The sequence below is a fragment of the Telmatherina bonti genome (assembly GCF_933228915.1).
Source record: "Telmatherina bonti genome assembly, chromosome: 4".
Classification (NCBI taxonomy): domain Eukaryota; kingdom Metazoa; phylum Chordata; class Actinopteri; order Atheriniformes; family Telmatherinidae; genus Telmatherina; species Telmatherina bonti.
This window is the reverse complement of record NC_136622.1, coordinates 23,565,644-23,637,732: the sequence shown is the minus strand read 5'-3', so window position 1 is coordinate 23,637,732 and position 72,089 is coordinate 23,565,644. Positions and strand designations below refer to the sequence as shown.

Below are 72,089 nucleotides of genomic sequence, written 5' to 3'. Positions count from 1 at the left end.
ATAAGTGTCCAGGGATCTGAGAGAGGCAAAGCTACCCACACTTGTTGCTCGCCTCATCAGGTAAGCCTTCCGTTGGAGGCAGAAGTTCTCAGTGGACAGTCTGGTGCGCACATGGCACCGAAAGCGCGCTGCTCGCTCCGCTGACAGCCTTTCAACATGGAATCACACACTGGATAATGAAGCCCACCAACTTTATTGGTGCATAACTTCTAAATTCTCTGTATTGAAGCTAGGATTTTTCTTTGTGACCTTATCCTATTGGTGGGGTGGAAGTGAAGAGCCATGCTGGGTTTAAACAGGATTCTCAGCCACCGGTCACCTCGGATTCAGAGCTGTGGTTCGCCGGGATCAAGACTGTCATCTCGGTCTCCTTCAAGTCAGAACCCTGGTGCCAGTTCGAGGATTTATTGTGCGTGTCTGTTGCTGCTACTGCTCGTGACACCTCGGGTGGACTCTTCATGGTGGTGAGTGGGCATCTATCACACATGCAGGCCCATGCCAGACTGCAACCACCATTTACTGGTGCTTTACATTTTAATCAGCGCAGTACTGAGACGTTCCATAAGGATGAAATGTATCGTTATTATTGTGATTATTAGCATAATAATTTTGATTAAAAGTAATAGTTTAAATATTACTACAAAGGAGAAGCTAGAAAGAGCAAAGAATAATATTAATATTATTATTATATTATAATATAATAATATAATATAAGAATAATATATTATATTAATATATTAATATTATATTATGGATTTTTCCATAGATAATATCTATCTATCTATCTATCTATCTATCTATCTATCTATGAAAAATCACCGATCTATTATATATTAATTGCATTCCAATTCAGATCAGTGATTTTCCAGCAGCAGTCAGACAAGGCCAGTATGAGGGTTAAAGCTGATTTATAGTTGGCATCGCTTTTCTCAACAGTGCTGTTCCTCCAAAGTTATTGGCAACATTTTTGACGTTATCATTCTTTTTCTTATTTGCACATTTTCCCTGCAAATAATCCAGATGCACAGCGGTTTGGTAAGGAGAAGAAAATAGAAAGAAAATCGATATAATTGCCACTAAAGCGTAATTTCCATGGAAAGTGACAGGAAATATCCTCTTGAAGTGTTTTTCTGTCATAATTTAGTTTAATTTAAAATGCCCCTCATTTTTGAAAGAGAGAGCCAAGAAGTACGACGGTGCGCAGAGAATTGCCTAAATTATGAGTTTGTGAATGAGATTCGAGCTCCTTTTACGATTTTTTGCGTCAAAAATGCATTTTCCTTGCGTCAGTTTGTTGGCCTGCCATGTTGAGCAATAACAACAGAGCGATAAATTTAATTTATGTCGGCGCTGTTGGCTGAGCGCGCGTGTATGGCTCAGCTGGAGCTTGCATTGGACAAGGCAGAGCAGTCATTAATTCACCAGGTACCATCAGACCTCTCTCTCCCCCACGTCTCCCTTCTCTGTGCACACGCACACGCACACACACACACACACACACACACACACACAGGCACAAGCAGAGGTGAGTTCACATTAACACCAAAAGCAGCAAACTCGGGTATAGGTAAGGGGTTAAATAAGAGATGTCATCTGCGCAGTAACGAGTGAAAACGTTGGTGTGTGTGAGTGTGTTTATAAGAGAAGTATCAGTGAGTGGGCGGGTTTGGAGGGTGATGGAAATGCATGATAGCTCGTGAAGATTAAAAGCAGTTATAGGAGCAACAAAGACAGTTTGAGCTGTCATTGGTGAGGATTTAGAGATCAATGTTAAATATGAAATGTAGTATTTTTGTGGGCAGATAATGAGGATGATCCTGTGTAGTAATAACGCTGACACTGCTGGGGATATTCAAAACTAGATATTTCTGAATAATCACAATATATATTATCAACAACAGAAAAACAGTCTGATTTCTCATTTAAGGTTATTTTCCAAAATAGAAGTTTGCCTGTCTGACTTATGTTTAATGCTTGTCAAACATTATTTGTTTGAGTCAGTTGACTTGTAAGGAGTTTTATTTTACATATAAGATGATTATTAAAATTTATAATGCAGCGATATTAAGACTGATATAAGTATTACTCAATTTACCTTGAAAATATTTAAACAGTGCCCCATAACCTTTTAAAGCCCTACCTCAGAAAAACAGGGAAGAAAAGTCTGATTTTTTACAAATCTGAAGTCATTATTTGACCCTTTAGATTTGAAAAGGGATTATCAATGATTTTTTGAACTTTTACTATTTATTAACATGTAATAGGTCAAAATTATTATAAGCTGGTCTTTTGCTTCCTTATACACGGGAGAGAAGTGTTGTGTAAAATAAGATTTTTAGTGTCGCAAAATATCTCAGAAACTATATGTAACAATCATCATATGTTTAGCTTTACATGGATAAAGCAGTTGTGGATGCATAATCTCGTGTCAGTATAAGGTTACATTATTCCTATTTGGCTTTGATTTGTCTTCCTCTTGTGATCCACTGCTCCCTGGACTTTACAGCATGTTGTTTTAGACCTGTGGATCATGATTTACTGTCCTATAAAGTCCACAAGTCCTCCTTATTCTCAGAGAGTCAGAGAGAGAAAATTAAGTGTGAATTGTGGCTCTGGCACTTTCCTTTGATGAGCACTCCGCTCTTTTTCCTTCTCTCTAATCCCACTCTGGGGAGTATTGAGGCTCCGGTCTCCATCCTTTAGTCCGGTCTCATAAAACACGACCACACAGATTCATGCTCCCTGGCCTCCCTTCGCTGACCCGCCAAGATACCCGCCAGCACCAGGCTGCGAAGGAGCCTCATGCACAGGCACACAGAGGCATGTTGCAATTAAAAAAAAAAAAAAAAAAAAGTTCATTTCGGGCAAAGTCAGTGATGATATTATGACTTGGAGAAAGATTTGAATGAAGCGTTGAGTAAGATGAGAGCAATCAGACAAAGGAAAGGGAAGAGTAAAGCGGGTAAATGGGGTTTGAGTTTGACACGGTTATTTGAGGCCTCCAGACTTTGTGCTCTGATTTGTGACGACATGTCAACTATCCCACTGGGAAACATTTAAACACACATACACACACAGGTCTTGTGGGGAGAGGTTAAGTGCTTATTTATTTGGAGAGCAGTGTAAATGGTTTCCACTCCCCTCCTACTCGCAAACCTTAAACTGTTAAGTGTAGTGAACTCTGACTCACAGAGGACTTTTACTATAGCTCTACTTCATGCCACTCACAACCATTTGAATACACACATTTAAGAGCACTGGAGTGTTGGAGTTCATTTCCAACTTGTCTAAATTGGAGCAAAAAAATTGTTAATTGACTTCAACCAGCTCTCCTTGTATCTGGCCTTCTCAGGTATATTGGTGCACTAGGGGCCCGTGTAATCTGCGATAACATCCCTGGCCTGGTGAACAAACAGCGGCAACTCTGCCAGCGTCATCCTGACATCATGCAGGCCATCGGTGAGGGCACCAAGGAATGGATCAGAGAGTGCCAGCACCAGTTTAGACACCATCGATGGAACTGCAGCACACTGGACCGTGACCACACCGTTTTTGGACGTGTCTTGCTCCGGAGTAAGTCTGTGTGTGGGCACATGTACGTCTGACTGATAACTGACTGTGAGGCCAAATGGCAAAGATAGCAAGTCTGAACCATGCAAAGCACCCCTGTTCACTTTTACTGGCTTATCTTTCTCTCCTTTTCATGTTTTTCTCATCTTACTCAGCCCCTTCTTTCATCTCTCCTCCTCAAGCCTTGCGTACGCTGGTGCTCCATGTTTATAGTCACTAATGGACTGTTGTAATGCCTTACGCCTGGTCAATAAACAGACAGGCTACAAGACGTGGGTTTGTCGTCATTTTTTTTTTCCACTCCTGTCAAACTACTCTGCTTTGTAACACAGTTGAGCATAAACACACATACATAAAAACAGGCATGCATGCACATTCACATATTCTTTGAGAAACTGTACTTGTATTATTTCCTGCAGACAAAAGCTCCAACATACCTGCAGGCTCAGTGGTTTTAAAATAGTGAAACTTTACTGCAATTTTACAGTGAATCGTAACCTTAGTTTTATTTTGATAATGATGCAATGGTGGCTAGATATGCTCCGCACTGACACAGCACTGCATCTGCAAGCTGCTGAGGAGTCACTGTGATGGAAAATCTTCAGCAGTGACACAGATCAAGCCTTTTTTCTTCTGCTGTATGTGTGCATGGCAGGTTCCACGGCTTGTTATTGTGCCTCATTGAGCCATCCCAAGCATGTGTGGGGGCCGGCGATGCATGGAGAAAAGTAGCAGATATGGTGATACTGGCTCTGTGTGTGTGTGTGTGTGTGTGTGTGTGTGTGTGTGTGTGTGTGTGTGTGTATGTGTGTGTGGGGTAGAGGGGCGTTTTCCGGGGGGGGGGGGGGGAATAAACAGTAATGTAGATGTAAATATTTAGAGAAATATTCTCACTGTCAGACAAACAGCGCAGGTTTGAAAGATGACCAGCGACTACCCTCCTCTGTGCTCCCCCCCCCACACACACCCATACACCCCCTCTGCACCCACTTCCCCCATCTCTATACCTCAGAGATTAAACGGGACGACTGCAGTGAATAGAGAAGAAGCAGGTTAGATAACACTAACTGCTTTGACCCGAGCTGGTTCAGGTTCGCAGAGGAACGCCTGTTCTGATATAAAAATGTCCTGAACTTGGTTTATTAGTGATGCATCAGTAAACTCTGTTATTTAAAGAGCTGTAACTCAGAGTTATTATTTAATTAAACTAAAACCTTCTTCTCATTAATCATAAGAAGTCATTGCATCACTTGTGTGCAGGATACAAACCAAACTTAAGGATGAAGATAGGCGAGAAAAAATAGTCAGTAGTCAGAAGAAAGTTTATCCTCTTGGGCTCTAAACATGCTGAAAAGGTTTCCCAATTCCACTACTGCATGGGAGGAAGTGACTTGTAGACTTCTTCATGAGAGCATGGATATGCTGTGCAGATCTCATATCAGCGTACAATTCTTGCATCTATTCATTTAATTATAACCTAATGTTAAGTGTTGATGCTTCTCATATACATGTGAATTATGTGGCTTATTGGTGGCACTCGACAATAGATGCATGCTTTGGCCACTAATATGATCAGGGTTATTGCATATTTGGGAAAACTCAAAGTAAATTCAGCACAAACAGAACCAGCAGGTTTTTTCTGATGATTGTCATGTTTTGAAGGATTGGCTCAAGGCAGCTGCTCCAGGGCTCAGCTGTTACTAAGATCACAATGACCCTGAGTATCTTTATCAAATCTCTTGCCTTATAGCTGTTCAAGTATCTTGCTCTTGGAAGACAGACACATCGAATGATCAAGTGAGTGGACCCAGGGAAACGGGGCAAGTTAGTGGGTACTTTCACAAGCAGCTGATCATTTCAGATTGAGCATTTTCTTCAGGTATAATATGTTTACGTTTCAGAAACTACGGTTGGGGAAGTTCTTCCTCTCTTGTTGTGTTTTGCATCATTTGCTTTCAGAGCCACTGTACAAACTAACCGGTGTACTTCATCTAATTATCCCAAAGTCTTTGGCCCCTCAATACTAAAGAGACCAGGAAAAGAAAGATGAGCACAATGATGGATAATGTTCTTATGACATCACCCTGCTGCTGATAAATGGGGTATCACTGCGTCTGAATTTAAACAATTTACGTGAGTAGAGGAGAGGCCCACAGCCAGGATTATTTCCATCATAATATTTAAACAGGGCTGCTCCATTCTCTGCATCAGACCTGAAATGCTCCGTCAGCTGCACCTTCGTGTCCTTACGACTCCCATCTAGGCCTTGTTATGGCACTATGTATGTATATTTGCATAACATTTGGGCTGCAGCGCACTACGTCTTTGGCTCTCAGAGAATCTACTCTGTTGCATGATGTGAGTAACTGCAACTTCTGTATTCAGAAACAGATGTTTGTTGCTCTAACCTCTGTCACAGCCTAACCTCTGTTTGTATTTTTTGTTTCCGTGTTCACTGTGTCTCGCTCTCAGGTAGTCGGGAAGCAGCTTTTGTCTACGCCATCTCCTCAGCAGGAGTTGTGTACGCACTAACTCGCGCCTGCAGTCAGGGGGAGCTGAAGACGTGCAACTGTGATCCTCACAAACGTGGACGAGCCAGAGATGAAAGAGGAGAGTTTGACTGGGGCGGCTGCAGTGATAACATCAACTACGGGATCAAGTTTGCCAAAGCCTTCATAGATGCCAAAGAGAGAACGGTCCGAGATGCTCGAGCACTCATGAACCTACACAACAACCGATGTGGGAGAACAGTAAGTGTGTGATTTCTGAGCAGTAATGTGTGGAAATTTAAAGCAGAAAGCAATGATGTTAAAATGATGCTATTGTGTAAAGAAATGCCTGAGCTTAGGAACATTATTAGTGAATATGGTTAATTGCAGCATCCATGGTGGAAACTAAAGTCCAAAAATGTAAATAAGACATAAAAAAGGTCCGAACACGGGCGATCTTCTATGAACCCAAACTCACTGAACATTTTTACAGATAGAAATCTGAATAATCTGAATAAGACAGATTTTGAAATGATTTGAGGCGCTAATAAAAATCATGTGTTTTGTAGAGAAGGCTTTTCTAACACATTATTCGTCACTACACATCTCTGCATTTGTAGAACATGTAACACAAAATTGAATTATTATTGAAGTAATGTCAATAATTCACTCTTTGACATTCAGGCAGTGAAACGCTTCATGAAGCTGGAATGTAAATGTCACGGTGTGAGTGGATCTTGCACGCTGCGGACATGCTGGATGGCCATGTCAGACTTCAGGAAGACGGGCGACTACCTGAGGAAGAAATACAACGGGGCCGTTGAAGTGACAATGAATCAGGATGGGACAGGTTTCACTGTGGCCAACAAAGCTTTCAGGAAGGCCACCAAGAACGACCTGGTCTACTTTGAGAACTCTCCGGATTACTGCCTGCAAGACAAAACAGCTGGTAAGACAGCAGAGGGAGAGCAGAAGAGCAGTTTCACGTTGATGGATTGCCCCAACTGTGTTATGTTTTAGGGGTGCATGTTGCGTGTATGCTCATGCATGACTGGTGTGTTTTGTGTGTGTGTGTATAATGGTAGTCAGATAACATAGCAGGCCTCCCCTGTGATGTCGGTGGAAGCTAATATCCTTGTACCCCGAGGACATAGTCGTTCTGTGACCACCTGACCTCTGTCAGTGTCTGTCAACACACACATACACGCACAACCCTGTGGTCAAGAGATGTCTCGATCAACCTTTACACAATGTACCTGATCGTATATGACTGTTTCCAGTTGACTGTTTGATGGATGAAACACTGCGATCAACGTTGTGGGATGTCTGACATGAGCACCTCCATCATTCAGAAGTTCTTCCCAATTTGTCTTTGTGCTCACACACTTTATCCGCCTCTTTCTTCATGCCATCATCCCACACACACCCCCCAACAGCCACCCCCTTTCTCACCTTCTCAGTGGAATCCAGAGCCTAGGGATACAAGCAGCTCATTTAAAAAAAAGTCACTTCTCTCTGTCTGTCACAGTCTTTTTCCCTCTCTGTCTGTCTGAACTAAGCGTAGCTGGAGGGCAGAGTGGGCCTCAGAGTGTGAGAGCCTGTCTGTCTGTCACGCTCCACTGTCCATTTAACCCTCACACACATAAACACACACACAGAGGTGCTTCAAAGGGAGCAGTGGCTTGGGAAAGGCAGTGTAACTATAGGACACTCTACCAACACTGCATAGTTGTGTGTGTGGGTCTGTTGTTCTACGGGCAGCTTGTTGTGATAGGTAGCAGTTCAAACATGGAGCTTCTCACACCAAACATGAGCTCTAATCTCTGTGGGGATGACATTCACATAAGATACACACACAATATGCAACTGCATTAGGTAATAACCAAAACACGGCGAGGCATTCAACACTTGCGATTAGCATGTTCCACCGAGCCAACAACCAAGTGCATATACAGGAACTAAATCAAAGAAAAAGATCTATGATCAGCCTGAAACATAAGGGATGATATATCGCAGGCATACATATTTTTATAGAGCATCTTCATGTTCATGCAATTTGTTAGTTATGGTTAAAAAACAGAAAAAAAGTGCAAAATTGTTTTTCAGTGATGCTGTTTTTAATCAGCACTTCTTCCCACTGAAGTCTTGATTTGTTGCCACATTCACATCTTGTCTGAATTCCCGAGCCATAAAAAACATGTAAATCTGCTTGTGTTGTTCTTCTGAGACCATCATTTTTATTTTATTTTAATTGAAATCAAACCCGTTGCCTGGAGAGAGGAATGACAGGAGTGTCAACTTGGCTACAATTATTTCAGCTGATCAGGAAAATGTTTTGAAGCAGATAGTTTGTGTTGGTTTCCATCTGGTTTCTAAGTACTCAAAAATGTATTTCTTTTAAATGGTGCGAAACTGGGTTGACGTCTAACCTTTCCCAACTCAGTGATGGATACTGGTAAAACTGTTGGAGCATAAATGCCACTGTCTTCACTGAGGCTGGAGTAATGACGTAAACATGTTTTGTTACAATGGATTAAATAAATGTAGAGGATCTGTGTATGAAAAAATATAAATTTTGCATTTCAGAAAGAGAGATCAAACTGAGGAGCAAATTCTGGTGGAACTTTAATAACCCTTGATTTTAGCTGCATAGAAAGAAAATCTTTAGCATGGATTTGTCATTTATTATTTCCTCAAATGCTTGGGTGAAAGACTGTAAACTTACAATTATTTCACTTTTGGTTTAAAGGTGGAGTATGTAAGATTTTCAATATTTAAAAAAAAAAAAAACTAATAAAATAACTACAGTCATAATTAGTTAATTAGTTATTATCATAATTAGATAGTTTTTTGAACATGTAGGTTCCAGTCTGTCCATGTTTGATGCGTTATTAAATTACAAGTTTAATTAATGACAAATGACAAAAAACACTTTTTTTTTTACTGGTAGGCAAACATTTAAGAAGGGTCTTTGTCATTAATTAAACTTGTAATTTAATAACACGTCAAATATGGACAGACTGGAACCTACATGTTTTAAAAAAAACTATCTAATTATGATTGTAGTTATTTTTTTAGTTAATTTTTTTTTTTTTTTTTTTAATATTGAAAATCTTACATACTCCACCTTTAAGATAAATCAAATAAACTAATCTATTAAACATCTTTTTATTCAAAACTCTTTGAAATTCATCCTGCAGGTTCCCTGGGTACAGCTGGAAGGGTCTGCAACAAGACATCGCGTGGCACAGACGGCTGTGAGGTCATGTGCTGTGGGCGGGGCTACGACACCACCAGAGTCAAGCAAATCACCAAGTGCGAGTGCAAGTTCAAATGGTGCTGTGCAGTGGAGTGTAAGGACTGTGAGGAAGCTGTGGACATACACACATGCAAAGCCCCCAAACGAGCAGAGTGGTTGGACCAGACCTGAGAGTACACCCCCCATCTACCCCTTATTAATGCAGCCCCACCCCTTTCCCCTTTGCAGGACAACCTGTGGAACAAGGCATTTTGGGAAACCCTGTCCAAAAGTCCTCTGCATCTCTGCCCTCCCCTTCCCCAACCTCAACATTGCATGGCTTTTCTACATGTTTCAAAGCACTAGAATCCAGTACCCATCAATACGACTTCATACCCGTTAGCCGCTGTTTTTGAACGGTGTGACTGAACTCCTGGGATCAGATGAACAACGACACCAGTGGTACCATTTTGGCTTTTATCACAGGTTCAGTCCAGATGGCCAGTTTCCTCGTGCGTGGGTTTTAAGTGGTTTGCTGCTTTCATGATGCTTTAAAGACAAAGTTTTACATTAACTGAGCCTTCAAACATATCCAGTATTATTACAACAACATCATATACTCACATAAGTTTGCTTCAATTTTGAGGGGACAAACACTTTTATATACTAAAAATAAAAATAAAAAACACCTAAACAAAATATATAAAATAAAAAAATTACTCATCTGGACTTGGAAAATTAGCTTGATAAGTGCAATTTGAGAAGTGGGCATCTTAACATAAATTTGGCTATGTGTGGCCAAACAGTGGGACTACCAGAGAGCAAGGACATGGACCAGATGAACAAATGGACAGAAGCGTCATAGGAACTTTGAATGGAAGTGCACAAAACAATGGAAAGGAAAGAAAAAGAAAGCTGTTTAAGGTGATATAAAGTGATTTATTTAATTTGTAAAGTGTTGTTTCATTTCTCATCTGTGGATGAGACTGCACTACATTGGCTAACACTGGGAGAGAGAAGAGCACTCCCATTACTGTGATTTTATGATTTAGTCTAGTTTCCAGCGTGTACGACAACAACCTGCTGCTGAGAAGAAGACAAAGAAAACTAAGGCCTTCGGGGTCACACATTTACAGATTTTACTTCTCTGCTCTCCAGCTTGCTTGTATAACATTGTGTATATTGCTTTATCTAAACAGATGTTCTTATGAAATATATGGTGTATTGGTAAGATATTGTAATCTTTGTGTTTTGTTTAGACATGCAAATATGTTGAGGTAAATCATGCAGAGTGAATGAGTAACAGAGCAATATATAGTTCAGAAGTCTTCTTCTATAGCATGAGGTGTTACTATTGTTACACACACCATGTCTGTTCCTCACAGACAGGAGCACTAATAATACAATATATGTCAGTAACAAAGGCTGATTCTGTGTGGATTGGGGTGGAGCGTGCTATATCAGTCAAGGGGAGGGAAGTGTTTGATTAAAGGCCCAGCCTAAAACCCCAACCCCTCCTGGTCCTAACCCACCCCTCACTATGAGGAATTCCAGGTGGGTCCCAGCCTAATGACTAGATGACTGTAATTACCCTGGGCTGTTGATAGCTGGTGATTGGACATGGTTGTGCCACAGAGGACCTAGTGTGGGCTCCTGCTGGGACCACATTTAATCAAAGGCTTCTTGGCCAGCTTATCAAAGGGAATACTTTCCAGCAATCTTCTCAGCCCCCTCTGCTCTCCCCACACCCCAGTTCAGTCTCAACCACATTAGAGCCTATATGAATTCTACGAAATATCCCCCTCAAGTACATAATTTAGTCCAAATAATAGCCTATGTAGATACATTTGGAAAAACATGTTTTTTTAGAAGGCCAGAGCATCTTGTAACTCAGCACACTGATGATCGCAAGATTCTCACACTTTATAATGCCTTCTGTGTTGGTCAGTATGTCCTGATGATTACTTATCCTTTTGCAGACCAATGACAGGAGCCATGAAGCAATCACTCAGATATAGCAGCTGAGGTGAAAGTGTAAAATTGCACCTGTAAGTTTCTGAAACCACTGCAAGATATTTCTTGCAATCCTGCTCCATCAGTGAGTAAGTTTTTAATGGGTATAAGATTCACATTTCATACTGCTAACCTCATCTGCACCCAAAAGGCCCTTAACAACCTAAAAGGCGTCTTTTAATAGCCATGAAAAGCCAATATAGTTAGATAAGATAAGCTTTATTGCCCCTTGGGGTAAAATTATCGGGCCTTTCCAGTCACTGAGTCTATTCTAGTGCCAATGTCCTGTGGCATTCTATCTGTGTCCTGGATGCCAGGCTGAGAGCATTCCTGTTGAAGAGTCTTGCAGACAAAACCATTAGTCTTTGCTACTGACAGGCAGTGTAAAGACAAGAAGGAGCAGCAGACGGTCTTACTGACAGAGGTCACAGAAATGACATCCAGAAGATCAAAAGATAATTTTGATTTTTTGTTTGTTTTTTGTTTTTTTAAAAATAATTTTTCACAATGATTTTAGCATTTCTGTTTAAACATGTCAGCTTATTTACTGAAATGTTTTTCATATTTTTTATAAGAATTTCAGACAGGAGAAGAAATTCATAAATATGTCAAACAAAAACAATTTTATTTTTCTCAGACTGTTTGAAACAATCATATTTAGAAATCATGTTTTATTATTACATGATTATACATATCACAGATGTGTATAATCTGTTGTGATTTAAAAAGAAAGTGGGTTATAACCTCTCGTTTTTTAACTTATTAGGTTAACAAAGAGAAAAAAATGGCAATTGCTAAAAAAGATTACTTAAATAGTTATTAAACACTATTAGGCTCTGTCATTAACCAACAAATCCAAGCAGTCCAACTTGTACATTCGTTCGTCTGAGGGCACCTTTGTGATAATAACACAAAGCGAAAGTACCTCAGATCTAAACTGGATTTGGTTTTTAGCCACTAAAAGTTGTCAAATTGATACAGAGACATGTAATAGCTAAAGAAATACTTGTTCTACACTCTCTCGATTACTGTAAATGCTCCTCATGTCTCAGAACTGACACTCCAAAGATTTATTAACCTTATGTAAGGGCTGCAATGCATGTCAGTCAGAGCTCTGGTTGTCAAATGACAGCAACTCTGAGAATAGAGAATGATCTTTACTCCAATTACGTACACATCCATGCATGTGAACACACAAATACTGGAAGTGCAAGACAGAACTAGCCCCACTAAATAAACTGAGAGAGAGAGCTAAATGTAGCATTTAGCCATGAAGTCCGGCCTTGACTGATGTACGAAAAACAAGGGGACAGTGAGAAGGAACACAATAGTTAAACTGGTGGATGTAGGGGAGAAAAAAATGTATAGGGTTACTCAGAGAGCCAGCGGGCATGTTTATCAGCAGATCTTAATCTTAGCTGAACTGCGTTCCCCATAATTCATCATCATTACCAGCCCCTTCTGGCACATCCATCTGACCGCCTCCCTCCATCTCTCTCCTCCTTCCTGCGTCTGTCGGTGGGAATGTAGCAACCACCTTGGGGTGGTCCGGGTGTCAGCCATGCGATCTGTTTTGCACACACAGTCACATGTACACACCTGCAGGCTAGGACAGCACCCACTCAATATCCCAAAAGTCACCTATCAACTGTCTGGTAAAACACTCAGTTTGTTAGCAGTCATTTTTGTTCTGTCACTCACTGTCCAAGACCAGAAGGTGCATGCACACAAGTCTGTGTATATGTGTGCACTGGGATGAGTTTAGCCCTCAGGCCAGCACAACTTTGGTCTTTCTTTTTTTTTCGGGGGGGGTTATGGTTGGAAGGGGAAGTCTGGTGAGGTCAGAGGTTATAAAGTTTAGCTGTAAAAACAGAGAGGCTTCAGCGCTATGAACGGTCATCACTGATCTGGTGCCTGTTGACACCTCCTAAACACTGACAGCCTGTTTTCTGGCTTGCTGGCAACGAGGTAAACCTATTCAGAAGGGCACCTGCTTTGTTGGATTCAAATCTGGCCTGCGACGTCAACTCCTCCATCCACCCTTTATCCTGAAGCTCTACTTCTATTTGTTGCAGCATGTGTCAGACATTAGGCATTGGGTGGTGCAACTTTGCTGGAAACAGGTTTGAGCTTGGAGGTTGTGGGAGCAGCAGGAGGTGCAGATTTGTTAGGGAGCTCAAACTAATATTTACGTGACCTGCCAAGACCTGTGGGGTGTAGAGAACGAAAGAGAAGGAAAGTATGAATTGCAATGCCTGCTTTGAGGGAAAAAAGGGGGATTATGACATACAACATTTATCTGGTGAGATCTACATGAAGAAATGTTCACCCCCTCAACACACTACCTTCAATTTCTCTCCCCTAGTCCCTCCACCCTTAATAGCTGGCCCCTTTGCTCTGTCATCTCCTAAAATTCTTTACAACAGTGGATTTTAGTCACCGCTACAGTGCAGCGGTATCCCTTCACCACAACAGCAGCAACCGCGGCTCTTTTTTTCTTCTTTTGCAAAATATTATTCCAGTTGGCAACAGAAAACAGAAAAGATAATGTAGTGATGTAGCGTATTTAGTCATCTTCTGTGTTATAACTCATCTGATAAAAGTCAGTCAGCATTCACTCAGAAATCTAGCATTGACAAAAGAGGTAAAGAACACAGAGTTAGAGCTTAGTTTGACAAACATAGTCTGATAAGCAGGTAGTCTTTTATAAAGAATACCTGCTGGTTTTCTGTGGTCTCTGACACCTGATTGATCAAACTTTTCAAAGTTGTTACTTTGAAAGGACATGAAAACAGTATATTTTTCAGGGATAGATCTGTGATCTCTAAAATGATCCTAAACAACAGAAAAGCTCATTTTTAGTGTGGATACTTGATACTGGCTGTGTTATTTCATACAGTGAGCTGCAAGCTTGGTTTTGGCTGTCAGTACTCATGTGCATGGGATTGCTTTTTTTATGAGGTGCTGGGACATTTTAATGGGATTTTTTTTGTGTGTGTCACAGAAAAAAAAAAAGGAAAATCATGAAATAGACTCGTGCACTTAGATGCTTAGTTGCCAGAGATTCTTCACTCCACAAAGTGATGAGGTTTGTATATGCATGTGACAGTGCAAGTGTGTTTATCTCTTTCTCAGTGTGGAAATTTACAGATACACCTCACAAGGCACAAACAACGGTGACCTGGAAAAATAGTCGAAATTCCACCAACATACCAGGGAATCTGGGAGTTTGGGCTAACAATACACACGCTAGGCAGAGGTGTGGGAAACAGGAGTGATACAGGGTCAGGGTCAAATTGTGTAGGCCTCACAGACATAGATACCAGTGAGTGATACCAGCTGACCCGCACCGATGCTGACACTAACAGTGATACCGCGACTACCTGAGTGACATTGATAGATAGTGCTGAGCTATCCCAGAGTGCAAACAATCAAACTAGCACTAAGTTCAGTCCAAAGACTTTTAATCCACTTTGCTACATCATGTGAGTGTCCTGTCTCGTTCTGCAAACATGCAGCAGTCAGAAATAACATCTCGTGTAATTTTACTGGAATATCTACCTATGGTCACCATGTTCACAACTGTGTGTTTGTTGTTGTCTCAAGTGGAGTTGGTGTGTTTATCAGATCACTGGAGCCAGTAAACCATTCCCAGTCTCCTTAGCTCTAAAAGCCCCAAACTTCTGAAGATACACACCGGTTCACTCATAATATGAATCTCAAACTGACCACAAAAACAAACATAGTCCATGTGAAATGTGGGAGGCTGTTTTGTTTGTGTTTTGAGGTGCAGCTTTCAACATGGCACATTTCTTCCTGGAAAATGTTATATATCTTCCTTTGGTGGCATTCAAATTGGCCCAGACATAGAATTATAGAACTGTGGCGTGCTCTTTATTCTGTGTGTCTAGTTCCTTGGTGTCCAAAGCCAAGTGCAGCTGGGCTTCCAGACTCCTGACCAGGCGTCACCCTCCATCAGCACTGAGGCAGCAGATTGGAGAGTAAGGACAGAGTACAGTAGCCTCTGTCGCTCAGTAAACAATGGTAAACAGAGCGATCTGCGTGCAAAACATTTATACAGAGCTGCCACAGGAACAATATCGTTTCAGTTTTACAATAAAGCACTGGGGTAACAAAAACAACAGTGGGAACTCATATGTCCCTCTCCTTGTTCAGAGTGAGTTGTTTATGCTCCGACCTCCCACGCTTGAAGGAGACAACTCAATCAAGCATAATAGTACTTTACACAAGTTCTAATTTTAATACTGCCAGGCTGTGATCTGGAACATGATTTTATATATCTGAAATTTTACACAGTGTCAACAAGAGGAGATTTTTATTTGAAATCAAATTGAGTGTGACGTCAAGAAGCCGCACAATTTCCTATGGATATCTAAATAACTCAGTTTTGAAGTATTGAAGTATTAAACAGAAAGTGTGTACTGCACAGTCTCACAAAACTGCTGGTGCAGCAAGAACTGCATCAACTTCCCCACCAGCATCCCTTTAACGCAGCACAGGTTGACATTTTTAAAGCTCCGCAGCAAACAAGAGAGCTTGACAAGCCTATTAAAAGCACCCCAAAGGTTTTAGTTTTCCCTCATTGTTGGGCCAGTTAATGTGTCCATGTGATGATTTCATGAAGGTTTTAAATAGACATGGCTAATGCGATATCGATGTTCACTCGCAGTTCTAAAATGATTCTCACAACTTAATAATTGGCTTGAAGCTCCATATCTATCAAATATTTGAACTGGGATAGTTTAGACCAGAATAAACAACAGTCTAATGTGTTTATCAGGCACTAAAGCGCACACCAACAGCTGTTTACCACAGAGAGAGCCAGACTGCATACAACAACAACAGTGAGAGGAACATGTAAGCTGTTGGAGCCACACACTCTAAAAGAAGGTGATTTTGAAGGGGGTTTGTGTTTTGGATTGGTCGGGGGAATCTGACAGTATTACCACCCTGCATGTTAATATCCAGCTGTTGCAGCATTCTTTCCAGTCCCATATAGTTTAGACTGAGAAAAGGGAGAGTGACAGAATAAATGATAGCTTAATGTACTTAGAAAGCCTCCTCTTCTTCGTATAAATCAGTCAGCAAATTGGTAAACACAGTTTGGTAATAAAACACGATGTTTGACAAACTATCCATAATTACCAATGAGGAAAAATATATGCGGGATAACTGAGATAAATGAAAGGATAAAAAGGATTTCAAAAGAATGCAAGGGTATAAATTGAAAAACATTCAACAGATCTCTTGGACTACCCACCATATTACAGCTGCACGCTGATTTATTCAGACCTATTATGTGCTGTAGTCTCATACCAGTTTGGGGAGGAATTCATGTGAAAAAACAAACAAACAAAAAAAAAAAAAGAAAGAAAAATAAATTAAAGAAAAGTTACATTGAAGAGTAAGCAGCTGTAATTAAGGTCTTTTCAGGTGGAACAAAGTTAAGCAGAAAATAAGAATAAGTTAAACTATTAAAACTTTGACATTTCAGCAGAAATGTATGATTGAAATCTCTAGGGATCAAAATGTCTGCATTGGAGTGTTTTGTTTGTAGCCTGGCAAAGCAGTCAGCACCGGCAAAATAAACTGTCTTGGAAGAAAAATGAAATTTCATTGAAAGCTATGTGCAGTTGGAACATCAGGCGCAGCTCACTGCTTCCGTCGAGCAGTACGGGGCTTTTGCCGTAAAAATGGCATCACTGTTATTGACATCATAAAGTATCAATATGACCAGAATCCATGAAATTCTTCAACATCCAAACAAATGAAAAAAAATCTCTTTAATGTATTTTCACACACACACACAAACAAAAAATAATAAGTACGAAAAGACAAAATGTTATTTTCATGTTTGATTAATCAAACAAAATACATCATCATCACCAACAGAGAACAGTTGCAAGAAAAAGTGCTTCATTTCAAATATAGCTCAAAACTCTCTACCCTGTGGTGTGGGACCTTTCCAGCAGAAAATAAAAGTATATTTAAAAAAGAAATGCTGAGTTAAACTAAAAGACCTGGAATTAAAAAGCTCATATTAGCAGCTTGGTAAATCAAGTATAAACAGCTTAATTTATTTTAAGCTGACAAATTGTAAATGAACAGAAACACTATGGTTATGAGTGTTCAAATTAAGCTATATTTGATCAAACCATTAATATGGACTGTTGTAGCTTTATGCTGTCAGGCTATTCCCTGGAAGGAATCAATAATTTTCTGCAGTCTCTGCTGATGTTCCAGCAGCCTCTTGGTAACATCTTTATGTTTGAGGTCCTGCACAGTTTAAACAATGAGATTAAATTGCATTTACCATTAAATTTGATTATTTTTTTTATCTTGTTTCTTTAATCTGATATGAACATTTTACTGTTTGTACAGTATATACATTGTGTGTAGGCATAAGTTGGATAATTACATAAATTCAGACATCTATTTTGTTTACCCCATGTGACAGGACCTCCCATGCTGCTGATGGCAAGAAAAAACAATGCTGTTATTTGATCTCTCATTTCTATTTCACACTGCTGTATCTAACCAGTAGAGCAGGAGAGTCGTGAATGGATGACACAAAAAAACAGAGAAAAAAAAGCAGCATTCATAAAATACATTGTATTATCTCAAAACATCTAGTTTTACAGATATTAAATTTATTTCAAATAAATCTAACAAATTGTAACTGAGGTGTAAGCTATGAATGTAAAATGTTGTTAAAAACCATTTCATTTAAAAAAAAAAATCATCTTTACACTTTATTTGTGGAAACTGGGGAGGTGGAGTGCTGTCACATCAAACAACAGAAAATCCTGGTTTTAAAGATAATCTTCCTTTTCAACACATTTCATTTAGACATTTAAGGTATCAAGTGTGACTTGAGAATTAAGAGAAAATTTTTGGGCTCATGTATACTCAGATCTTAATCAGAACAAGGCTCCAGACTGCCACCATTTAATTACATTGTACAATCAGTCATAAACACACTGGAACAAACTGTGGTGACCAGAGATACCAGAGAAGCTTGTATACAAGCTTTGTTGATTGATTTTGTCAAGAGTAACAGTGATAAAGAAGCAAAGGCATCTGAATTGCACTGGTCAAGACGGTACCCCCCCCCCCCGCGCACATCCTGCGCAAAATCAAATCCATGGTTTACATGTTCAATCCTCAGGCACTCAGATGAGATGCTAGTTTGCTAGCTCCTACCTTGTGCACCAGTTAACACTCATAAGCAGTTCTCTTTTGTGACCTTTACGACCACATGAATGGGGTTGACTGTCTTTTTTATGTTCAGTTTCTACCTGGCGCAGAATGATTTTAAGGGATTGTTCAGAAGAAAAAAAACATATTTCTAGTGAAAAAAAAGGTCAGTTCAGTCATTTTTGGACATTAGATTTCTTATAGTTATTAATAACATGTTAATTATTTGCATTTTTGTTTTGTCTTTTCTTTTTTTTTTTTTTTTTAACCAAATAGCATTTTCTACTTTTTTTTTTATGAGCAGAAAACCCATATTATCCCACAGAAATACGTACCAGTTCTACGTGTCGCATGCTGGTCATCTGTTTCCTGAAAAATCAATTTGTACTTCCCTGTCTTTCTGTTGTTGGGTGAACATAAAAGTTCCAGGATCCTTATGAGGAGCATGAGGGGATATCATCACAACTTTTGATTTACCAGTCCTCATAGAGAACATCTTTACCTTGAGCACCATGAAGCATTCTGCCACCTGTAACAGATGACATGTGGCTGAGAGGGATCTGAGTGTGGGACTGAGCCAGGAAGACACAGATCTCTCCAGTCGGAGGAGGGCAGCATGAGCTTGGCTCTCAACCCTGTCTGGATCCAGGAATGAGTAATATGTAAGTGGGGATGGAAGGAGATAAGTCTACTTGAGCAAACTCAAAGGGACACTTCAGTTTAGGCACGCTGTCTGGCAAGCTGTCACGATGGAAAGCATTTCAGATGGAGACTTTAAGTAAAGTTCAAAAGCAATATTTAAGTCAGTTGTCCAGTATTTAATAAAGGCAATGTAACCAAAGAAGCAATTTCATTAATATCAGTCAATTTGAGCACCTTGGTGTGCATGTGTGTGCGTACTGGCTGCATTAACAGCGACAGAGACAGAGTAGGTGTCTGAGAGGGATAGATGGCCTTACAACCAACCTCCACTCACTCATTGACTCAGATAAAGTGCAACATGCAAGCACAGACACACACAAAACACACGACATCTAACCAGTTTCACTGAAAAATAACTCAACTGCTTTAACTGCACAAATAGGTGTGGATGATTGAATTACCCTGTACTGGTCCCAAACCAGTACAGGGTAATTCATTGGCACACTATATTTCAGAGACCTCTTATCTCTCATTTGTGCTCGCTTCATTATTCCAAATAATTCTACCTCTTACCTGGAAAATTTCATGTCCATCCCAATGTGCTTGCAACTATTTGTCAGAAAAACAGTTGCACCATTTATTTAAGCACATCGCAGAACTGGACACTGGTTTGAGGATTTCAGAGGGTTTGTGTGTGATGTGTGTGTGTGTGTGTGTGTGTGTGTGTGTATGTGTGTGTATGTGGGAAGGTGTGTGTTTCCAGGTGACCTCAGTGGCCCAGGCTGCCTGTCTATTAGAGCCAGGGCTATTAAACCATCAGAAAGTGGGAGCATCCCTTCTTGCCATGGTGATAAGATCAAGGCATTCCGACAGCCAAAGCGGTCATTACCCTGTGCTCTAGTCCATAATGTCCCTCCATTTAAACACCCAGTTACCATGGAAATGCAGCTGCGGCCGTTTAAGTCATTTCTTGCCCCTGGTGTGTCTCTGGGTCATTGACACACATACACACAAGCACACAATGCATCGACATGTCATTTGATAGACATTTACACATGCACATTGCCATCAGGATTCTGTTTCTCTCTCTCTCTCTCTCTCTTACTCACAGGAACACACACTAGTCTGGCCTGTGTGGGGTCATGGCCAAGAGAGTGAGATGGTGACTGAGTCACTGCAGGACTGACAACAAGGAGATGATACAGTTACAAGTTGTGTGGCTAAGTCAGCAAGCAGTCTCACAAAATTTAACTTCACACACACATGGCCATGGATGTTGAGACACACACGCACAAACTGGCCCATGCCCTGCACAAAAAATTAATCGACATAAACATGCACCTTTTCTTGTTTGGAAGAATTTGTGTCAAACAAGAACAGACCTATTTCCTTTGAATCCTCATTTGGCCATTTTAAGACTGTCTACCTCTGATACTCACATACACACTTAGATACATGAAATAATCTTTTGAAACTCCAAAACAAGGCCAACTTTAGGCAAGTTCCTAAAATGTGTAACAGGGTACATTATTTATAAATATTAACATTGGACTGCCAAGACAACCAGCAGTTTCAAGTTCTACAGTGAAGAAAAACGTGGCTGTGCTTCCCCCTAGTGGCCAAAGAGTGAATGTTGACCTGTTGTCTCAGGGCACACCCACATGGAATTCTGCGTTCACCAGGATGTTTTCATTATTTATTTACTGCTTGTTCTTGCAAATGAGAAGCCACAGCTGCTGTTTCCTCACTTGTTTTTCTCATTTCAACTTACCAATTTGTCAGCCTACATTGTGTATTTTTGCCTTTAATGTATTCAGTCTCTGGCACATGTTATGTAAAGAACTTTAACTAAGCTTCAGGTACACATTTACACACTGTTTTCACAGTCTGTCAATATAAGTTTTATTACCTGCCTATATATAGATAGATAGATAGATAGATAGATAGATAGATAGATAGAATGAATAGTAAAACATAGATGGGGGCATATAGGACTGGTATAAGTAGTTGTAGCAGGAAATGTTTGCACTGGACCATGGTGCCTTTATGATTTCCATCAAGTTAAGTTTCGTTTCTCTGGTTTCACGGACGTATGAGTTTGTCCGTTTAATCTCCCGGCCTGCCCCGTCTGAACACGTTCCGTCTGTGTTATAAGAAGAAACAACTGGACCCCGCCCATGTGGACTGTCCATGAACAGAAAACGGTCTTCACTCTGAGTGACTTTCATTTACAAGCGATCATATGTTTGCTCATGATCTGTTTGTGGAGATTTAGAGGGACAAACCGGCAGCTTTTAGGATAGTGAAATCAGGTCAAGCTTGCTGTGTCTTCGTTAGTTTTAATGTGATCGTAGTCATTATGAATCTGAGCACACGTTGCCAAATTGGCCTTGACTTCTTCGAGTTTCTGAACGAGACTAATCGAGCATCCATAAATGACAGAATTCAACTGAGAGACATTTACAACGCTGAGTTCAGGAGCAGGTGAGTTCATGTTCGGCGACATGTGTGTTTTGTGACGCATCTGAAATTAAATGTTTATTTTTCTAATGCAGGAACGCCGGAAGCAAAGATCCAAACTTCGGTTCAGTCCTCTATGCGCTGAAACTGTGCAACAAAGTAACAAGACGGCGTGAAAAAATCACCTTCAACCCCACGGTATGCTTTGACAATATTATTTGGGTGGATTGATTAAATTAATTTCATTTTCACCCACGTATGAAATCCCATAAAATTAGCTTTGACTGTATTAAGAATCTAACTTTTACTATTTTTTTAAGAAGAAATATTTTCAAGAAATGTAGTTTAGTCCAGTTATTTCAATGCCAAGCAGGTTCTAAAGGATTTTTCAGGACAAAGGTTAGTTTGTAAAAATGATTCAACTAATATTCACTTGGGTCAGAACAATTTGGTTGTTTCTGATGAAAAAATAAAACAGGAGCTTTTTCCTACTTCCTTAAAGATAGTTTTAGTACATTAATATATGTGTGTTTACTCTGAGTCTTGAAGCTTTGTTACAAATACAGCCTTGAAGCATTTCCTCGTAAATGAAACCCATGAAAAAAAAGAAAAAGAGCAATGAATTAAAAAAGACACACACACAAACATCTTTTTTTAATAAAACACACAAACATGTGTGTTGTAGTAAATGGGAATTATAAAAATAATAACTAGTAACATCTTGTTGTGGAAAAAAAGTTTGTCAATGACAATGAAGCTGGTTCTAAAGTGAAAAAGATTACAAAGTTTATTGAACAGAAAACAGAACGGAGTAATACAAATTGCTAGGAGAGATAGTTCAGTGGTCTGACGGGGCTGGAAGTCTGAAAATGCTCTTAACTGAGTTCCAGACTGAACCATCCTTTTACCCTCGCATAAGGGCATCAATTGCCTGCCCTAAATCTATGTTATTCGAAACAAGAATGGTCTGTTATTATCTGTAACACTTTTCAAGGGAAGATAGTGTTCTAGTTAATCAGATCCCAATGTGTGAACCCAGACTTCTCACAGCCTCTACACATTAGCTATGTCTGTAAGGAGAATAAGCAGACACAGTGTAACTAAGCTTAAATTCTCAGGCTCAGCATGACCTCTTCACACCTACACAACCACCATCAGAACAGACAATATGCTAAAGATTATAAAATATATGAAAATCTAAGTTAGAACATAAAATTTCCACAACAATCTCACACACACCTTAACCAGGGGTGTGAAATTCCAGTCCTCAAGGGCCAGTATCTGGCAGGTCTTTGGTTGTTTCCCTCTACCAACACTGCTGACTCAAATCAAATGGATCCAGCAGCTTCCTGTCAACCTATTTATGAATTTTGGTCAGGTGTGTTGGAGCATGGAGACAACAAAAACCTGCAGGATACCGGCCTTTGAGACCCAGAGTTTGACGCCTGTGTCTTAAGCTTATAGTCTCCTTCGCTGTCAAGACTAAACTACGAAAGACTGGAAAAACCAGCTCTTAATTTGTAAATCAGACCTACAACACTGTGAGAGCTCTGTTCATGGACCATAAGGTAATGATAACAGCAGCCATAGTCTGGGAACTGCTGGTTTAGAGTGTGAAGGTTATCGTCTGACCATCTCTGTTATGGCTGATGTCTGTTCAGTTTTCGAGTTATATTCAGGTGGGTTTTCAGCACTCTGAGCAGAATAAAACTAGTCTAAGACTAGATTACTCCTAAATGTTTATAAATTGAAATAATTTCTTCATGTCCATCCTATGCTGCTTGTGTTTGCCGTTTACCTCCACTGTGTGTCTCCACTCCTGACTTCATGCCTGCACATTTCAACTATGTCGTTGACAGAAATCTTATGGAGAGTGATAACGGGAAGCACAGACAGCACAAAATATGAGACACACACTTGTGAAACAGGAAAAGAAAGCAGTAGAAGCGCAGCAGGAAATCTTACACTGAGCAGAAATTAAGCTATTGCACACAAATAGTATGAACCTGAATATATTAGCACAAAGCAAAAGACTTACTAGAATTATATGAACGTCTTCTGATTGCAACCTCCCTAAAGTCACACCTGCAACCGGAAAGGATTGGTTCCTGAGGTTTGCTGAGTTTGTGATTTCTGAGACTGTCGCAGACATAGTTTCATTTCTGCGATGAGCCGTCACATTATTTCCTCATTGGTCTTATTGTAGCAATAAAAGCCCATATGGAATGATTATAAGTACTTTCCACATGATGAAACATGACTCAGAATGATAGCACAAGCTACTTATTGTTTTGTTTGGCAGAATTTCAATAATTAAGTAAAAGTGTCCCTAGATTCCGTCTCTGTCTCGCACCACCTCTGAGATGTTGGGACAAAATACATAGTTTTATTATTAGAGTCTGATGAAGAGGCAGATGCCTTGAAAACACAATTAAAAAGGATAAATAAATGCTACCTACAGGCCAGATGCTTTTACTGTGCTTCTTGCGATTGGGTACTTTTCATAAAAGGGGTACCTTTTTTTTTTTTTGCATAACACTGTCTCCCTTCTCTGCCACTTCTTGTGTTACTGTTGTAAATGCAGAAGTAAAATTCTTACAGAAACTACTCCAAAATCCCAAATAGTGTTTTTTATAAGTGTGTTTTATTCAACATCAGTTCTTTCTTCATACTGATTTAAGGAGGGCTCTAACCTGCAACATGCTCCTCAAATAGTGGCTTATGGAATTCAACATGTCAGGAACATGGGAAAGATATTTATCTGGTTGCTAACATCATGAGTGACGTAGGTTTACAAAGTTTTGAGGATTTGAGGCATATTTGTGAACTGCCATTAAATTTCTTTTTAATATATTTACAGGAAGTAGGTATTTTGCATTACGGGCAACTTATTAATCATCCAGTGGAATTATTTTAGAAAGTATCAAGATAAACTAAAGCTACGTGTTATTATTAGGTTAACCCCCTCTCCAAATTGTAATTTATGTGACTTGAACCAAATTGGAACCTTACATATTCATGTGAAGTGGGAATGTCCACCAGCTAAACTCTTTTGGGAAACAAATAACAAATAGTCTATCTGAAAGATTTTGCGTAGAGGTTAACTTTTCTCCAAAACGTATGCTCCTGAGTGATGAGTCTCGGCCAAACTTTAGCATTATGCAAAAATTATTATGGTTGTCATCATGTATTGTGTCTGAGAAGATGTTGGTAGTGAGGTGGCAACTATCGTACACTTTCTCAATGCATCAGTGGTTATTAGAGGTGTTTTCTAGAACCTGGGCAGGCCAGGTTGTGCAAAGAGCCAGGAAGGAGCCACTCTACATAGCTAGAATTGTGATATACTTCCTATTTTTTTTTTCTTGTTTTGGTTTTTATATATGTATGCATGTTTTTCATGCCTGCATTTTTTATGTATTTATGTATTAATTAAGGTATTTATAATTATTATTTACAATTAAAAGACAATATGTCAGTGCATGCTGCCCACGTGGAAAATAAAAAAAAAATAAAATAAAAGGTATTAAATAAATTTTTATCCAAACAAAGCCTGTTCTCACAGTAACATGATTTGTAAACAAATAAAGCTCCAATATGCCCCCTGTTGGTTTTTAAGTGAAACTTGTGTGGCTGTAGAGAATCTTTATTAATCAACCAACAAAACGGACATGAATCTGTACAGGTCAGAAATCTGTATCTGGACCAGTGGGAGACTCCCAGGACCAGACAGCCGCAGCCTGTCCATAATGGAGTGGCTGGTCCTGAGACCATACAGGCCTTCAGCTCTGCAGAGGAGGCAGAGACAGGAGTGAGAGCCCGGAGGAAACTTGCCAGTCTTCTGATCAACAAACTCAAAGTGGACAGGTAACATCAGACTATCATCTGATAACTTTACTGAACCCATTTCCATTATTGCCTCTGTTATTCTTTCCTCTTACTTTATCCTTTTCAGTAGCAGGACTCATACAAGTACTTATAAGTTAGTTTTAATAATTAGCAGTGACATGAAATCAAAAACCAGAAAATACCACTAAAATCAGGAACTCTTGATTTTAGAAACAAAGCCTATAAAACATCGTTCAGTCTGGTGGAAGAACACAACCAAACAAAGCAGAGAAGAATCTGTTCGGGGTTGTGACTCAACCAAATGGCTCCACTGCTGCTTGTTATTTTTTTCATGCTGCTACAAAAACAAAAGTTGATTAAAAAAAATAATAATACATTTTATTTATAGGCACATTTCAGGACACTCTTGGTCACCTTATACAAAAGAATAAAATGCAAAGATGTAAAACCCCAAAAACATGAAAACAGCTCATGCTGTAAAAAGGTGTTTTAGGATGGGATTTGAAGGTAGTGACTCATTCAGATTGTTGAGCGATTAGTCTCTTGACACCGTGGTGGTTAAGCAAGCAGGTGGGATGGTAAGTTTAGTGGAGGAGGAAGATCTGACAGTTCAACAGGGTGTGTTAATGTGGAGGAGTTTGGTTCGATACAGAGAGGGGGAAGGGGGGGGTTAATAATGACCTTGAAGAGGAGAAGTAAGATTTTGTTGATGACATGTTATTGCATTAGAAGCCAATGGAGCTGCTGAAAAACAGGTTTGATATGACAGAAGGAGGACTTTCTAACAATGACATGGGCATCAGAGTTTTGCACCAGTCGCAGTTTATGGAGAAACTGGTCAGGTAAACCAAATAGAGTAGAGCTGCAATTATTAAGACAGGATGTAACCTGGGCGTGGACCACAATAGCAGTGCTGCTGGGTGTGACAGGGGGACTAAACGGGAAATGTGATGTAGATTAAAGTAGGCTGAAAGAGTGGCATTATTTATACAGGGATGCATTGAAAGAGGTGGGGGTGGGGTGGGGGGGGGGGGGGGTGGGGGGGGGGGGGGGGGCTGAGGAGTTGTTAATGGCAGTGGAGACGCTGCTTATCTTAGAGAGAGGGGATTTGGTGCCAATGAGAGGGACCTCAGTTTTATCATTATTTATTTTGAGAAAATGATGAGAAAATCATGATCGGATTTCCTGTAAGCAGTCGGAGAGAGGTGGGAGGGAGGGGGTGGGCTTGGTGGACAGGTAGAGCTGCGTGTCAAAACGGAAATGGCTTCAGCTTGGCTCTTGTTTAATGAACAGTGTGAATCATAACCTTTGCTCTTTTTGCACGCTCAGGACTGAATTTATCTCTGACAAACACGGGATCAGCATCACCTGTGACCAACCGTTTGAGAACGGAAAACTTGTCCTGCGTGTTGAAAACACATATGAGGTATTCATGCTGGGAATTTATTGTCTGTCTCTGACAGGATTCGTCAGAATGATACAAATGCAATTCCATTTTTTCAATATTGTCTTTTTCCCAGTATGAAGTTAGACTGAGTGTGACGAACACCGGGACACAACTGGTGTATTTCACCTTCTACACGCCGCTGCACTGGCTCAAATGTTTAAACATGGTCGATGAGCACAGGGTGACCAAGCAAAATCCACTGGCAATAAAACCAGGTAATGCAAATGTGAGGTGAAAAGATCATTTTCATTTAAAATGGAATGAAGCCAATGTCAATACTGGAAACTCTTCACTGGTCATGTTCTGTTCACAGGTGACAGATATGAAGTCCGGGCTTATTTCCGCTGCGATTTGGTTGGTTTTTATCCTGCTACACTGGCCTTTGAGTTCAAACTTGACTTGCAGCCCTCGTCCAACGTGTTTCACATCGTGCGCTTCATCGAGGCCCATTGCATAACTTCCTTAGGACTTGAGCTGGCGCCTGTAGCCCCCTACAAGCCGCGCTCCCTTCCTGCCTGGACGGCCGAACCTGAGTGCCAGATTGTGGACGGACAGCGACCTGAAGGGTACTGTCATAAACTTCAGACGAATGTGTCATATGTTTTATCCTGAGATAAATAACCATTTCCATTTTGTTCACCTTAACAGGTATTCAGTGTTGCAGCTACAAAATGTGGTTGAACTGAAGCAGTATCGAATACCAGCATACATGAACCAGCTTATCAACGTGCTGAAGAAGTGTCCTTTCATCTCTGAAAGAAGGTAAATTCACCTCAGCTGATAGGTGAGAAAAGATGACTCGTTTTGTGACTTCATCGCTGACACGTTTCACTTGATCTCTGTAGAAAAGCCGTTCTGCAGAGTCCCCTGAGTTGGGAGAAATACACCGAGAAGTTTCAGCTGCTGCTATATCTGGAGGAACTTCAGATGGAGGTGGACATCAGGAGATATAACATCCCCAATGACGACAAAGCCTTTGCTGTCCTGAAGAGGGACCCAAGCAACAGGAAGCTTCTCATTCTTGAGGTAAATGCATGAAATTTCCCTTAATGATCCGGCTCATATTAAGTTTATCGTTATTGGTTACAGGCTTAAGAGTCTACTTTTTATCTGCCTCTGGAGTAAAGGACAAGACAACGTACAATAGAATGTAAAAGTCATCAGAATATGGCTGCAAAGTTCCCCAAATCTCTTGACTTGTATTTATTTTTAGCATTTTACAATAATATCTTTATCCGGAAAAAATACCTCAGACTAAAAGGAAAGGAACCATTAGTTGTTTGTAATAACACTGCAGAGATAATTTAACTGACTAATTAGAGTTAGGGAGGAACCACTCTAATGCTTCGGCTTGAAAAACACACTTCCTTCCTCGGGTAGTGTTTCACATGTCTCTGACGTGTAAAGCGATAGCTAGTGGAGTCTAGTTAAATAGAAAGGTTACTGACTGGGTGAAATCACTACGGTAGCTAAGCAGCAACTATATTAAGTGCTTCTTGAACTCTTTAAATACTGAGATTACTCAACTTTCTTGTTTTTTTGTGGGGGGGGGGGGGGGGGGGTATTTTTAGAATATCAGTAGTTTCCCAAAAGTACACATCACATGTTAAGTCTGGTTGAATTTCTTCCAGCAGCACATCCTCTTCTCCTGAGTCTCTGATATATTATTATCACACAGACTATTAAACATTACTCATGAGTCTGAATAAATATTTCAAATTTTGAGCCACTTAAAATTTCTCCAAAGCCTGAATGCCCTGTCGCTCTGCTGATTAAGATAATAACCAGCCATATTTCTATTGACTCAAGTTTAAAAGATCTTAGTTAAAAGAGGTGAATGGGGGTCAAATTGCAAAAACTTAACCAATGTGGAAAAAATGCTCACTGAAGGTTATTTTTACCTAGTTTGAAGAAGACGTGATGCACATCAGGGACATTAGCGACACACAATAAACTCATATGACTGACCTGCATCCTCCCACACATCATGCCTTATCTTCACTCTAACTTTCTGCGTTCTCCTTTTATGAATGCTCCACAAAGGGGTTTTGTCTTTCTCTTTGAGTCCCTCATCCTGGTTCTGAGTTTGAACTTGCTCAGTTCTTCGCCTCAGCTCTTCTCTTTCACTTCTTAGTCCCTTCCACGGGAGATCTGAGCAGAGAGGAGGCAAAGTGTCAGACATCTCACCGTGTATTTTGTTTCAGAGGCATCGTTTTAAACCAAGATTAGTTCCAGCAAACAGAAGTGTCACTTGTACCCGCTATCACTCATGCGACCTGATTTATTTGCTTCAAACCAGTGAATGAAAATACTTGTAATTCTCATTTGTCTTTTTTTTTTTGTGGCTTTTAACCCTTTAAACTCTGCTAGCTCGCCAGCAGGGTCTCAGTAATGGTAGAGTGTAACTCTGCAGGATAAGTTATGACAGACAGCTTCCCCTTAAGGTGATCTAATAACGTTTTCCAGGCATTCATATCCTGACCAGGAGGTTTACAATCAAACCAAACGTAGTGTTTATTTAGGGATTCTATATGGTAAATCCACAATAACACTTGTGTTGTTACCATGTAGCTTAGAGACTTCTGAGGTGGAGATGGTTTTGGGACTGTAGACGAAGAGCATAAATAACACTAAATTGAAGGGAAATAAATACTATTGGAAGGAAAAAGTGTAAATATGTTCATTGTTTCTGCTGTGTTTCTTTTTTTTTTTAATGCCAATGTTTTGTCTCCCAAAACCCGTGACTTGAGAAAATCCCCACAGATTTGCGGGAACCCAGACTAATGTCATGAAAACAATTATTTAATTGTCTCCTTGCTCACCTACAAGGTACCAGGTGTTTCTGAGAACCGTCCATCTGTTCTGCGAGGAGATGCACTCCTGGTGTACCCCCAAGGAGAAAAGGGAGTAAAGTACCGTGGCTATGTTCACAGTGTGCAGCTGGACAGTGTCAGACTGGGCTTTGCCTCTGAGTAAGAGCCACACACTTCAGTAAGATACACCAACAAACGATGAAGACTGTTTTAGCATCTCACATTCATACCGTCCCAATTTTATTGCAGGTTGCTGGATCGCTTTGTGGAAGGGATGAAGTTCAATGTTGAGTTCACCATCAACCGTCTGACGGTGCGACTTCAGCACAGAGCAGCAGAACTGGCTTTTGCAAGTGGACTGGGAAGTGTGCTGTTTCCTGCTGCTGCTCCTCCTCTCGCATGTCATCCACCTGTGCTTCCCCACCTCAGGTGCGATACAGTAGCAGACTAAATGCACATGTCTTGACATATAGTGCTCATACTTATGGTCTTGTCAAGTAGTGCATGGGTTTGGATTCTCTAAAGATTCAATGCAAAGCAGAGTGTATTATGGGTAAAGTTGGGCTGTGGAAAAGAACTGGTCTGGTGAGTTGTTAGGCAGATCAAACTAATTTGTGAGAAAGATTTTTAATAAGTAAACGTAAACAAATCAAAATAATTGCCACAAGAACAGCACATTAGGTATCTGTAATTGACAAAACTGTGATTTCTTTAAGTTCACACTAAAAATGTCCAGTCCAGCTGTCAACATAATCCAGCTTGAGAGACGTTTTACTGAATGAAATACCACAGCAGGGTCAGGATCCCTGTGGCAAAACCTGATCACCATACAGATTTTTGCTGTTAACTGTAATTGGAATGAATGGTTTCTTTACAACACTGGACCAGGCCAGATGTTTAGGTCTCAAGTTAAAGATGGCTCTCCTAAGATTCTAGTTCAACATCAAACCTTAATGTTTTGTGTTCTTTCTGTCAAAAGGCTGTTTGACCCAAAGCTGGAAAGAAACCCGGAGCAGTATCAGGCTGTGCAACACATCGTGGCTGGATCATCCAGACCTGCTCCTTACCTTGTGTTTGGTCCACCTGGAACAGGTACTGCTAGTTCCATCATGCAGCACCAAATAAAACATTGATCAATTAAACAGGATTTTGAAGGTAATTCTAAGTCTGAAGTATCTCATTTACATAACAGACTTACCCTTGTGGGATGTGGTAATCTTCTAAAATTGCTCTATTATTAGTTATGTCTTCAGGCTTCCAAAAGGAAAGTTTTCCTTTAGATTTTAATATTAGTCATATGTTTATATATTAATATTTAAGGTATTGACATTGAACCAGCTGTCTGTCCACAGATGGTTCATTAGGTTAAGATCCATACTCTTACTACCCTTTATGTTTTTTGTTTCATTCCCTGAAAATGTAAAGTTTTCTTGCAGTCAGAGATCCTACTGGCTTATTGGTTGAACGAGACTTCATCCAGTCAGATGGCTGTGAAAGTCTTTACCGTAACAGGAATGACAACCTCGTTAAAATGCTTGTTCAAACGTGCTGTACAAATCAGGGTTGGAAAACCAGTTTCAGTAGCTTCCAAGCTGAAACCTAAACATCCTTTTTGTTTTCCAGTTCACCTGTCTCCATTCAAATCAGAAGTGTTCATTATTTCAATTCAATTAAATTCAATTCAACTTTATTTATATAGCGTCAAATCACGGCAATGCCATCTCAAGACGCTTTACAGACAGAGGGGAAAACATAATGAAGGCCAATTCATAATAGCCTATATAAGGAAACCAACAGATTGAGTTGAGTCCAACTCAATCTCCCATCCTGAGCAAGCACACTGGCAACAGTGGGAAGGAAAAAACTCCCTTTTAACAGGAACGAAACCTCCAGCAGAACCCGGCTCAGGACAGGCAGCCATCTGCCTCTGCTGTGTGGGGGGAAGAGGACAGAAAGACAACAGACAACAGGAACTGCTACTCCCGGCCAGGGAGACCTGCTGAGACAGGAGACATACATGTTAATGATGCAACACTGTTATGGGGGGGGTAAAAGACAGAGATAAAGACAAAAAGAAAGAAGCTCAGTGTATCAGGAAATGTCCCTCAGCAGTCTAAACCTATAGCAGCATAACTAAGGGAAGCTAACCATTCCTAGCTATAGGACTTATCAAAAAGATAAGTCTTCAGCCTAGTCTTAAAGGTGGGGAGGGTGTCTGCTTCCCTAACACTAACTGGGAGCTTATTCCATCAGAGAGGGGCCTGATAACCAAAGGCTCTGCCTCCTGCTCGGCTCTTTGAGACTCTAGGAACTACAAGTAAGCCTGCAGTCTGCGAATGAAGTACTCTGCTTGGTATATAAGGAACAATGAGGTCTTTGATATATAGTGGTACCTGGTTGTGGAGGGCTTTATATGTAAGGAGAAGGATTTTAAATTCTATTCTAGATTCAACAGGCAGCCAATAAAGAGAGTGTTACAGTGGCTGGAGGGAGGTGGACCCAAATGCAGGAGTCGGGGCGCCAGTCTACAAAACTCAGGTTTATTCCCAGGGCAGAGCAACAAAATGACAACTAACAGAATGACAATGAACCAACAAACACAACTGAAACCGAGGGGTATAAATACACAGAAAAACCAAACAAGAAACACGTGAAGCAAATTAACTAAGTGAACGCAGGTGAACTCAATGACCAGGAAATCAATAAAGCTAAACAAACAAGGGAACCAAACAGGAAATACTACCAAAATAAAACAGGAACCCAGAACCAAGGAAAAAGCAAACCACCACATCATAACAGTACCACATCATAACAGAGAGGCTAAAACTGGAGAAATATGATCTCTCCCGCTGGTTCTGGTCAGGACTCTGGCTGCAGAATTCTGGATCAGCTGAAGGCTTTTCAGGGCATATTTAGGACAGCCCAGTAATAGAGAGTTACAGTAATCTAGTCTCGAAGTAACAAAAGCGTGAACCAGTTTTTCTGCATCACTCTGAGACAGAATGTCCCTAATTTTGGCTATATTACGTAAATGAAAGAAGGGTGTTTTAGTAACCTGCTTAATATGTGGGCCAAAGGACAGGTCAGGGTCAAATATTACTCCAAGGTTTCTCACTGTAGCACTGGAAGCTAAAGTAATGCCATCCAGGTTCATTACAAAACCGGAAAATTTAGCTCTGAGTTTTTCAGATCCAACGAGAATTACTTCAGTCTTATCTGAGTTTAAGAAGAAAAAATTTCTAGACATCCAAGTCTTTGTCTATGAGACAATTTTGTAGCCTATTGGGCTGATTTTTTTAATCTGGTTTAAAGGATAAGTATATTTGAGTATCATCTGCATAACAATGAAAGTTTATTCCATGCTGTCTAATAATTTTGCCTTAAGGGAGCATATATAGCGTGAAGAGTATTGGTCCAAGTACAGAACCTTGAGGAACTCCATGACTTACTGTAGTTTGTGAGGAGGACTTGTCATTTACATGAACGAACTGAAGTCTATCAGATAAATATGATTTAAACCAGCTTAACGCTGTACCTGTAATTCCAATCACCTGTTCTAGTCTTTGTAACAGAATGTTATGATCGACTGTATCAAATGCAGCACTAAGATCAAGCAAGATAAGTACGGACACAAGTCCTTTGTCTGAGGCCATAAGAAAGTCATTAGTAACTTTCACCAATGCCGTCTCAGTACTATGATGAGCTCTAAATCCTGACTGAAACTCCTCGCATAAATTATTTCTGCTCAGGTGGGCATGTAGCTGAGCTGAAACTATTTTCTCCAGAATTTTGGACATAAACGGGAGGTTAGATATAGGTCTATAATTTGCTATCACCTCTGGATCCAGAGATTGCTTTTTAAGTAAAGGCTTGATTACAGCAGTTTTAAATGATTGTGGTACATATCCTGTCACTAAAGACATATTGATAAGATTTAGTAGTGATGTATTAATTAAAGGGAAAATGTCCTTAAAGAGGCTCGTTGGGAGAGGGTCTAAGATACAGGTGGATGGTTTAGATGAAGCTATTATTTTAGTTAATTCAGAGGGTTGGACAGGACAAACTATTTAGACACAAGTCAGATCCTGGTTCTAAGGATGCTTCGGAGACCACAACAGGCTCAACATTATAGGTAGAAGGAAGAGTATTGTGAATTTGATCTCTAATAGTGTCAATTTTATTCCTGCAAAAAATACATGAAATCATCACAGCTAAGTGAGAAAGGAATACATGGCTCCACAGCGCTCCGGCTCCTGTTTTTGTTTTCCTCTATCAATGATGAATAATAAGCTGTTCTTGCCGTACGTAAGGCTTTTTTGTATACAATTAAACTTTCTTTCCAGGTTAAGTGAGACTCCTCTAGTCCTGATGAACGCCATCTGTTTTCCAAACGCCTTGATGCCTGTTTTAGAGCTCGAAGCTGGGAATTAAACCAGGGAGCCTTCATAATCTTACCTAATTTCTTCTTCTTTAGGGGGGCAACATTATCCAAGGTTGTACGCATTGAAGCTGTTATAGTATCAGCATGTTGATCAATCTGAGCAGGAGTAAGGCTTAAATGGGGGACTCTCAGTCATGCTAACACATGGTAGAAGTGAAAAAATTGATTCAATTGATTGTTTAATTTTTGTAATATTATTGTCTGATAAACATCTACTATAGTAGAATTTATTTTTGGTCAGTGAGTAATCAAATAAAGTGAATTCAAAGGTTAATAAGAAGTGATCGGACAAGACAGGGTTTTGAGGAAATACTTTGAGCTTATCAGTCTCAATACCATATGTTAGAACAAGATCAAGAGTGTGACCATGAGAGTGAGTGGCTCCATTGACATTTTGTGAAAACCCAATTGAGTTTAGAATAGAGCTAAAGGAAATGTTTAATCATTTTCATCGTCAACATGAATATTAAAATCACCTAGTACAATGACCTTATCAGTACTCAGCACTAACTCAGACAAGAGATCAGAGAATTCGGTCAGAAACTCGGAGTAAGGTCCAGGTGGGCGATACACTAATGCTAAAAGGAGCGGTTTCTCTGAATTCCATTTTGGATGAGATAAATTTAATGTCAGGAATTCAAAGGATTTATAGTTAGTTTTGTGCTTAGGATTAATTAAAAATTCTGACTTAAAAATAGCTGCAACACCTCCTCCTCTGCCTGTAGTTCTAGGAATGTGAAAGTTTAAATAGTTAGCTGGCGTAGCTTCATTAATACTAACATAATCCTCTTGCTGTAACCAGGTTTCCGTAAAACAGAATAAATCAATGTGGTGATCACCTATCAAGACATTGACTAATAAAGACTTATTTGGGAGTGATCTGATATTCAGTAGGCCACACTTTATTGTCTTATTTTCAGATTTTATTAGATCCATTGTTTTTATTTTTATGAGGTTTTCACGATTAACCCGATTAACATTGAAGACGTTCAATTCAATTCAACTTTATTTATATAGCGTCAAATCACGGCAATGCCATCTCAAGACGCTTTACAGACAGAGGAGACGCTTTACAGACAGAGGGACAGACGTTCCTGCCAAATATTTAGTCTAGATTTCTTTAAGCCATTATTCTCATACCTGAAGAAAATCATAATTCAGATGCCCTGCAGGCTTTCATATGTATTTTAATGATGGTGATGTGTTGCTCGGATTTCTCTCTTCTTATGTACTCCCATGTCCAAGCTGTAATTACAGGCTCCATTTATGTTAGGGTTTCTAGTTAATTGTCAAATGCCCGATATCTGGATGGTCAGCCTACATGGTTATATCTAATGTTGTATTGATGTCCATGAATGAAGTTAAAAACAGTTGAAGGTAAAAACTTCAACTGTCAAGTTGTAAAAGCCTTTCAGGAACCACTGATGTGTATCAGAAGCATTGGGACTAGCACCACTTTATAGGGTCTACATTCTCATGCAAATGGGATTGTACATGTTTTTATTATTAAGAGTTTACAAAAAGATTAATGCATGTAAGTAGAGTCATGGGGAAAAAGAAAAAACAAGTTTGAAACATGGAAATTTTTTCAGTACCGCGCTGCTTTTTCTGTCCCCTGCATTGTTGAAAAGGTTCAACAATGTATTGACCTGCCATCTATCTAAAGTCCAGTGTCAGCCTCATCAGCGACTAATTTGAAGTGAAGCATTCATCCAGTTTTAGAAGAAATTTGCAAGCCCTCTCTGATAACAATAATAAATTAGAAAAGGGCAAGAACTACTGCTAGCAGCCCCAAGTGACCCAGATCAGGCTGCCTGCAGCCTGCAGGGGTATGACTTCCTAGCAACAGGTTTCTTGGTTAGTTACAGGTTCCTCAAGTTCAGTCTTTCATTCTCACTTCTAACTTAAAAGAAGTTAAATGAACTACAATTTAAACAAGTTGAAAATTGAAATGGTGAACTATTAATGTAACTATTTGCTGAATGAACTGAACTTGATGAATGAACTGAATCAGAAGCATGAACTTGCATTACAGCGCCGTAGTCTGTAAAATAAAGGAGTTCAGCCTGACCTTAAGGGTGCAGTGTCACAAAATCGAAGGTCAAGGACAGAAAAATGTCATATATTATTTAAAACAGCATTTCAAATGGTATCTAATCAACTTACTAAGATACATTTTATTTTTACAGAATGAAACATTTACTTTATTTCAGCTTGCAGCAGAGTAACATACATGCCAGCTGCCATATTCCTGCCACCCTTATTTATATGGCATCTGAATGAACAAGTACCTCTGTAGTCCACTGACATCCATTGTCAATGGCTGTGAAGTGGTGTAATTTCTTCCACATTTTAACCTGATGTTTCGCGGTCTGTTTAGGCAAAACAGTGACTCTGGTGGAGGCCATCAAGCAGATTGAGAAAACCAATGCCTCCTGCCATATTCTGGCCTGTGCTCCATCAAACAGCGCTGCTGATCTCCTGTGCACCAAGATTCTGGATCACGTGGACGAACATAAAGTGTACCGTATGTACGCCAGCAGCCGGGAACCAAAATTCGTTCCCAATAGGCTAAAGGTTAGTATTTGGTTCTTTTTTTATGTTTCAGTTCATAAATGTTTTCATTAAAATCAACTTCCTCACCGTTGATATAGTTTTTGCAAATATTAATCCCACTTTGCATGTGTCATAGTCATTTAACTGCTAGTGGACTGTTCTGTGGATTGCCGTGTCTGTGGAACGTGAATTAGGATCCTTCTTTTGTCTTGTTCCTGTAACAGTATTTCTTATTTTCACCATTGTTTGCTTATTTTCCTGACTTTATATTAATGGACATTGTGATGATTCACAGACATGCTCTAACCTAGTAGGGGAGTGCTATGTTTTCCCTCCAAAAGATAAGCTGATGGAGTATAGAATCATGGTCACCACCCTGTTAACGGCTGGAAGGTAGTGATTAACATACACTGCTCATCTGCATGACAATTGTTCTTCATGCTAAAATGATTTCTTTTTATACTGTCAATAGTACCGCCAGCCAACGTGTCACGTGAACTTCTTGGGTTAGAATTTTCTATTGTTTCTTTGATTTTTACAGGCTTGTCTCAGGAGGCATTCCTGCTGAACATTTCACTCATATATTTGTGGATGAGGCTGGACACGCTGTGGAGACTGAGTGTTTGGTCCCGTTGGCTGGTAAAGAAACAGCATGCATTCTGTAATTGTACTGAACTTCTTTTCAAGCACTGAATTTTTTTTTTTCTTTGCGATACATAGGACTGCTCGATCCAGTGTCTGGTCAGCTTGTTGTGGCTGGAGACCCCAAGCAGCTGGGACCCATTCTTAGGTCTCCTTTTGCCCTGAAATACGGGATGGGTAAGAGAACACATGCACTCTTTCCATCACATTGCTTCAAGGATTTGTCATCTATAGTGTGCATAGATGAAGATTGGAAAGATTAGCTTAGAGGCTTTGTCTTGTGGATCTTGTGTCTCTATTTGTTTGGTTAAAAAAGCTGTATTATCTGCAGAAGTGTCCCTCTTGGAGCGCTTGATGAATGATTTCCCTCTGTACCAGAAGGATGAGGGAGTTTTCAACAATGCCTTTGTCACCAAACTGCTGCGCAACTACAGGTGCGCCAGCAGAAAGCGTTTTAAGCCACTGATTATTGAAAAAAACATGGTCATGATTTCTCATAAAGCACCTTTTAACATTTTGTAGGTCTCATCCTGCCATTCTGAAGATTCCTAATGAGCTCTTCTACGATGGAGAGCTGCAGGCTTGTGCAGATGAATATTCACGCAACTTCTACTGCAAATGGGAAGACCTTCCAAAGAAGGTATTGATTCTCCTGTTTGCATATATGTACAGCAGAGCGAATCCACGTACAGTTCAGTCAGAAATCAAAGAATCAGAAGTCTGTCTGTACTTCAAGACTCCATATGGTTGCTCGAGTTAAGCCTTAATGTGATGGATGATGGGGAAGTAGAAATGTGTTTTGGTTTGAAATTTGACTTTAGCTCGTGCAGCAGAAGGTTGTTATATCACTATCAGTCTTGCACAGCTGATCACAGAGCATGGACAGGTTGTGTTGAACTTCTTTTGTGGTACATTTCTTTCCTAGTTTGTGTCAAAAATGTACAGATGTGCCAATTAAAACAAACCATAAAAAGTCTTTTCTATTTTGTAGGACTTCCCAGTGATTTTCAATGGGGTGAATGGTGTTGATGAACGAGAGGCCAGCAGTCCATCATTCTTTAATGTTGCAGAGGTGGAGGTGCTTATGGGTTATGTGAAGAATCTGCTGCAGTCTCAAGGCAAGAAAGGACTGGCTAGGATGGAACCGGGAGACATAGGCATCATCGCCCCCTACAGGAAACAGGTGTGAATTACATAATCAAGACACACTGAGTTAAAAGTAGTTTTTCATTATCATAGATTGCTTTTGTGGTTGAGATTAAAAGGTGCATCTTATTTATCTCTTTATGTCACAAAGGTGCAGAAAATCCGTAAAGGCCTGGAAAAAGTTGGGAAAGAATTAAAAAAAGACCTTGTAAATCTGAAGGTAATTGAATTATTTCACACTTTTAAAAGAAGTTGCAACGGATGCATTTTCATTGTAAATACTTGTGTGTGTATAAGGTTGGTTCAGTGGAGGAGTTCCAAGGCCAGGAAAGGAGGGTGATCATGGTCTCTACAGTTCGAAGCAGCTCAGATTACGTAGAGATAGACAAAAAATTCAACCTGGGTTTTGTCAAGAATGAGAAGGTACAAAACACAAATGTAAAAAAAAAAAAAAACATGTCTCCACATCAGCCTGACACACTCTTTTGTTGTTCAGAGATTCAACGTGGCCGTGACTCGAGCCAAAGCCCTGCTGATTGTGGTGGGAAACCCCAGAGTGTTGAACACTGATACTACGTGGGCTCGGTGTGTGCCACATCCATGCTGTTTTCAGCCTGCAGACATTAATTCTTTTTATGTGTGTTCATTTTTAAGGAGCCACTCCATTATTGTTTTTACCCTCTTTCCTGAATCATATTAGCTTCATCCAGTACTGCAAAGATGAAGGAGGTCACAAAAACTTAACCCAGACAGAAGAGGAGCCAGACATAATAGCCAGACTTGCTGCTATTTGTATCAGCATTACGGTTCAAGGTAATAATCATATTTCTGTTGTTTTTAAATAAATTTATAAGGTGCTGTCAGATTAACTTGTTCATCTTCTTTTTTTTTTTTCCTTCTCTCCAGATGAGACTGCTGAGAGTGGTGTTCAGCAGCTCCTGGACCCTGAGTGGAGGAACGACATTTGAGCAGGACAGAATGGGACGGCGTGTTGCAACTTTGTTGGAAGATTCCATTGTTTGGGGGGGTGGTATTATTTCACTAGGGCTCATTTGCACTTCTTTTTGCATTGTAAAGATAATGAAAAACATCATTCATATAACCTATTAGAAACTTACCAAAGACTTATTTTTTAAGATAATGATATAAATTATATAAACTCTCGAACGTCTGACGTTCCAGTGACATACACATGGTGACTTGAATTTCCATTATAAAACTGTTTGACAATTTTAGCTGCGATCTCAGGATTGTCGTTTTATTTATAGCTTAATCACAACTGTTCTTTTGTAATTAAGAAATGATTTGGTAACGGGCGCCTGTGCCGCCGTGGGGTGGGCTGGGCGGGGTCCCGGGCTCCGGTGCCCGGGGTTGTCCCCTGTCTCTTGGGGGTGGGGGGTCGGCTTGTGCCGGGGGGGGGCTGGGCTGACCTGGACCTGCCGCTGCGGCGGCGGGCAGGTACGTGCTCTGGTGCCTGGTTGCGACCCTGGGACTTGTTGAGTGGGGGGTGTTTGATAGTGTGGATGGGATGTGAGTGTGTATGGAGGGATGTGTGTAGGGGGTGTGCGTTGAGGACTGGTGGCGGTACATAGGTATGTGGATGTGTGTGGGTGGGGAAGTGTGATGATGCGTGTGTGGGGGGGGGGTGTCGTGGTGTCTGTGGGGGGGGGGGGGTAGTGCCGTGTGTGTAGGGGAGTGGGGTGATGCGTGTATGTGGGGAGTGGCGGTGGTGCATGTATACGGGTGTGTGTGTGGGGGGGGAGGGGGGGCGTGCTGTCTGTGTGTGTGGGGGGGGGGGCAGGGGTGTATGTATGGGGGAGTGGGTGGTGCATGTGTGTGGTAGGTTGGTGGATAAGTGTAGATATGATGGATGGGAGTGGGGGAGATTTGGATGTGACGTGGGGGTCAGGAGGATGGTTTTAAGGGTGGGCTGAACGGGTGGCTGGGTGGACCTGAATGTGTCTGGAAGTGTGTGTGTGTGGCTGTAGGTGTGTGCTGAGACAGTGTGAAGTGCCGATGTGTGGACAAGGGGGGACTTCATGTCCCCAGGTGGGGGTGTCCTCTGTGAGTGAGGGGGCGGTGGACAATCGGTCTGGGATTCCCCTTCTGCCGCCCCGCCTCCTCTTTGTCCTCGTGCCCCCCTTCTGCATGTGGTGAGTTGGTCCCCTCTTGGGTCGGTGATGACTCTCTGGTTAGAGTCGCCGAAGGCTCTGGTTACGGGGATGGCTGTCCCCGGCTTGTCCTGGTCCTTGGGGGGCCCTGGGAGTAGGGGGCATGCCCAGTGCCGCGGGCGGCTCACCTTCTGGAGGAAAGCTCACTTTCCTCCCCGCTCCCCATCACACACAGGCAGGGTATTGGGAGGTGTGCACGTGGCGCTGGGTGGTGAGAAAGGCCATCAAGGTGGTTTTGATCGCTGCACCCAGCCTCGGCTCACCTCCCAGTTTTAATTACACTTAGACACCAAACACCAAAACACTGACGACTCACATGATTAGGGGGAAGAGCATGCGGTGTATGGTGGGCGGGGCTGCTTAGGTGGTCCCTCTCCCAACACCGCGTGGCACTTCCCTCAGTTTTAATTGCAACTAATACATACTTCACAATCAGTCATAAGCGGGGGGGAGGCAGGGACGATAGGGTCTTCTCATGCCCCTGCTCTCGGGGCTTTACTGGGGGGGGTACGGGTGGGGGAAGAGTGCCGTCCATTAGGCCTAAGTCTGGGCTGGCCTGGCTGTAGGAGGGTTGTCGCCGGCCCTGGGGGGGTGCTGGGTCGGCTGCATCTGTGGGGTGGTGGGGGGGACGCTGGGAGTGGTGGGCGGTAATTATGGGGGCCCTGATCGGGGCCATCCTGTCCTCTGCCCCCTCTGAGGTATCTCACATGGGACATGATGGAGGGGTGAGGTGAGGATGTGTGGGAGTGGATGTATGGGGTTACAGATGGATGGTGGGATGGCTGGGGGGGGATTAGGGTTGGGGATATAGGTGGGTAGGGGATAGGGATGTCTGAGGATGAGTAGATGTGTGTGTGGAGGGGTATGTTGGCGCGTGGGTTGTATTGGGGTGTGCCTGTGTTGGAGGAGTGAGGGTGTGTGTGTGTGTGTGTGTGTGTGTGTGTGTGTGTGTGTAGGGGGGGTGTATATGCGGAATGGGATGTGTGAGTGAGGGTGAAGTTTGGAGGGGGGCTATGGGTGGTGGAGGGGTGTTTGGTGGGGCATGTGTGGTTGGGTAGAAGTAGAGGGATGGGGTGGCGGGGTGTGAGCGTGTGTGGGGGCGGGGGCGATTGGGGTTCGTGTGACTTGGTATGGGTGAGTGAGTAGAGGTGGGGTGGGGTTGTATATGTGATGGATGATGTGCATGGATTGCAGAGGGTTGTGTGGATGGGGGTTGAGAGGGGAGTGCGTGTTGGGGGGGGGTATGCATGTATATGTGTGTGTGGTTTGGTGGTGGGGGGGTGGTGTCCTGTACCCGGGGGCGCGGCTGGTGCGCTGGGGTGCGACCTGGCTGCCGCTGGGTGGCGGTCTGGGGATCCTGGTCCTCCGTCGGTGTGGGCTGTGCCCTCTGCCTGCGGGGGCGGGGGGCTGCTCACAGGCTCTTGGGGCCCTGGGGCCTGCGCTCTGTCTGCCCTAGGTGGCCGGTGCCCGGCGGGATCGGCCCTTGCCGGCCTGGGCCTGCTGGGGCCTGTTACCCCTGACTGCGGGGGACTCTGGTTGGGCACCTCCTTCGCCACCTCCTGGGCAGATGCATGGCTGGCTCTGGAGTGGGGGGGTTGGGATCTGTACCTGGGGGTGACTGTCGGTTACCCGGGTCTCTGGGTTCTCCTGGCCTTCCTCTAGCTGTAGGCGGGCGGGGTCACATTGGCATGATCACTCTTCTCTAAACACGTTCCACTCTGAATGTTCTGCATGAATGTTCTGCATGTGTCACAGTCACTGAGTCATCCAGCAAGTTTATTCACTAACAGCAGGTACCTCTCTTTCTGTCTTTTTGACTTAACTTGCTAGTTTCTGGTCCTCATGATTGTCAACGGTTTTGTTCTCCACGAATCTAGAGTTGGCTTGTGTGGGTGTATATATTTATGTGTGTGGGTGGGTATGTGTGTGTACTTATGTGTATGTGTATGTATGTATGTGTATGGATATGTATATATGTATGCATATGTGTATGTGTATATGTATGTGTATGTATGTGAGTATGTATATGTGTATATATGTATATATATATATATATATGTGTGTGTATGTATGTGTATATGTATGTATGTATATCTATCTTTATGTATGCATGTATGTGTACATGTGTGTGTATGCATGTGTATGTATGTATATATGTATATATATAATGTATGTGCGAGTGTATATACATATATATGTAGGTGGGTATGTATGTGCATATACATGTATGCATTGATCTCTTTCTTTTGTTTTTTTTTTTGTTTTTTTATGTTCTCTTTTCTGTTCTCTTTCTGCCCCTTTCCTGTCCTTTCCGGTCGGGTCCAGCAGCATAAACTCTGTAATACAAGCTATTATCCAAAACAAATTGAAAAATAAAATAAGAATCAAGAAATACAAGGGGATCATTACATCTACAAAAGTTCCCCTTGGCAAAATAAATTTGCTCAGCAGAACACAGCATCCAGAACATCAGTCTGCTTGCTTAAATGCTGGACAAGACAAAAAAAAAAAAAAAAAAAAAAAAGAAATGATTTGATACAATACATTTTTGATTAGAGGAGTTAACAGTTTAGCAGCCACAAATGAAACATCCAAACTCTGAGTCACTGTTAATACATCTGTGCATTATTGATCAAATAAAAATTTTCTTCAGGGCTAATTTTTTTACTAGATTGTATTTTATAAAGAAAATATGCAAAATGTTCTATAGAAGAATAATAAATGTCTAAAATGTGTGATCTGGTTACTTTCAGTTTTAGGCGAGTCCTGTTTTGAGAGTTACGACCAGAAGAGTAAAAACAAATTTACCATGTTATTTTAAAGCAGTAAAATATACAAAATTATTAACACTGATTCTGCAAGACAAATGGATTTATGATAAAAAATTTTGTATTTTAAAAATTCTTTAATGTTTTTTCTCATCCAGACATTCATTCTCACCTTCCACTCCAGTTTACAAAGAATCACATTTTTTCTTCAACTTGACTTAAAAGACTGAGGCACTGTCCAGAGATTAGTCCAGACCCACCACTTTGATCTCTTTGGATCTTAATGTTTTAGATGGAAACAAATGCTCAATGTTTGCTTGTGATGGTGGCAGGATAAAATTAGAACAAATTAATACATCAACACACCGGATGTGCTTAAGGGTGTTTACAGCTAAAAGTTGATGCAATGTAGATTTAAAAAAAAAAATGCATCAGAATAGAAAGTTATACATTTTTTGCTTAGACTTTCTTTCCATTTAAACCATCTTTGCCATTACGCACCAACAATGACCCATTTTCTAATGACCAGCAAAACTGGTCTTGGTGAGCCAAGGTGAGGAGAAGGCATTTTGTTTGACATTTCCTCTGACACTATTGTTGTCTCTTGTTTTATTAAAACCTTTAAACAGGATAAAACCAGATTTAACACAAAAGTTGTATATAGAATGCAATCAAATCTAGTTCCTCTGTATGTGATGACAAAATACTGGATCTGAAACTACAGAAATGAGACCCAGAGGCTGGACTAACTAGGGGTGTGTGTGTTGATGATGTCTGTTAGAGCCAGAATTGTCCAAAACAATAGACCACTGTCTCCAGTGTCAGTTCAAACCATCACCATGTAGGAGAGAGCCAGAGTCATAGTTGCGGACCTTTCCCTACAGTCACTGCTGCTTCAAAATACGATGTAGACTTCAGTGGATTCATGATGTGTGAATAGCTTCTAAAATGTAGTCCTCTTCAGGTAGGAAAATTGAGTAATATAGTCTTTCTGAAGCTGCAGTGAAATACAACTTTTAGTGCATAAAATTTATATTGTTCAACCACAGAAGGGTCAGAAGAAGGCTGGTGTATGAAAGGAGACGGGTGCATGCGGGTTTAGAAGAAGTTTATGTAGTGAATCTGAAATTGCCACGTGGTCAGTGAGCATGTTGGCCAAAAAAACATCTCTGCAAATCAAGAGGAGAGAGGCAGATTTGACATCTGTATATGCACATATAAATAACATACATTCATACATAAAAGGAAAAAGGTGATCCTTCACACAAACTGGTGTGAATGGAGTGAGAAACAGAAATTTAGCAATTACTGTGTTATTGAGGAGAATTTTTTTAAAAAGCAAGTACAGTCCATGGAAGCCACTGATTTATGCTTTCTCAAAAGTTTGTGCTGTGTGTCGGGAGAGTTGTCCCTCAGGTGCCGATTGGCCGACACACTCTGCCCCCTCACAGCAGCTGGCAGCCGCTTCTCTTCTTGCGTTTGCGGACCTGCAGCGCTGCTCTGGTGGCCATCTCAAACACATCCCTCACACCGTCATTGGTCTTGGCTGAACACTCCAGGTAGCCAAAGGCATTAATCCGATTGGCCATGTCTCTGCCCTCCTCAGACTTCACTGGTTCCTGAGGGTTACACACACACACACACACACACACACACACACACACACACACACACACACACACACACACACACACACACACACACACACACACACAAAATTATATTTTTTATATATTTTTTTTTTTTACAGGTGTGTGGACACAAACAGGAAATTTGAACAATTTTGGAATAATTTTTTGCCAATGTTTTGGCATAGCAGAGAGGGTGAGTGTGGTGTGGTGTGGTGTGTGTGCGGGGGAGGGGGCGCAAAAAAACAAACCTGTTTCATTTTGGCCAACTCTCTGCGTGTGTGGTCATCATTCCTAAGGTCTTTCTTGTTGCCCACGAGGATGATCGGGACATTTGGACAGAAGTGTTTCACTTCTGGGGTCCATTTCTCTGGAATGTTCTCTGGAAGGAATTTAAAGCAGGAATGTGAATTCACAGCTAAGTACATGCCACAGTCTCTCCCCCCCACCCCACCCCACCCCACCCCTACAAGGATAGTGGAGAGTTTTCTCTTTATCTTTACAAAAATCAAGACGAGATGCTAAATGGACTAAAATTATCTGGGTTGCAGCTTCTGCACAGGTTATTTTCAGCTATAGAGTACGTCTTTGGTCAGAGGTTCTTTAACAGCAGAGCTAACATATTTCAATGGAACAAACCTGCAGAGGGAGAAAGAGGGCATGGAAACTTAAAAAAAAAAGAAAAAAAAAAAGGAGAAAATAAGCCATAGCTTTTTGCTCTGAAAAGGCAGTTTTACTCAACGAGTCCCATAGCTGTTAAATAAAACCCATATTAACTGTGAACAGCACACAATTCACAGTCTGTCACACTTTTGGGGTATTGATCTATGCAGTTAGGGAGTAACACTGATTTGGGGTTGATTTCACCTGCTGTTGTACAAATAGTGACAACAGGTAAAAATGACAAGAAATTAGCATGACACCCCCTACAAAAGAATGGTCCAACAGATGTGGTCACAGATTATTTCACAAAACCTGAATCCAACAGAGCACCTCTGGGCAACATATCTGGTTCTATCCACGGCTGCCACTTTGTGCCACAGACTGTCCAGGGGACTGATGCCCCGATCCAGGTCTGGGAGGAGATTCCTCTGAAAAACACCCTTCGTCTCATCAGGAGAAAGCCCAAATGTTGTAGGGAATGCATACAGGTGCACGGAGTTCCTGCACAGTACTGAACCTCATTTTTTTATTGTCATGAGAAATTTCCACAGAATTTGAGTCTGAATCCAGACCTCTATGGGTTCATTATTTTGATTTAGATTGATCCTTCTTAAGCTATTCTGTTCTCAACAGAGTCCACTTTGAAATGAACAGAAATATTTCATTCATCAAGATCTAAGATGAGTTAAATGTTCACTTTATTTTTTAAACATCGTCATTTGCAGCCTTACCTAAACTGTCAGGACTGTCTATGGAAAAGCACATGAGGATAACATCTGTGTCGGGGTAAGAGAGAGGTCGCAGTCGGTCATAGTCTTCCTGGCCAGCAGTATCCCACAATGCCAGCTCCACCTGAGAAAGAAAACCAGTGATATAAACATTGAGGATAAATTCAGAGTCAGTAAAATCAGGAAGGCTAAAAGATAATAGAAATAAAAGGAATATTGACTAGAGCAAAAGCATCTCTGTACAGAACAAAGAGACAAAAGCTTAACAACAATCCATTCCCTTCTAAAAGTCCCAATACACAGCTCCTCAGTAATGGAGGATGACTCCATATGATTTAGGTAGGTCATAGATATATGTATATATATATGCACATATCTATGTATGTGTGTGTGTGGTGCATGTCAAAGTGAAAAGTATTGTCTGCTATTTATGATCAAAGCACCACTAGATGTCTCTTTAGAGTCAGCCTCCTTCCCCACCCCCGTTTTTGTCTGGCAATAATAAGGTTGGTTTCAAAGCAACATTCATTTTATCAAAAAAGTTTTAGTTTATATGAAATTTTCAAGTTGTATGGTTTACAATTAGGTCAAACCTGAAAAAGCTGATCCTAAATGTTGCAGCACAGGAACAGGAAAAGGGATTTTAGTCATAATGTACAATGGGGTAATTTAACTCTAGTGAGGAAGGTTGGCACAGATCCACTTCCTGTTGATGGCTGGAGGTCTGTTGCATTGTAACAATGACATACCATAAAGATTTGCTCACAATTATCCCCATCAATCATAATGGGACATGCTATACAAACAACAGGGTCAAGGGTGTCACATTAAACTGCCTGGCCCGAGGAATATTTCTCAGTGATGGAAGATATACTGAAACTTTTTATGGTCTCCTAAGAACACTCAGTGTGTTAAAAGAGCTGATGATGAACATATTAATATCACACTATACATGTAAAGGTCAAACGTTTTAAAACAACTACAATTACATGTACAAGCCTTGAATTTTATATAATTATAACTAATATCCCAAAAAACAGCTGGCCTTTAAATGGATGAACTTGGGTGAGAGAGGTTAATATTCAACTCTAAAGTGTTGTGAAACAAGAAGAAACATTAAATAAATACATCAAACTGCAAGTAGCAACCTGTAAATGACATCATTTGTTGCATTCAATGTAAAAATAAAATAGAAACTTTAAACATTGTGTACCTGTTTGCCATCAACTTCAATGTCAGCAATGTAGTTCTCAAACACAGTAGGGACGTAGACCTCTGGAAACTGATCCTTGCTGAAGACAATAAGCAGACACGTCTTCCCGCACGCACCATCCCCAACTATCACCAGTTTTTTCCTGATTGCAGCCATCTGCAAACAAAACACATCATAATTAGCCAATGCATGTAAGTTCTGTTAACTGGGAAGAATCAAGTTCAAACAAGGGAATGAAACAAGGAATGAAACCATAAATAGTGTGAGAACAAGAGAGAGAGAGAGAGAGAGAGAGAGAGAGAGAGAGAGAGAGAGAGAGAGAGAGAGAGAGAGAGAGGGGGGGGTGGGGGGGGGGGGATGATTTAAGTCTGTTTTAGAGCCGCACCCTCTTCCCTTTCCTGGATAGTGTCCTGAGTGTGAGGTGAAAAACAAAAGGACAAAAAGGGACCAGAATGAGCACTGATGAGTTTGGATATGCTGGAGCCTCATCGCTCTGCATGCTGCTGCATGTGCACGGCCTTTCTCACACAATAATATTTATAACCTTTACTTTTTCACTTTATGCATCTCTGTGGACAAGTGTTTCACTGCTCTCACTGGTTTTGTCTGACACAGCTGTACTGAAGAAATTTCTCCTCCCTTGAGTCCATGAAAGTTGTGTGAATGTGAGTGAAATGTGGCACGCAAGAGAGAAAGAGATGGCCACACACAGATCAATAGTCATCTCCCCCAGGCTGATAGTAATAGAGACAAGGCAGGAGAGTGGGCTGGCTGCTTGCCAGCTGCATCACCTTTTGCCTGAAACTCCCTGGACAGATATAAAGTTCAAAACATCTGCCATGCCGTCACACATCAACACACAGAGTTTCGGAATCACAACGGATGCAGGGTGCAGAACTGATCAGTGGCCTCTCCTTCGACAAACCACTCATACTCATGGTATCTCTGATTCTTTAATAACCTACATATTAACTCTCTCTTCACTCAGAATATTTTTGTTTAAACAAACTAATTTTTTTTTATTTTTTTTTTTTACAAAACTGTAATGTACCTGCATAACACCAGACAATTTTAAGGATCATCTCCCGAATGGAGTACAAGGAGCCGGTTGGGAGATGGCAGAACCAAAGCAGAAGAAACTAAAAGTGTGATTTTTGGACTGCTAGATGGTGTGTATATACAAGCTTAATTTATTACTTAAGCTCTTACACATGCAAACTAACTATACAGTAGCTACAGCTAGTTTTGAGAGCAACTAATCATCATTGTCCTTTAAGTTACAAGCAGAAAGGTTGAGAACAAGTGGGGTTTATGAGACCCTGTGAAAACAAACTCCTCATAAAATCAGGGGTGCCCAAATCCGAACCAGAGGATGGATCCAAAAGTTGCAGGATAGTAGATCTTTAGGACCGGACTCCTGTCACAAAAACAACAAACCATTTCAGGCTTTATTTCCGTTTTGCCAACACGTCTCCTCCCTCCCATAGCTCATATTTTATCTCCTTCAACCAAGGATGTGAGACGGATCTCTATCCTTATGTCCATCTCCCAAACATACAATCCCTGATTTAGCTACATTAGTATATTTGATGCTGCATATGGAAATGAAAGACTTTACACTATTTCATACAGGTTTTGCACAAAATATACAGGTGTTTTCTCGCTCTGAACTCCCCCAGAAGCCTCTTAGCTTCTCACTGTACAATTAGGGGACTGAAAAACTGTAGAGTTAAGTCTGTTTTTGGGTAATTTCTGGGTCATGGGCAGAAGAAAAACCTATTGTGATATAAAAAAAAAAAAAATAAATAAAAAATCTCTCTTTTCTTTTTCTTTTCGCACCAGCTCCACAAATCATTATGCAGTTAGAGAGAATCTGCAAAATACAACTAATTTTATAAAGCCTGCTTAAATAACCAAAGAGCTAGAGATACTGGTTTTGATGAAAAAAAACCCAAAAATTCTATACTACAATTTCTGCCTCAAAATGTGTGGGCTTTTATTGTTCACCTTCAATCCGTGACCATAGTCATCACTTTTACGGCAAGAATAAAATCAGGCCAGTATGTTGTCAGTTTGTCTCTGGAGAGAGCCACCTGTTCTCTGTGATAGCAGGCTGCTGCTACTTCATACATCATACTGTCATTGCCAGAGGGAAGCTACACACAAATGCACATTCAGAAACGCATCCAAGCTCATGACCAGTAGCCACAGTACAGCCACAGAAAGCTTCAGAAAATTGGCCTAGTCTTGCAGATTTAGTGCTGGGATAAAATAATATGTCTCATTGAGGACTGCGGCTCTCACAGTGAGCATCCTGCTGTGCTAGTGGCAGCACATAGGACCTTTTCAGAATAATGGCCCTTTTACTTTGCTTAAACATGTGTGTGCTCACTGTGCCAGTGAACGGGGAACACCATTAGATTAAAACAACTTTTTTTTCTCCCCTATAAAGGGGATCAGTCGTTGGGTGTGTACTGCTAACCTTATAATGTGGGAACAAATATTTTAATTAAGTATCAATGCAATATTAACATAAAAAAGGGCTTTCAGATAAACATTCAGTGATTTCAACAAGAAACCTAAGAAAACTAAGTTCATTATGTAATATCCCAACAGTTTTTTTAAAATTATTAAATAGTAATGTTCTAAGAAGATGTAAAGAAATAACAATTTAGTTCCGTATATGCGAGTTTTGTTGCTTTTCTTATTATTTGTTGACCTAAAAACAAGGAAGAGCAAGGCATGGCACAGTACATAAAACAAATAACAAATAAAGGAACAAATAGAAAATGACTGACTGAATGACTATTCAGAAAGTATACAGAAATTTACCAGTACATAAAAAAAGAATAAAAAATGTTTTAAAGTTTCATACTATGTTTAAATCTGGTAACAAGAATAAACAGCGTATATCCCTACTGTTACATTAGTTACACACAAACATTGCTCAAACTCTTGCCAACATCTCATGCAGAAAATCATGCAGGCAATGGTAAGAAATTCATCTGCATTTAGTATTAACAGAAATAACACTAAAGTACTAGTGGGTATTTATAAGCTTTAGCTCAGGTTTAGGATTTTTGTTGACCTGCTTTAATATGGCTGCATCTTTAAATACACACACAAACACACAAACACACACACACACACATATATTAAATGAATGAACAAAATGTTAAATATCTTCAGCTTTGCCACTATTTAACATCTAGTTTGCTTTTTGTATGACACTATCATCAAAAATCACGTCTTCCCTAGATTTTCTGCATTGACAAGTGGTCCTACATCAATTTGGGAAAACAAAGTAAAGTAAAAAAAAATATAAAAAGCTAAAATGAATCTAAATAATTGAAAAGTAGATAGCTACGTATGTGGGGAATAAAACCATAGCATTGGTGAGAGCTCAGGGGACCACCTTCAAAGTAATAAAGTAGTAAAATACACAGCATACATGAGTAACAGCAGACATACAGCATTGAAGGTATATTCTGAGCAGTGTGCTGTAGTAAGTATTGGGAAACTTAAGGCACATGTTCCCTGACTTCCCAGAGAAAGTCATATAAGCTGTGATGACTGCATGTTTGCACGTGTTCTTAGTCATGATCCCATCTTGCATAACATGAGGCATATCAAAGGACAAAGTTCTAGTCTCCAGCTCATGTGGCACAGATGCCTCTTTCTTCAATTTTACATCCTGACATATTGTAAGCAACACCTACAGCGGCAACACATTAGCAATGTTGCTCATTAGACAGTAAGGAGTAAAAATAGCACAGAATGAGTCTTCCACAAGTACCAGCAAGATAAAAACTTCCTACTGTGTTTGAAATCTCAAACAGCCTCTTAACACAAAATTCTGAAAAGTGAAGAACTAGCAATCAACCCAGAACTTGGAGCCCAATTCATTATTTCTACACTAAACAAAGAATGATAGAAATTCAGTACTATTCAGGTTTGTCCAAATAAGGAAATAAGTAAATAACATACAGGGGAAGTTTCAGATTGAAAACCATAAGTAAAGAGTGTGATCTGAATTAAAACTTTAATGATATTACCAAAAGCTCACAGTTCAAAAGATATGAGCCAATGGGTGGGTGGGTACCTACTGCACATGATTCACTAATTGCACTATGCTTATAGTACAAAAGCTAATGACCTCAGCGAGACAAGCCCCTAGTCAGTCCAAACCATTCATTGGAGTAGGGATGGGTATCATAGCTAATTTCCTGAATCAACCGAATTCACGACAGCCCGATTTGATTATCTTAAATCTGCTTCGATAACAATTAATATAGAGATGTTCATGTAACACCATTTTTATATTACAGCCATTCTAAGACAATTTCTTTTTTTAAAAACATTAAAGCCGTTTACAAACCGGATTCCAAAAAAGTTGGGACACTTTAGAAATTGTGAATAAAAACTGAATGCAATGATGTGGAGGTGCCAACTTCTAATATTTTATTCAGAATACAACATAAATCACAGGTCAATAGTTTAAACTGAGAAATTGTATGATATTAAGGAAAAATATGCTCATTCAAAATTTCATGGTGTCAACAAATCCCAAAAAAGTTGGGACAAGAACCTATTAGAGGCTGGAAAAAGTCATTTGAGCATACAGCAAACACCTGGAAGACCAATCAGCACTAATCAGGTCAATTGGCAATATGATTGGGTATAAAAAGTGCTTCTCAGATTGGCAGTGTCCCTCAGAAGCCAAGATGGGTAGAGGATCACCAACTCCCACAATGTTGCGTAAAAAGATAGTGGAACAGTATCAGAGAGGTGTTACCCAGCGAAAAATTGCAAAGAGTTTGCAGTTGTCATCATCAACTGTGAATAATATCATCAGAAGATTCAGAGAATCTGGAAAAATCTCTGTGCGTAAAGGTCAAGGCCGGAGAACCATACTGAATGCCCGTGATCTCCGGGCCCTTAAACGACACTGCATCAAAAACAGGAGTGCTACTGTGAAGGAAATCACAGCATGGGCTCAGGAGTACTTCCAGAAACCATTGTCAGTGAACACAATCCACCGTGCCATCCGCCGTTGCCAGCTGAAACTCTATTCTGCAAAGAAGAAGCCATTTCTAACAAAGATCCACAAGCGAAGACGTTTACACTGGGCCAGGAGTCATTTAAAATGGAGTGTGGCAAAATGGAAGACTGTTCTGTGGTCAGACGAATCACGTTTTGAGGTTCTTTTTGGAAATCTGGGGCGCCAGGTCATCGGGACCAAAGAGGACAGTGACAACCCAGGTTGCTATCAACGCTCTGTTCAGAAGCCTGCATCTCTGATGGTATGGGGCTGCATGAATGCGTGTGGCATGGGCAGCTTGCACATCTGGAAAGGCACCATCAATGCAGAAAAATATATTCAGGTTCTAGAGCAACATATGCTCCCATCCAAACGTCGTCTCTTTCATGGAAGACCCTGCATTTTTCAACAAGATAATGCCAGACCACATTCTGCATCAATCACAACATCATGGCTGCGTGAGAGAAGGATTCGGGTACTGACCTGGCCAGCCAACAGTCCAGATCTTTCACCTATAGAAAACATTTGGCGCATCATTAAGAGGAAGGTCAGACAAAGAAGACCCAAGACGATTGAACACTTAGAGGCCTGTATTAGACAAGAATGGGAGAACATTCCAATGTCTACACTTGAGAAGCTGGTCTCCTCAATGCTCAATATTAGAAGTTGGCACCTCTACATCATTGCATTCAGTTTTTATTCACAATTTCTAAAGTGTCCCAACTTTTTTGGAATCCGGTTGTACATGGCTTTCAGTAAGTAATCAGTTTACTGTAATAATCTGATCTGACGTGTCTACAAGCACTTCTGAAATATAATTGAAAGATCACCATCTATATTTAACAGTCCATTTTCAGATCAGTGTATGCTTATGTGTACGTGCGTGGTGATGTTATTCCCTGTAATTGTCAAAACATTCTGTTTGTTAAACATGGCAGTGTTGAGTTTTGACGTTTGGCTAAATAATTTGGAAATTAATAAAATCCAACAGTGAATGAAAGAAACTAGGGCTGTGACGATATGCTTTTGTCCCAATTTATTCTATTCCGATTTTTTGGGTGCCAATTCGATGCCAAATTGTGATTTTCACAATTCTGCGATATTGTTGATTTTTGTAGATTAATTAAAAAAATGTACAAAATTTTTGTTTGCTCGCTTTTCATTTCTTGATTTCAGTTATGAAAAAACAAAACAGTAGCCAGACCATCATTCTTCTGCCATAATGCCCAAGACAAGTAAAAATTTCAATAAAAACAATAAAAATGACTAAATTTTATAATGCATTATTTTTAATTCATGTAGAAAAAAAACTATTGCTTTTAACAAAAAAAAAAAAAAAAAAAAAAAAGAAAATCAATTTTATAATTGTGAAGCAAAAAATCCCGATATTTGGTTTTTCAATTCTATTTTCCGACCCCTAAAAGAAACCCAAATTTGGCATCATCTCTCGGAGACACTGATTTTGGACATGAAAAGGTCCCTTGTCAACTGTACGTAATCCTCCAAAAATTATTTAGCCTTATTTATGAAGGTTCTGGTAGTTAATCTAGATTTACATTTAGCATTTTTATCATCTGGTTTTCAGAAATAAGTTATCATTAATGCCATTTAATAAATCTGAATTTGGCATCATCGTAGATTGAGAAGCTAATTTTGGGCAGAGACGACACAGGCAACCTTTCAGTTAAGTCAAGCAAGAATAAGGCCACTGGTGTCACTGGAAAGAGAAACCAGAAAAACCAGGGAAAACACAAACAAAACAAAACAAAAAACTAGGGGCGCTATTGAGCCTTTTTACATTGAAAAATGCAAAGAATATTGCTATTTTCGCTTGGCTGGTCGTGTGTGCCAAGTTTCACAACTTTTCACAGAGGCTAAGGGAGTCAAATTTCAGCAAGTTGCGCTAATAATAATAATAATGTTGAATAATAAACATTTCAACAACAAAAGGGCCGATCTATACTTTGAATAGCTCAGGACCCTAAAAAACAGTTTTATTAATGGATATTAGATTGAATTTGAATCAGTTCAAATTTATTTGTATTCACAGGTCTACGAGTGACCCCGTAGAGCTACTTTAAAAAAGGTACAATGCATTTCCAATCTCGATGTGATTTGCCTCAAGTGTCTTGAATGTTGTATAACATCCTGCTCTGCTGGGCTGCAAGAGTGGAACTGCAAAACATTGTGAGGGAGTGAGGCAACCATGTAGCTGATGAGTGGTTTCTGTTAAGAGACAGACGTTTCAATGAATAATAATGTGTATGAAGTGTTCAGTATCATCAAAGCTCTGATGTGTTACAAACATACCTCTGATTCAGTAGTACTTTGTATGGGACTTTTTTTTTTTTTTTTTTTTTTTTTTAAATATGACTCATTTTTCTTGCTGTATTTCAATTAATTTACTCTTGCATGGGAAGATAGCCAACTTTCTCAGGATCTATTTCTATTCTTTTCTCAGAACCATTTTCTACAAAAATACTATACAAACATACCATCTTTCTGAGATTGATGTACAACATGTACCTTTTTAACACAAGCTGCATACTTTACCGATTGAATTATCCGTGGTCACAAGGATAACTAAAATTATCTCGGATCCAGACCCCTTTGAGTGCCTTGTCAAGCCTAAGCATCTTTAGAAAGAGCTAACTGTGCCATTTAAAGTTGATTCCCAGACTCTAGCACAAGAAGATTAGGATAAACTGACTCATATGTCAAACTCATAAAAGTAACAGCTGAAGGTCTCTGGGTTCATACAGAGGTAAAAATTATACAAATTACATTCTGAGTAAGGATGTAAATCTAACAACAACTCAAGATCCAATTCTATTCCGAGTTTTGGGGTAACTATTTGATTCAAAATAGATTCTCGATTCAAGCACATTTTTTATTCATAATCATTACACTTAAGTAACAAAATTTGCTAATTTCTCAAGTAACTTCATTCTTGTATCAGATAGAAAGAACTGGGAAATTATTATGGTCGATTTGATTTAAGTTGCGACATACAAAACTTTTTTTCTCGTCATTTTTCTTCATTTTAATTAGGAAAAAACAAAACAGTAGCCAGACCGTCATTCTGCTGCTCTAATTCCCAAGAAGACAAGTAAAACGACCAATAAAAACAGTAAAAATGACAATGTTTTGTAGAATGGATTATTTTTTACTTATTCGACAAAAAAAAAACAAAAAACATTTTTTAACAAAAACATTCATTTTAAAATTGTGAAGCAAAGAATCTCAAATTTTCCATGTTTTTCAATTCGATTCCCCATCCCTAATTCTTCGACACTTTTATCCAGAACAACTTACAAATGAAGGAACAACATTAAATGTGCAAGTTGTTTAAAGCCTAAATAAACTAATAATTACACTACAAACATTACAGCAGCTCAGTCCCAGGCTTAGGTTAGAGGAGGTTGCTGTTCCTAAGGACTGCCATCCCATTTGCTTGGATTTTTTTATGGTTTCACATAAATTAAAGACAATGGAGATGAATTTGTGTAATCACTTGAATTAATGAATACTGGATGGAGCCATCTAGGATAGGCTCCAGCTTCCCCACGACCCTGAATTGGATTAAGCGGTTTAGAAAATGAATGAATGAATGAATGGATGGATGGAGTATAATGTAGTACAAAGGTAGCCACAATGTGAGAAAAAAAACCTTTAATGTGGGAAAAAAAAGAAAAACATGGAACTTCTGATTTTGTTTAATCAGAGCACGGCAAGTTGAAATCTGACAGAATCTTGAGGTTTCTAATATTACACACCTCTAGTTCCAATTTTTTATTGCATGGTGCATTCAGACCATTTTATTAGTTTGGAGCTTGAAAAATTTATTTTCAACAGGCATAAAAACAAAAGAAATACCAATGGTGGCTGTTAATATTCCATCCAAACTAGGGATAGTCTCATATCCCAATACAGCTCATTTTATATCCCCACAACGATATACATAACGATATAAAATTGTTTGTGTAATTTTGTGTCAGTCATCAGTTATGTGTCAGATGTGCTTGGCAGCAGTGATCTCCTTCCATCTGGGAAACTATGGCTGTATGACGTTTCATGGGTAAAAGCCTATTGCAGCGTTTGCGTCTGGAGGTTGTTATGAGCGCTTTCGCCACCACTTGACGCTGCTTTTGCTTGTTGACGCTATTCTTTATTCTGTTTTCTTCATCCTGATTCTTGCACAGGTGATAAAATTAGCTAGTTGTGTCTGAGTCTGATGTTGGGACTGTGAGCTAGTCTGTTGTCTGTTCTACATCGGTCTTATTATAGCCAAACGACCATATGACAGAAATTTCCCCTTGTATGAACAAACTCACCAGTTTTGGTTGGCTGGTCATCTATTATTGAATTACTCTGCTCTGAAATGCATCTGCTACCATCTTTCTCCATGTTTTTTTTACATATTGCAGCGTGCATGCCGTAAAGCGCATCTTTATGTAAAATACTGCAGTAAAGCACTTTATCGTGGCGTAAATCATAGAGCCTCATATGAAACGATAGAAAATGTCTATTGTCCAAAGGATAATATATCATATCGCCCAGCACTAATCCAAACTATGATTATTTCAAGCTTCTGCTGTTAAAAGATGGTTTTTCAAGCCATTGGATTGTGGGGTCTACAGGTTGATTCTTTCTAAGACCTAATTCATGCTTTCTGCCTTTAGCATTTGAAAGCTGGCAAAGTTTTGCACCAACTTCACAAGTGTACCCAGATCTAAATTTGTGTTCACACTGATTATAAAAACAGTGGACCAGCCAAAACACACAAACAGCAATTACTGAGTATACCTTTAGAGAGATTTAATTTTTCATTATCCATATATTTTTACATTCATTGGTTACAAGAACTGGACTACAAAAGCACACATTCCTCTTTTTTGTCTCGTCCTGTCATATAAAAACACTGGAGCTTTCCCTCATGCTGTTTTGAGTTGGCATTTTCCTTTCAAAGACAAAAGCATGGAGTACTTCTAATATCCTTTGTAGTATAAATGTCAACCTTCAAAGTATAAATCCGTCTAGACACCATGAATAGGCCTTCACCTATCACTGGCACTTTCATATTTAAACCTGTGGTTTGGACACTCATGTGACAGTAGTTGAGGCCTGAGACATTGCGGAGAAACCACAGAAGACCTCTTAGAATAATTTTACCACACACGCAGGAATACTTCAAGACCAATGAGGAAAACTCTGATATTAAGACCGACTGGATTTATCCTTTGTTTAGGCATTTAGGGAGATTCAGGCTGCTCTTAATACAGAGTAATTAAATTGATCATATTCTAGGTGCTGATGGAGATCAGCTCGGGACTAAGTGAACACTAATAATCTGCTAAATTGTAACAACCAACATATAAATTCAAGATTAAATTCTAGACTTTGGTCCATAAAAAGAAATTAGAAAGTATTTAGAAAAAATGATGAGTCTTGTTAGATTTTTTTTGTTATTCACATAAAAAGTAAACAAGTAGTAACTTTTTTGAGAAGTTAGACAATAAAACAAACAACCAAAAAAAAAACTTGCAAAGTAAAGGCTGAACTTCTTTTTTCCTCCTTCAAGATTAACCTAAATCTAAACCTGAGGTTGCAGCCGAGGATCCAGGCCACGGAAGCTAGAGTCAGAGAACCTAGCTGGAGCCCAAAATAGGACAGAGCCACTGAGACTCCCCCCTGCCCATTTTATCACAGTGCACACAGCTTAGCTCAAAGCATTGGGTGAAAAAGAAGAATATCACACAGAATTATCCCTTCATCCGCCCCTGAGACTCCTGGTTGCAGTTCAAAAGGACATAAAAGTCAGACAGATGGAGGGAATGAACTAAAAAGAGTTGTGATGGTCAAAACATGATCCAGCATCAAATATGGACAAAAATTATTTAATATGAATGTCTAACTTAAATCTCATAAATATAAACAAGGAACCAGGTGTATTCTGAAACTGCTTACCAAGAACTGAGCAGAGGAAGACATTTCTGCTTTTCAAGTATTTTGCAGGCTGCAGCGACATAAGTGTGCATATGCAGACACATTTCTCAGCTGGACACAGTTTAACAGCTGACTTAAATTCACCCTGTTTTCTATGCTGTTTGCTCTGGGAGCCCCTCACCTCTACCCATCCTCCTCCAGGCTCAGACTTCTAACTCTGTCCTCATCTCTTGCTCCCTGCTTTGCAGTGAAATGTCACCATCAGGGAGCTAATGTTGCGTATCCTTAGGGTGCTGCACCCCTCCTTTTGCGATTCACGTACACAGCAAAAATTAAATCCGACACGTGTGGGCAGCCTTGATGGAGTCATCACCTCCAACACTCGTTATATTCCTCTCATGTATCCAAGTCACCTTTGAAGCTGATATAAACATAACAGGTATCAAAGAAAAGTGTGGTTTTTTAGGACACATTTAGTTAACATTAGCAGCACAATTACTTCAAATAGTGAAGACTCACTGAGACACAGAACATAAACCAGAGAGAAGGAAAACATTTGGTTAAAACCATTACAGCATTACCAATTAGCTACAGCTGATATTATCTGCTGCTGGTGAGGGTTTTTACATTAACCGCAGCTCGCAGCAAAAAAAGAAAAAAAAAAGAAAAGCTTTTACTGTTGTATTTTCCTTTGTTGAGAAAATGAATGAGGACCGATATATGGCTTGATAAGAACACTGTTAAGATAAGAACTTAAATTAGTTGGGGAATTTTGTAGACTGAGAAGTCGATCTACAATAGGAATGGCTGTAAGAGCCCATCCTTAAAGGGGTGCTATTATGGTATTTGGAGTTTTCTGTGCTTTCTACAGTGTTACAGTGTTGAATCCTCATCAGACATGTGAACGACACTGTTTTTTATCACCTAAACACATGTTTGAGTTTGAGTTCCAGTACGCTCTCCGTTCGGTTTCCATGGCGACGAAAAACGCATCGTTTTAGAGAGTTTTTTCTACTTTGAAATCCTTGTGACGTCCCGGGGGATTAGGTTCGGTGATTGGTTACCTCCTACTGGTTAACAAAGGCATGTACAAATACATCAGGCGGGTGGAAAACGTGGGATAAAGTTATTTCCAACGATGGCTGGTGAGTTTACCAAAGAGAGACATCCTGCTGCATTCGTTGCTGTGGGTTGCTGTTTTCCACTTCGTTTTCAGGGTCTGATTCAGGTTCCAACATGTAGGGCTGGATGCTATGTGTTGACATTGTATTTTGTTTTTTTTATGGAGTTCATATTAGCCTAATCCTTCTGTTTATGAGATGTTACAATGACGGCAAAATCAGGTGCAGTGCGTGCTCCCGATGTAGTGCAGTGGCGGGAGGCAGGGCTTAATGCGGAAGAGTCTCAATCCACTCGTTTTGCCCGCAGGCTGATCTGACAGCCTACGGAGAGGGTCGGGTCTGAAGTAAGTAAAGCGATTTGTGACAATAACTCGATCAATCCCAGCCCTTCTGGTCTCAGAAATAAAAATAAATTAGCCTGAAATGCACATAATAGGTCCACTTTAAGGGTTTCAAATGCTAATGCTAACTCAAAAAAAAAAAGAAAAGTTTAAATAATCCTTGTAAAGCTTTCTTAAGCAGAAAGGCCTTAGATGCAAAAAGAAAACTCTCCGATAGATTTTATAAAGCTCTGAAGATTTACTTGTCTGTATGGCATTTGTATGTGACACATCCACCACCTGCAGACACAATTTTCCATTGGGATGTTTGTCAGTTACAGACAAACAACCAGAAAATAAACACTTTAGTTTAGCTCTGGAAGTTTCTGGACAAAAACATAACCTGTTATTTTAGTTATTTACAGAAAGATACACAAGTTAATAGTTGATTAACAAATATGGTCAGAAATGCCAGACTCAGATTTAATTTAACTGCCTGCACATCCACTTTAGAGGAAAGATTTAGGAATTACAGCTCCTTAAAACCACCTCCTCAGGAGCTCAAACATAATTTTTCTAATTTCACTGCAAAACAAGCTGCAGTAACAGAGGGTCTCAGAAGAACAATGGCCTCCTTGGAAATCACTGCTGGTGGAAAGCTGCCCACACAAATGTAAGACAGGATATCCACTGAGCATTGTTTTTGAACACCTGAGCTGATAAACACCTATACGTCAACAATGAACAAACCCACATCTCTTCAGGGTAAAAACTATGAACAGTACAGATGGAAAACCCATCATCTGAACAATCATATACACTAACAGCTCTACATATAAAGCTGCTGTGTACAGCCAGAGGTGATTACAATAAATGTAAAGTAAAACTCTTGTAAACCAAGACATAAAAAAATAGATGCATCATCAGAATGAAATGAGCTCTGCCACTGTGTCTTCAAATCCATAATAATATTTTATAAAGGCTTTCACATTGACCTACTGAGCTATTCAGCTGCCTGACCTCAATATAGCCAGAAGAATAAAAAGCACACGCGCTTGACTGTAAGTATTATCCATCAATGTGATGCTGTCTTGTTATTTTAAATTGAACATTTTAAATATCAATTTTTTTCTAAATATTGCATGACATGGTAAATATGAAAGGTTAAGTATGAAAAGACTGCAAAGCTCCTGAGCCGAACCTACATTGTGTTTGTTTGTTTGTTGGGTGCCAAAATTAAATACTACTTTTTCTCATTATTCTTGTTGGGGGAACCTTTGATTGAAACGTTCTTATTATGCTTTACATGTAGAGCAAACCTTGCAAAACATTTACATTCTGCTCTGTTTCAACACTGACCTCATTTGGAAACATTGAGTGTTCAAAAGAAACATTTTACTTTGTAATATACACCTAATTAGTAATAATATCTTATATTCATACATGTATGTGGGTTCCTTTCATTCAAGCTGTTAATCCAAAATAATACCTTTATTATCACTGCTTGTATGTGCAAATAATAATCCAACTAATAATAATCCTATCTTTCCTGCTGTATTAAAGCCCACTTTCTTTCCTGCTGTATTAAAGCTCACTTTACACTGAGCAGCTTTAAATGATGTCACTTACAGTCAAACCATATTTTAACACCACTTGCAGACCTCACCTCTTTTATATAATCAAGTCTAAGTAGGGGATTTCTTCTTTGCATGTGCACCAATAGGCGGCACTTTTTGGTTAATACCTAAATGATCAAAGCAGAATATGATTACATCATCCTTAAATGTATATACTGTCATGTAATCATGCTGGAAAAGACAAGATAGTTGTGTGATGAAAGACTTCGTTGCTTTGCCATCCGGTGCGTCAGTGTGACACAAACACAAGAGTATTCAGTCTGATGTGTGCAGCTCTGCAGGTCTGACTTTGCTTCACATCAAATAGCAGGACGGAAGTTTCGTAGTGGGAAACATGCCAAGACAAGGGAACAAGTCGCTGTGAGACATGAGGGTCTGGGCTACAGTAGCTGAGCAGCACAACAAGGGTGTGGTAACTCAGAGAGAGGAATTTCCTCGGGACAGACAAATGTTTTATCATTGATGTCATGCTGACGAGGAAGTCACTGTCTTTTAACCTCATACCCAAATGCAAAAAGGTCCACCAAGCCGAAAATGTTCGAATATTTTCGCTTTCCTGGAATTCACACGATAACATCAATCTTTGCTCACTGGCAAAACAGGTTTCTCGTGAGAAAACGAAAGGTAAAGTTTTCCCAGAGGACACAACTCGGGTTGTGTAGACCTCCACCGCTGAACTCCACAACTACATTACGTAATGAAGTATGACAAAGGTAGAAACAGGGTCGGGTTGGTGCGGTAGCAATGCTGATATGATCCATATCTTTAACATGATATAGCTGAAGAGAACAAACAGGTGTGTCCCTTGTCAATGTTCTATTTATTTTTTATTTTTCATCATTTAGATTACAACTCAGATAATACTGCTGGTAAACTTCTTAACAAGTAACAGGTTTCGACTCGCGGAGTTGCTGCTGGTATTTCAGCTCATTAATGTCTCGACTGAAACAGCGCTGCTTTAACCAATCATTTTAAACTTAAGACAGCAGCTCTGGCTAAAAACGCAATTATCCTGTCGACACTTCCGTCGGATAAGTCTAATAAAATGTACGTTATTCTCTTACCTCTCAAAAGAGTGTGCTTCCAAATCAACGCGGTGATCTGTATGTGTTTCCGTCCAACTACTGCCCCTGAAGCTAATCAGTGACGGCGGAGCAGCAGTCAAACTGATACTCTGAAGACCCGCCCGTTGTGCTGCATTCAATGTCTCCATAAAAATTTGACTTTTACCAATTTGTGCTGCGTGCGTGATCCAAGCTGTCTGGTCTTCGAGAGTTTGCACATTTTCAATGTCTAACAGACAAGACACAATGCGATTATGTGCTCTGTTGCTGGTCTACGATAAATGTCTTCACTAAATTTTATTAGTTGTTATTTCATTCGGAAAATCCAACAACAATTTAATTCGACAGAATGTCAACAATCTAATCAGCTGTATTGCTTACGAAACTATGAACTAATAAATAATATGAGTTATTTAATTGGAAATACACGGCAGTAGGCAATACTTTTGTGACAGTGAGACGTGAACAAATTACTTCAGTCGGAACGCTTAAAATTCCTACATGGCGGAACCATCGCCAGTTTCAGATTCACGCGCCAGCACGCGATTTGCTAAAAGGCTTTAACAGTTAAGTGACCCCTCCCCTTTACGGTTAAAAATACTGTCATAATTTATTTTAGATGTTGTTTTATTTTTATATACGTATAATTCTGTTGTTATTTAAGATAATTTTTTTTTTTCCTTTTTCATCTTTTGTTCTAACTTTCAACATGATCATTAAATTGTTGTTTTTATCTCTTCTTGTGTGAGGAAATGGACTTTGACCCTCAGTGCTTTTCTCCCACAGAGCAGCAGGAAATCACACAACAAGGATTTGAGCTTTTTAACATGCCATTCTTTCAGTCAGGTCATAAGTTCAGTCCCCTCAGCCCGCTGTAGAACACTTCTGAAACACATCAGCAGCTTTGGAGTGTGAAGAACATTTTAGTTACAGAATGAGGATTATTAGAGACTTAATCATTTGAAGTCCCACAAGGGAATTGTATTGTACAAAAAGAAAACCTCTGTTCCCAAATTTTCAGTGCCTCAACAAATACTTGTTCTAGGCAAACTTGCTGAATATATTACATTTCTGCATCCTGGCTCTTTGGCAGATATTTGGACAATCCTGTTTAACTTCCGTGAAAATACATAAATAACATTGTCTCACATAAAGCACTGGCACCACTCAGCATGAGGGATTGCTGTTTCTGTAGGTTATCTTGAAGTGGATATCCCAGCTTAAGCTTACTGACTGGATAAAGACGAGTGTTTGAGGTGGAGCCAGACCAGAGAAAACGTGTGTAGATTTACAGCACCAGAGCATTACAATCTGATGATGTCTCTGCAAAAGCTGCTCTTTTGGCCTTGAGCTGCATGTGTCATCTTCTGGCTCTTGATTGAAGCATTTTTTTTGGTTTAAGGAATCTTTTTAAACACAAAATTGGTGCTGTGATTCTTCTTTTTCTTCCTTTTTTTTAAGTATTCTCTTTAAAAGTGGTTAGTAATCAGTTATAATATAAGACAAAATTATACATTCCCTTAAATAAGCCACAGTAATTTGTGATCCAGATAGCAATAAAACACAAAACCAAATGAACAATTATTACTCTACCATTTCACAAAGAGCCTAAGGACTTTGGATTGATGTCAGAGGTGGGGATGCCAAAACTGAAATTTATTCAATTTTTTACATATATTATCAAAAATCCTACTGTGACATTGAAGACCAGGGATATAAATACTAAGCTAAAACACAACATTGATAAAATAAGACAACTTGACTAGAGAGATTTGTTTACAAGCTAAAACTATTGTCTAAAATAATTGCTGGTTAATGATGCAGAAATTTAATGTTTGATGATATGCTAATAATGTATAAATCATATTCACAATGCTTTATAACAAATAACAATGATAATAAAACAAGCACATGACCAGACAAGTATTTTTCTTCCAAAAATTATATGAAAAAACAAAAGAAAAGACAATTAAAACCTATTACAGCAGAAACATTCTCCCTATTTACATTAGGGATAAAATGCTTTGAATGTGAAATAATAACCTAAAATGTCCACAAATGTCAGTGTTACATGTTCTAAAATAGTTTATATGGGCAGGATTCTGGGCTCAATGATTTATTTACCATGCAGGAGCTACTACAGTAGACCATAATGGCTAAATCCCATCATTATACAACTACTGCTTACTTTCAGGCTGCAGTTTAAATCATATGTTTGCAACACCTGGTAGCAGGAATACCCAACTTGTAAAACATCAGTTCATATAGTAACCTTGTTGTCAACTGTATGCAACTTTATTATTGTCACGGTCTATCTGATTAATTTAAATACAAATTTGAGACTCATGAGGGAAACACTTGGCTCTTGCTGCTAAATGTTTCGCTGTGTTAAGCTGCACATGGTGATAGTCTGTTGTAGGTTATGTGGTCATGTGCTTTCTGTGTAAAGTGGGTCTTTAACTACAACTCCAAGTGGTGCTGTGAGAGACTGAAACTAAACAACAAAATTACTAGATAGACAGTTAATTGAAATAACACTTGTGATTTAACATGTTCAGAATGTTTGATTGATAACATTAATTAGAACTAAACCAATGAAAGTCCCATTGATTAGAGGTAGTGATTAGTTATTTATACAAAGACGGTAAAATTTGAAAAGGATTGTGGTGCTGTTGAATGAGCAACAAGTTTTTTTTTTTTTTATTTTATTAAATTTTTATGTAGTCGCTTAGTGGAATGGATTATTGGACTATTACTATCATAAGGACAAAACAACACATACTGATAAATTTATCCTTCATTTTCTGCACATTGGAGGAGTTCAGTAAATGTTTAGAAGATCCATGTGCAACCACAACAGCTCAACTCCACCTCCTCGTGCTGGTTGCCAGCCTGATCATATTTTGAGGAGGCATTGCATTCTACCCCTCAATAAGGAGTTACTGAAGGTCAACCATTGTGGTTATGTTGGTCATCCAACACTTACAGTATTCTCAAGGTTATCCCAGAAGTGTGCCATTTCATTCTCTTTACTCCCAAATCTCTGTGATGGTTCTGGCTCGGTGGGAGGGGAGCGTTGTTGGTTCACCACTAGCTCTGGAAGGTCATCTTGCTATGTCTGTCTATCAAATCAGATGCTTGTCATACATCTCTGACTGGCAGAAATTGGATCTCAAAATAATAGCCAAAAACCAGCAGAATATTGCCACATTTGTTTTGAAGAGACTACTTATACAGTTGTGTTGCTCATTCCACAGAAGCATGATCCTTATAAGTTATACCTCACCGTAAAGGCCACTAATCGGCTCAGTGGTTTATGATACTGTAGCAAATGGTATTATTTAAGGGGAGAAATAGAAAATCAACAGAAATGACCTTACATTTCTTTCTTGCTCTTCTTTTTTCTCTTTCCATGCCAGTCCCAATAATTTGGTTGTTAATAGAAAAGGAAAGTTTTAGTGTAAGATAAAATAATAATAATTATAACAATGATGATAAGAAAACACCACAGTTTTATTTTTGTTGAACAGTTTTTTATCAGAAGTTGGTCACACAACATGTTATGCCTTTTATCAATTTCTCAGTTAGCTCTGAGTTGTGCTCATAGTGTGCATTCTCATCAAAATAATAGTAAAACCTTTGTATGACCCAAACTTGGCCTTTCTTCATCTTTTTACCACACTGGCCTTTTATGGTTTGGTGAACACAGAGAACAAGGCAACAGGCTGGAGGCTGCCGTAAACCACTGAGTCACCCATCATGTCCCAGAGGAAGTTTACTCACGAGAGTTAAATTGAACTAGATGTCCTTGCTTCACCCCTGAAGTCAGTAACACAGCTGAAATGTTGAAATGTGTGGACACAGTGACCCTTAGTGGTCACACATACATAATACAGCTACAATGCACTGGACAGGAAAATACTGAAGGCAGTAAGCATTAGTCTCAGTTTGTTGCTGTTTCTATTGATCTCTCTATCTGTCAATGGTAACGCTGGATAACTATGACCTCATTAAGGGCATAAAATCGCTATCTGGGTGCAATTTAAAAAAAGAAAACATGAAGACACTGAGGACTTAAGGACAACATGATTTGAAATAAAACCAAAACTAAAACTCATAGACTGGGGTATCCAAAGTCCAGTCATCAAAATCTACCATCCTGCAATTTCTAGATGCATCTCATCTCCAACATCTAATGGTGGAAATCCCTCACCTACATATCATTCATCCCTGCAGAGACATAAAGAGTAATTCATGTGATTCAGGTTAGAGAAGCGTTGCATCTAAAAGTTGCAAGATAGAAGATCTTAAGGAATGGACTTGCCACCCCCCCCCCCCCCCCCCCCCCTTATTTATTTATTTATCTCTTCAGATGCGTTCTCTCTTGTTTTGTCAATAATTTACAAGAAACACAAAGGTTTAGTAAGTACCGGTACATGTTTGAAGGCTACTGTATGACACTTTCATTTAATGTTGTTCAAGAAAATAATATGAAACATTTTCAGTTATTCAACAATTACTTTGTTTTCTTTGTTCTCTCTCTCTTTTTCTCCTTTCATTTCCTCTTTTTTCCTCTTCCCCTGCCAGGTCCAGCTCGGCCATATCAAGACTGTCGATGATTGCAAAATGAAAAAAAAAATAAATAAAAAAAATAAATAAATTATCATAATAATGAAAATATTCAGATTATCAAGGGCAGCTATAGACATGACAGCAAAAATCTGTCTGGCAAAAATATGGCACGCTGTTCTGTATGGTGAGATGCTGGACAGGACAGGTTAGAAAAAAAGACAAAAAAACCCCCAATTACTTTGTTTTCCACATAGGGCCTACATTCTTAAATGTTTATTATGGGAGATAAGCTTGGAGGACAACTTTATGTCTGACCACTAGAGGGCTATCAACTCTTACAGATGCTGATTTCAGTCTACTTTACTTTTTATTTAATAATATTATTGTCAGGGTTTTATTTCTTTTCCTTTATTTATTCATTTATTTATTTATTTTATCAGTATATGTTATTTTTTTATCATCACTGATATCCTGCCTCCACTGGTGCTACATGACTATTCATCCTTTCAGAAAACAAGTTTAGGATCTCTAAACTACAGGCCAAGTTCAAAATAAAAAGGATCATATTTTTCCACAGCATGAGATTTATATCCTCGTCTGCCTCCTACTCATGCTTGAAGCTGATTTGTCTTCAAAATAGTGTTATTAGTAGCAGAGAATGTGGGCTCACTGTTCCTCTTGTCTCCGATGTGTCTTTTATCTTGACTCCCTCTGGTGTCTTTTTCCTCAGTAAGCTGGAGTCAGTTGAGTAAAAGACACAGCTGGGAAAAGAGACAGAGTGAGTGGATATTCCCTTTGCTGCTACTCATATAAAAAGCTCCCAAATCGCCGCCAATGGCCAGCACAGATTGTCATTAATCATTAGCGGGCATTGTCATGAGGGGGAAGCGAGGAGGTTGGAGGACTAAAAGGAAAGCAGGTGGAGAGCATGGATGAGGCAGGGCTGATGAATGGATGCAGTGTAGTCCCACAGGCAGAGTATACAAGCAGGGTGAAGCACTTTCAGAGGCTGTGCTTTTCCACAGTGATGCCTCTATATACACACATATGTATGGATGAGATGTTGTGTGAGTATGAGGGTATTTAAATCTGTATAAACGGGAATCCAAGCTGAACAGATGCTTGTTTAGCAGACCATGCTCTTTTTTTTTTTGTTTTTTGTTCAAAACAATTGCCTTCATCTTGGAAGACTTTGCAGGGATAAGAGAGCCACACACGTCTAAAAACAAGGAATTGAGGAGATAGTAAAAGTTTTATCCTTTTTCACTTGGGCCAGATATCCAGCTGTGCTGCTTGGATGTGCAAAGCTAAAGGCGTGCGTCTGTGCTTGTGTTTGTGTCAGACGCTATAATCCAGCTTATGTACATTGAACCGCAGTGCAGTGGGGTGGTGGATGCAGACATGGGATAAGGCCACAGTCTCTGATAATACTTTTCAATGCAAGTCAAAGAACAGTCTCTAAACCAAAATGAAGGACCCCCCCCCCCCCCCCACCCTCCTTCGCCCTCTAAGAGTCTCTGAACTCCCCTGACTGTACTACAACTCAGCATGAACCTTACAAACGCAGCTGCAGGCCTCCCACCTCTTTTTTTCCCTACTATCCTGATAAGAGCTAAAGCTGTTTATGAGATTTAGAGAAGGAAAAAGGGAAAGACAGAAAACTGAGAATTAGAGAGGATTAAAAAAAAAGATTGAGAGGAGTGAAAGATATTCCTATCCCTAAACTGGTGGCGTGGAACAACAAAATCCCAGATTTTTATGGCCGTTGTTTTTCCTGAAAGGTTTTTGGATTACAAGCGCCTGCTGTATTGTAAAGCCTGTTTCTCATTGTGCTCAGCAGATTGTAAACATGACTCTTCCTGCTGCTCAGCTGAGTGGCACTAAGTAGACAAGATGCACGTAAGATAGACCTAGAGAGAAAAACATGACACAGATAACACATTTTGATTTTTGGATCTTTCTAAAGATGTTTACAGCAGATAAACTTAAAGAAAAAAATCATTACTTGCGCTTACAAAGGCAAACATTTTCCCTTCCACTTCATTAGCCTCATGTGACGTCAGAAACCGCTGTGATGTCCAACCTCACTCAAAAACAACCTTTTATTTGCCCTGTTCAGCCACCTTTACCACTGAATATTTTAAAAAGCCATGGAAACAAGTCTCATTGCACCCTCTCTCATTGCACAATGAGAGCTCTCCAGCTGGTGTGCGTATCGTTGTCCGTGTTACGGGGTAACTGACTCCCATCTACACACGGATATCATCATCACTTGGTGTCATCTTCTTGTTCTGAAGTGACTCGTGTATCAAAAAAGGTGTTATTGCATTTCATAACATGGACGGGCAAGTATTTTCTCTTCGGCTAACCACTCAGTTGAATCAGTCACTGACTATGTAGTCAAACAGTTATGTTAAATTATTTGAGATTGTCGAAAACGCGATAATGATTAAATCTTGGGTGTTTCAGAGCTTTGCAGATAGTTTTGTGACATGTAGCCTAAAGTTTTACAGTCCATTTCCTTCTTTGTGCCAGCATTGCTTTTAGACAACTATTTTACTTGTAAGAAAGTGGATCGGTAAGAAACTGGTTGCAAACAAATAAGGAATGTCATCTGAGGTGTTTGATCCTTAAAGTATATAAGGGGATTTAGTGGCTCCTTGATGATACTCTGTAAATTAATACATAAATGTTCCAGGTGATCGCCTTTATCCTAAAACATTTAAGTTCTTCCAAGGAACATAAATTCTGTTGCTTACACACAAGCAACAGAATCCCTGCACATTTCTAATGAGTATGAAAATAATGTGAATCATATTCCACTGCTATCATAGTCACCAGATGCCAACCTAACTGAACATGTTGATTGCTTCTGAAATTTGACACACATCTGTGTGTTTTAAGTTGAGTTTACAACTTATTTCTGTTTGGCTTGAAGGACCAAATGAGTTTAGTTAGATAAAGTTCAAAATGTACAAATAAGGTGAAAGGAAACTAACAATGATCAAAGTTTAGTGAGAGAATATAAAACTCTTCTGTCATATGTTTTGGAAACAGGACAATAATTTCAGATTTGGCTCTGTTTGTCAACAATGATAACTATAAGCACTTGGAGAGCGCAGATCTCTGCCAGGCAGCTCATTTCCACTCATATTGGCTTTTCCATCATGTTAAAGTCCTACATTCATTTTATATTTATACACTATCCTTTTTGCATATATACTGACTTGGCTTTATTGTGGTTGTTCCATGTTTGTTGCAGGGATGATAATTCCAAAGATCCCTTATTTTTTCCTGTTTTGGATCATAGTATCCAAAATATTTCCAAGATCCAGCTCTGTCTTTGATATGAAACCTGACCATTTATTGTTGTGTTATATGCACATATATATTGAAAATAGCGCTGCTTGCAATAATGAAGAATCCTTCAAAAGATTCCTGGATACAGATGGCGATCCAGATCACTCCCAAACTTTAATGGAATCTAAATTAGACCCTTTCTCAGAAAAAAAATCTTAAAAATCTGGCAAGTGGTTTTTGTGTAAAGTTGGTCACAAGCAAACAAACAAACAAACAGATAGATACCGGCAAAAACATGACTTCCTTGGCGAAGATAAACATGCCTCATGTGTAAGGTACAACAAAAAATAAACAAAGAAATAAAATAAAGAGAAAAGAGGAGTCATATTTTTGCAGAGGACAGCTGTTCCTGCAGAGGTTATTATACTCCTGTTGTGTCTACCTCACTGAACAGCCTGACAGGGTGGAAGAATGAAGTGTCGCTTTGAGAACACAGCAGAACACAACATCAAATGGCGGCACAGTTCCTCTTTTCAGATAGGATGCGTAGCCCATTTGCTCTGTTCATCAAAAAGTGGTTGGATGTGGGGAGGCTGCAGTTCAAACCATTGTCAAGACTACGTGTGCACTTCACCTCAGAGTTTATACATGAAAAGTGGATTTTAGTGGACTTCGTCACTGTGTCCTTTCACACTGCTTGTATAGATACTAAAAGGAAAATAGGAGAAAAATAATATCATCAAACAATTACATCGATGGCCTTTTGTTTTTAAAGACTACACATCCTCCAGGGTCTCTTTAGAGACATCAAAGGTGTTTTTAACGCTGCACTGACCAATTTTCCTTTGCGAAGGCACATCCTGACAATGGATCGCATCATTTATGGCTCCTTCTGTTGTGCTGATAGGACTTACATGGTAATTTTGAGGTTCCCTTTGACTGTGAGCCTTTTATGTCTTTCTGATCCCTGTTTTGGCTTTGCTGTTTGTAACTTTATTGTGAGTAGTTTTCTACATAAACTCTGTGGATATTTTACAAAGCATCTGCTTTGGATATGACAGTGGTGGACAAGGAAAAAGTGAGAATTTCTGCATTAAAATCACTTAAAAATTTACAGTACGCTATGTAGAATGTTGTAGAAAAAGTTAAAAGAAGTAGATGTTGGCATTTTTGGGAACTCTGTCATGTAATGTCTGAAAATTGTTATTTTGAAAACAGACGAAACATGACATTTAGTGACTGAAATAGAAAAACATCCCTTCAATTTTCTGCACCTAAGTTTTTTACGTTAGCATAATATTTGCCATCCCTGAAGCGGCATAGATTTTACACTTTTTTTTTTTTTTTTAACTTAAGGACACTCTAGAGAACTTTTGCCATTTTCTGTGTCACAACG

At 39.8% G+C, this 72,089-nt stretch overlaps 3 protein-coding genes across 3 annotated transcripts in view; 2 read left to right on the top strand and 1 right to left on the bottom strand.

Moving 5' to 3' along the window:
• Positions 1 to 10,453, top strand: part of LOC306755033 (protein Wnt-2b-A) — a 10,595-nt gene extending 142 nt beyond the window's left edge. The window contains exons 1-5 of the mRNA XM_079239252.1: positions 1 to 464; positions 3,353 to 3,573; positions 6,043 to 6,320; positions 6,744 to 7,008; positions 9,260 to 10,453. The exon at positions 1 to 464 is cut by the window's left edge and continues 142 nt beyond it. Of these exons, the coding sequence (XP_079095378.1) occupies positions 283 to 464; positions 3,353 to 3,573; positions 6,043 to 6,320; positions 6,744 to 7,008; positions 9,260 to 9,489 (1,176 nt within the window). The 5' untranslated portion in view covers positions 1 to 282 and the 3' untranslated portion in view covers positions 9,490 to 10,453. The remainder of the gene's footprint in view (positions 465 to 3,352; positions 3,574 to 6,042; positions 6,321 to 6,743; positions 7,009 to 9,259) is intronic.
• An 11,076-nt stretch (positions 10,454 to 21,529) lies between these two features.
• On the top strand, positions 21,530 to 39,503 carry LOC306754489 (putative helicase mov-10-B.2; the record flags this gene model as incomplete). Its single annotated transcript, XM_079238508.1, has 23 exons — positions 21,530 to 21,654; positions 21,726 to 21,828; positions 25,313 to 25,494; positions 26,806 to 26,902; positions 26,997 to 27,138; positions 27,237 to 27,489; positions 27,572 to 27,685; positions 27,769 to 27,949; positions 29,753 to 29,895; positions 29,986 to 30,165; positions 30,716 to 30,828; positions 36,558 to 36,754; positions 37,029 to 37,126; positions 37,275 to 37,372; positions 37,454 to 37,552; positions 37,707 to 37,809; positions 37,898 to 38,015; positions 38,367 to 38,558; positions 38,673 to 38,741; positions 38,819 to 38,944; positions 39,018 to 39,106; positions 39,222 to 39,334; positions 39,428 to 39,503. The coding sequence occupies 23 exons, from the start codon at positions 21,530 to 21,532 to the stop codon at positions 39,487 to 39,489; spliced, it is 2,997 nt and encodes a 998-aa protein (XP_079094634.1). The 3' UTR covers positions 39,490 to 39,503.
• A 4,132-nt stretch (positions 39,504 to 43,635) lies between these two features.
• On the bottom strand, positions 43,636 to 62,916 carry LOC306754991 (rho-related GTP-binding protein RhoA-D). Its single transcript, XM_079239188.1, has 5 exons — positions 62,822 to 62,916; positions 47,693 to 47,848; positions 46,483 to 46,603; positions 45,340 to 45,470; positions 43,636 to 45,079 (listed from the first exon to the last, which is right to left on the bottom strand). Exons 2-5 carry the CDS (start codon positions 47,846 to 47,848, stop codon positions 44,906 to 44,908), a joined length of 582 nt encoding a protein of 193 aa, XP_079095314.1. The 5' UTR covers positions 62,822 to 62,916; the 3' UTR covers positions 43,636 to 44,905.
• Positions 62,917 to 72,089: the final 9,173 nt, after the last annotated feature.

What these genes read in the sequence shown, in the direction of transcription:
- LOC306754991 (XM_079239188.1), bottom strand. Translation starts at nt 47,848, where the DNA reads ATGGCTGCAATCAGGAAAAAACTGGTGATAGTTGGGGATGGTGCGTGC. An exon ending in TTGAAGTTGATGGCAAACAG is followed by an intron (nt 46,604 to 47,692) that starts GTACACAATGTT and finishes TTTCTTTCTCAG; the next exon opens with GTGGAGCTGGCATTGTGGGA. An exon ending in AGACAGTCCTGACAGTTTAG is followed by an intron (nt 45,471 to 46,482) that starts GTAAGGCTGCAA and finishes AATTCCTTCCAG; the next exon opens with AGAACATTCCAGAGAAATGG.